We start from the raw sequence: 72,089 nt of genomic DNA on the forward strand, positions 1-72,089 counted from the left end.
TCTTTAACTGATAAAGCATCTGTGCTAAATTACATTATCATTGACGCAAATCTGGACATGATTGACGGAAACCTGGCAGGTGCCCAGTGACTTTTTCAATTTAAACCTCTTAACAGCACCTGGTTACATCTATTTCTCTCAACCTCGTCTCCATCGTAGAGCTGGAGGGTTGTTTGTAGTTTGTCGTGAGAGTGTCAAAATATCTAAGACTGAGTTCCATGAAGTTGCATCTTTTGAATATCTTGTATTGAAAATGACTGGCAAAACATCAATCAAATTTATCGACCTCCAAAATTTCATTCAGATTTTTTCTCTGAGATTAGTGAGTTACTTACTATTATCTGTGCTAGTCAATCATCTGTAATTTTTCTTGGTGATTTTAATATATATGAAAACACTGTACAATGCAGTGAATTGATGTCTGTTCTGGACTGTTTCAGTCTAACTCAACATGTAACTTTTGCTACTCACCTGGCTTATATAATATTCTTGTTAGTGGAACTGATTTTGCTTTTTCAGATCACAAACTACTAAACTTCAGTTTTAGTTTTCCAATTTTTACATTGCCTGTCAAAAAAATGCTTACTTAAAGTCAAATCTGTTCTGTGGATCCATCTGCTTTTTCTGATTCGACAAGGGTTTCTACCCTGTCAGATTGTTTTCTATCCAACTGTACATCAGAAATATGCAGCACTTACAATAATACCATTTGCCAAATACCTGAGCAACATGCTCCTGTTAAAACTAGACTGGTTCCGTCTGCACATGTTTCACCTTGGTTCAATCCGGAAATTCGAGCAATGAAAGCTATGGGACATTGCTTGGAAAGACTGTACAGAAAAACAGGACTCACTGTGCACTCACTGGCTTTGAAAGAACATTTGCTTAATTACCATACTGCCCTCAATGCTGCAAGATCCTCCTATGTCTCTTCTACTATCAAGAATTCCATATGCAGGCCCAAATCTCTGTTGCTATGGTCAACAAACTCACTAACCCTCCACAACATGTTATTTCTGGCTCTGAGGTGCTTGTTAATAACTTTTCTCATTACTTTTCATAAAAATTGAAGTTATAAGGGCCTTTCCCACTGCTTTAGTTCCACAACGAAATTTAAAGTACTAAAGTACTGGGACGATTTTACTCAAACCACTCAACATACTCCCTTTCTGCTTTTACTCTCACTACTTCTGCTGACATAAGTGATCTAATTGTGAAGTCAAATTCTACATCCTGCCAGATTGATCATTCACCTACTGTTTTGATTAAGATGTGTGTTCCCGAGGTTGAACCTTTCATAACACATATGATTAACTGTATAGCATCTGCCATTGTTCCAGCAGAATTAAAAATGGCTGCGGTGACCCCCATACTTAAAAAAAATGGTTCTTGACCATCTAGATATGAACAATTATACAATCTAGAATTTACCATTCTTAAGTAAAATTCTTGAAAAAGTTGTGGCTTCACAGTTGAGATCTTACTTAAATGCTAATGGCCTTTTTGGACCTTTTTAGTCAGGATTTTGTTCATCACATAGCACTGAAACTGCTCTTCATCGTGTGGTTAATGACATTCTTCTGTCCATGGATTCTGGGTTAATAAAACATCTTGATTTTTCTTGATCTAAGGTTGCATTTGACACAGTTTGCCATGAAATTAAAAAATTCACTTTTACAGACTTTTTCAAACTGTTCCCTCCTGGTGGAATGACCTGCCCAACTCAATCCGAGCAGCTGAGTCCTTAGCCATCTTCAAGAATCTGCCTAAAACACATCTGAGCCCCGCACATGACATGCAGGAAAAAATATAATGCTAAATCGTGTGCACGATACGGAGCCCCGCACATGACATGCAGGAAAAAATATAATGCTAAATCGTGTGCACGATTTATTAATTCATTCCCTCAATGTACTAAAACGTGTGCACGATTACTATTGCATTCCCTCGATTTACTATTTCGTTCACTCGATTTATAAATTGTGTGCACGATTTAGCAAATCGAGGGAACGCAATAGCAATCGTGTGCGTGTTTTAGTACATTGGGGGAATGAATTAGTAAATCGTGCGCACAATTTATTTATTTTTTCTTGCATGTCATGTGCGGGGCTCCGTAATATATTTAAAAAAAAAAATAAAAAAATCTAACTAGCTTTCTAATCTTTTTGTATTCTATTTTTCATTTATCATACAATTAACAAAAGCAAAAAAAGACCTCTTACACTAGCTTGCTCTATTCTTTTTCTATTCTTTCTGTTTTCTTTTTATTTATTATATTATTTAAAAGCCCTTGCTACGTGTACTGCATTAAGCTAACTGAGAATTGTTATAGCACTTGTATATCTTTGCTCTTTTGCTTATTTTGATTGCTTCCATTGTCCTCACTTGTTAGTCGCTTTGGATAAAAGCGTCTGCTAAATGACTAAATGTAAATGTAAATGAAATACTCATCTCTCGCCTTTCTGATATCGGTATCACTGGTTCAGCGCTTTCCTGGATCATTTCCTACATCAGTGATAGAAAATATTATATCACCATACAATGGTAAAAATCTGCCACTTCTCCAGTTTCACAGAGTGTTCCTCAAGGTTCAGTTCTTGGTCCACTTCTGTTTATCATTTATATATATCCTTGGTGACATCATACACATGCATGGACTTCAAATTCATTGCTATGCTGATGAGATTCAAATTTACCTAACCACCAGCGTCATTACTGCCTGACTCACTTAAGACCCCGATATACTTCAAACAAGTTCGTTTTCGTTCTTCGTTTAGGGGCAAAAAGAAGTTTCTGAGCGACAGTATACACGGTAACGTTGTTTTCGAACATTCCGACACACCCCCCGCGCTGCTGGAGGCGGGGTGTAGATTAATGTAAACATGCGTCGTGACGCTCGCGCGTATGCCCTAAACACAACAACTATGAAATGAAGAAGTGTAGGCAATCTAGGTGTGAGACGGGCACCAATGGTCAGAATATTATAGACAAAAGAATAATGATTAGCAACAGTTCAGAGTCAAGTATCATGATTGCAATACAAAAGAACCATTCTATTTCCATAATCAGTCCTTTATGGGAAGTGTGAATGGCTCATAGTCTGAAAACTTTAGCATGCTGTGGAAAAAAATATTGGAGTCAGTTTGTTACTTTATTTTATTAGTGTTCATTTATTTTTAAACTGGATATATTGTTATACCTTTTCATATTTATGTGGTGTCATGATTTACTTTTGATTTTCCTTTCATTCTTTTCATGGCTTTAGAAAACTTGTCTCTGATGTTTCTCTGTGTCGCTTTTTTTGGATAACTCCGGGTCGCCGACACCAAGCTTTGTTGCAATTTCTTTCTAGGAATTAAATGCTTTCTCTGAATCTTTAAAGTATGTCCGCGAGCAATCATACAGCTGCGAATATATCTGCCAGCTCAGCTATTTGACACATTGTATTTATGTTGGTAGTGATAGGAGATGTTGTTCTCTTGCCTGACCTCCACTGAATGAGATACGAACCGGGAGGGAACAAAATCGCACGTCAAAGAAGGTGGAGTTTCAGAACACACCCACCGATTGCGTAACTGCCACAGACCAATGGAAGCTCAAAGGTGCTTAGGAGCCAAACGAACTCTCCCAGAAAGTTTGCTTTGGTTAGCTGTTTCAAACTGCCGAAACGAACTCAAAACGAACTTCATTTCGGTCTGATTTTGTTCGAAATGACGTCATATCAGTTTGTTCTTCGATTTAGTTTGAAATATATTGAAGCCTTTACTGCATGCATAGTCTCATAAACATGAGATTCATATGAATCTTATATGAGTTCAACACATTCAAAGAACCTTGCCCAAACCATTTATTTTTCCTAGACTTCCATATTGCAAAGTTTTCCTGTACCAGACAAAAAATTCAATAGAGTCAACATATTTTTCTTACTTGCTGAATATTTTTGGACCATAAATAAAGGTTTTCAAAAGAGAACGCTTCACCAATTCCAGCAAAACTATTGAAATAAAACCGTAAAAAAGATCATTTAATAAAAACACTGTACAAATAAATGAAAAACTGTTTCAACTTCTGAGCAGAAAAGGCAACCCACCCCTAAAGATGGATTAAGGTGCACCACGTGTCTGTTCGTGGCTATGGCCGCATGTACAATCCTCCATTGGAGGTCACCCGTTCGTTTGTCAATTGGTCATTTATATGGGGACTGCCAACAGCCTCTAGGGGTAGAATTAGTTCCTAAGAACTCGGTCCACTTTGTTGCTGGAACTCCTCTCAAAAGATGACCATTAGATGCCTTTACACAGGAAATATAAAGGGGTTTTCTATTTACTTCATCAAACTCATCTAACTGAGGGGTTTTTAATCACAAAAGACAATTTTCATCATCTTCCCACTCCCCCATTGCAGTTGTTACCTTTAATGAGGGAAACACATAAGGAACTCCCTTCCTCCACTGATCAATTTTTTTGTATCATTTAAGAATGTTTTATAGTCCGCATCCAAAGACTGATAAATCTCAGAAATAGCTTTCTTTAGCAGTCGCAATGATCTCACCCCAGTCCTTTCACTCAAATCTTCTATCTTAATGCTCAAGTTTCAGCTTTATGCATCCAGTATCAATTACACATCAACGCAGACTTTGGGCAGTCATCAGTCTTGATTGTAGCAAGGAGTTGAAAAAGACTGGTTCTTCAAATAGCCACAGACCAGCAGGTTCAGCTGATGAAAGCGAAATAATGAATACTTTCCATGCTTCCCTAGTTGACTTATAAAATGAAATAAGATCCACCCGATTATCATCTTGGAGCTGCATTAGGAACAGATGTTTGTCCAGTCCCATACCTCCTACCCTCCTAAGAAGTGCAAAAGTGGTTTCCATCCAGGATGCATTAGTGTTGTACAACAATCTCTGAACTGTCTGAAAACAGAAAGTCATTATTTTGGATTTTATATCCACCAATCCTTGGCCTCCTTCTTGACCAGGAAGGAACAAAGCTGCAGATCGAATCCAGTGTTGTCCAGTCCAGAAAAAAACTCACAAGCTTCCTTTGAATTTCTTCTGTAAGTCCCACAGGTGGTTGTAACACCACTAGCTTGTGCCAAAGAGTAGAAGCAACCAAATTATTGGTCACCAATATTTTTCCCCTATATGACAGCTGAGGAAGCAAACATTTCCATCTAGACAACTTTGTGCACACCTTCTCTACTGTACCCTCCCAGTTATATTTTTGGAAATTGTCTGAACCAAAAAAAATCCCCAACAATTTTATTCCTTCTCTGCCCCACCTAAGGTCCCATGGCAATTGTGGGATACTTTCAAGGTGCCCCTGCCCAACCCAAAATGCTTCACTTTCATTCCAGTTTACTTTAGCTGATGAAGCTTTCTCATAACAATAAAGAACTTCAAACAATCTCTTAATATCATCTTTATGATTAACAAAAACTGTAATATCATCAGCATAGGCAGACAGACATATTTTTGAGACAAAAGAATGACCAGAACCAAAGCAGTGGTTCAATTGCAAAACTGTACAGCTGACCAGATAAAGGACAGCCTTGCCTAATTCCTCTTAATATAGGAAAAGGTCGGCTCAAACCACCCCTATCTTAACCACAAAAGCAGCATCAGTATACTGTATAATAATTGTATCAACTTTACAAATTTGTCACCAAACCCAAAGACCTTTAACACATTAAAAAGATAGTCATGGTCAACATGGTCAAAAGCTTTCTCTTGGTCCAACAACACCAAACCAACATTCATATTAAAAGCTTTACATATATCCAAAATATCTCGTACTAAGAATAAATTATCCATTATAGACCTCTTGGGAACACAATATGACTGATCCCTGTGTACAATCATCTCCAGATAATTCTTTAGTCTATTTGACAAGCATTTCGAGAATATTTTATATTCCGTTGTAAGAAGTGCAACAGGACGCCAGTTCTTAAAAAGAGCCAAATCCACTTTTTTGGCAACAGTGATAAAACAGCATATTGACAGGAAGTAAACAAAACACCATCTTTCATACATTCGCAAAAAACATCAAAAAGGTCTTCGCCTATACAACTCCAGAAACTCTTATAGAAATCAGCTAGCAATCCATACATTCCATTGGACCGTCCTATATTGAGATTTGCAACAGCATCACTAACTTCCTTAAATGTTATATTTGCATCCAAAGCAGTTTTAGAGTCACAATTCAACTGAGGAAGACCTTGAAAAAGCTGTATCATACAGTCATTGTCACAGTCCTCTGCAGCATAAAGATTAGAGTAAAAGTCCACCGCATGATTCGTCATTTCCAACACATTAGAGGTCACCCTCCCATCAGGAAGCTTAAGACACGTGTCTCTGTTGAGCCATTCTACTTTCCAAATTAAAGAAAATAGAAGTTGGAGCATCCATCTCTGCCAGAGATAGAAAACGAGACCTCACCAGAGCTCCTTTCACCCTCTCATTCAAAACCAAACTCAATTCTCTCTTCTTTTTTTGTAAGTTACTGTATAAAGTAGAGTCATATGTATCCATCAACTGAGATTGTATTAAATTAATTCGTTTTTCAAGGGTCTCAATCACATTCTTTACTCTATTAGCAGAATTAGATGTATACTGTTGACAAAATATTTTTATTTGAATTTTATCTATATCCCACCACTGCTTTAAATTCTCAAAACTGCTTTTTTTCTTTCTCTAATACCCATGCCCCCCCCCCCCCCCCCATAATAACCCCCCCCCCCTCCCAAATTGAAATTATCACAAAAAATAGCATCATGCAGCAACTTAACCTTTAAATGCCAGTAAGAAGACTTCTTAGGTAACTTAGACATAACAATTGTCATAGAGAACAAATGATGATCTGAAAATCCTAAGGGCAAATACAAACCTGTTACTCAATTACTAAAGCATTTTGACACATAAAATCTGTCCTAACATGCAGCACTGACTCTATTATTAAAAGCCTTTACACACGTGTACTGTCTATCAGTAGGGTGTTTAATTTTCCACACATCCAGAGTTTAAAATCGTTTACCAGTTTAGACAATGAGCCTGAAGACTGTACAGTATATGAGGTTCTTCAGTGTTTCTATCTTCAGTAAAATTTACAGTACAGTTCCAGTTGCCCCAATAACAACATATCCTTCACTAGAACATTTTTTTAAGAACCCGACTCAGAATATTAAAGAGATTATGACATTCATGTCCCACTGTTGGAAAATAAATATTTATTTAAAAAAAAGCATTCCTTGGATTTTAGCTTCAACTAAAATAATACAACCTTTTACTGGTTTCTCTACCTTTACAACTATTACGTTTAAGCATGAGGAAAATAAAATGGCCACCCCTCTACTTAGATTTGTACCATGACTAAGTATTTTATGTCCTTTCCACCACAAATTCCACTCAGCTTCATTCACAACATCACTATGCGTTTCTTGTAAGAAAACAATATTAACTTCTTCTGTTCAACAATTTCATTAACAAGAGCACGCTTAGAACTGTCCCTCCTGCCATTAATGTTTAGAGAACCTATCTTCAAAGTTTCCATACACAAAGAAAAAGTTAAAGTTAGGAAACAAAACAAGAAGAAAAAGCAAAGAAAAAACACTGTGTGATGCATTGTTATTATGTTAAACGGTATTACAATACACAACTTTTGGTCTTCCTTTTTTTCCCTATCCATTTCTTTACATTTTCTTATATTGGTAAGAGGCTTTCTCAGCCTAAAACGCTTCTTCTCACTAAGCTCATCAATTCCAATGTTTCTCTGGTAAAAGGTAACAGACTCAACAAATCAGGAAATAATTATTTTATGCTAACCTGTTTACCATAAATTTCAACCAGAAAACTGTTGATTTCTTCTAAGCTATAAAATGAGTCTTTGTTAAAACCTCCTGAAAAATCAGCTTGAACTGAACGGAGTTACCATAATCACACTGGGAATCTTCCTGCAACTCAAAATCATCAGACAACACATTTCCTCATCCCTCAAGAAAAAGAAGTCCACTTAAGTATACTTTTATAAAGTGTACTTACTGTGGAAATAATATACTTTAAAAGAACACACATAAGTACAAATTAAATGTTATTTTCGCAGCTTAAATACATTGTATTTGTAATTCATTTCAAATGTATCACATTTTAAAGTTATATTAAATGCAATAAGTTGAACTTTTGAGTGATTTTTTTAAACCACTTAAGTGAGACTTTTTAGTACATCTTTATATGTACAATTATATGTTCATAATTACTTCTAGTGTCTTTAAAACATGGTAAAAGTGTACTACTAATGTACTGACAAGCAATTAATGTGAACTAAAATACATTTTAATGTCAGTTAACAATACACTTAAGTGTGAATTAAATGTAATGTTTTCGACCACATAAATGCATTTGTACTTAATTTCAAATATATTACAGTTTAAAATTACATTAATTGCAATTAGTTGAACTTTTGAGTGATATTTTTGAACCACTTAAGTGGGACTTCAGTATATTTTATATGTACTTTAAAATATGGTAAATATGTACTTCTGAATAAGCAATTAATGTGAACTAAAACATACTTCAATGTCTTATATTTCTGGCAATAAAGTTGAAATCTAGTATATTAAAATAAAAAAAAAATCACCTAGTTACAATCAATGCAAACGAAATGGAAAACCGTCTGCATTTATTGAGAAGACAATCTCTAAAACAAATACACAAAAACAGTTTTTGTGTTTTTGTGTAAAAACCCAACACTATACACAGTTACAAAACTTCAACTCACTTATTAGAAAGAGTCTGGAGAACAATGCAAAATCACTTACATACAAAAGTACCTAATCTTGCCATCAGAGAAAACTGTAAGATGTATAGGCCTGTTTCCTCACTGGGGACCTCAAAATGTCCACAAGGTCAAAATTTACTGGTATTACTATCCTTGTGGAGTAATTTGGTCCCCATAACGTATAGGATTACTAACACACAAACACACACACTCTTAATACAAAAAAAAATAAAAAATTTATCATTCCATGTACAACAAACGACACCTTATTGTAAAACATTACCAAACTGTATTACTTATACCCTTGGTTTCACAGACAAGGCTTAAGACCAGCCCCGGACTAAAATGTAATTCTGAGCTGTTTCAATTGAAAGAAAATTGCACTAACTGATCTTTAAAAATACCAGTGCCTTTTTTTTTGTCTCAAGATGCACACCGGTAATGTTTTTCTAAGGCATGTTAATAAAAATGACTTAAATGTCCTTATTGAACTATGATCCTGGCTAAGTCTAAGCCCTGTCTGTGAAACCAGGTCCTTAGTTCTCAAACCTTTACTAGCACCAACATTAAAGGAGACCTATTATGTTCTTTTACAAGGTCTTGATTTTGTTTTGGGGGTGTACTGGAACAGACTCTCATACTAGGTTGTTCGAAAAACACATTATTTTTAATATATTTTACATCATTACAACACCTCTCCCCCCAGTCTGGCATGAACGGCTGGAATAGTTCCTGCATCAAATGAAGGCCTGCCTTCTGAAATACAAAATGTGCTTTGATTGTTTAGCTTGGCCAGGGTGTGTTGTGACTGGCAGCACTCTGCGCCTGGTCGGGAAATGTCACACCCCTTACCATAGCCACCTGCCAGCTTCAATGTAAATATTGCTTCAAAATCAAATCAATTTGAGCCTGATTTAAACCCGGATGATTGTAACCACTCTTAAGTTCGTCTGTCTTGGGAAAGCTAGCATGTCTCCGACAAAGTGATAACACTCATTGCCTTCTCTAGTGCAGCTCAAACAGGTCTCATCCCATTCGTGGATCTTTGTGATATCACAAATCCCAGACAATATGCATTGTAGTCCAAACAAGTTGTTCGTTGTAGTTTTTAAAAAGTGATTTCTGTTAAATAAAATATCTCCTTTTGAAGTGAACTTTGAGCTTTGTAACTTTGCAGATCTTTTTTTATGCTCAAACAGCAACATTACAGACTAACAAGAGTTGAAAAAGTGAAAAAGCATAATAGGACCCCTTTAAACAGGACTGAAAGTTTTCTTCTAAAATCTTACTCCAGCATTATTGAATGTAAGTTTGCCTAAATAAATTAATTAATTAATAATAAAAAAAATAACTCCAAATGAACTTGCTGGGAAGTGCTGTCTTTCAATGTCCCAGAAGCTCTCCATCGGCAGTAAACTTCGAATGTCATGAAGCAGCAAACAATCTCTCCACAGTCTGTGTGAACAGAAATGTTCTAAAGAGGCAGGAAAGTCAGTAAAAAATACCTTGAAGAAAGAAAGAAAAAAACAGAAGAACAACCATTGTTATAAAACATATCCAGTCATAATAAATGGTTCAGTTGAGTGAAAGCAATAGACACAATTGCAGTCCAAAGTTTATATAAACCTAGCAGTATCTGCAAAATGTTAATAATTTAAGCAGTAAGAGAGTAAAAATCAATAAAAAATAAAAAATACTCAACTAATGAACTAATAAAGAATATATTCTGCAAGGTGTGTATCCCAAAATGTATTTTACATTTTAAATATATAATTTTTTTTTAATTCTCATCTTGCCTTACAAGCTTCTCTCACACATCTTCATGAAGGATGTTCCTGTATTTACCACGGCTGGCACAGAAAACCTGCTGTCCTCATCCATTGGTTTGTTACCTGTAAAATATATGATAATTAGAGGGGGGTCTGTAAATGCACAGGTGGGAATATGTTACTTGCAAATGGAAAAGATTCAAAGCAGTTAAAATCTATAGGGATAGTTGACTTAATGGCACTTTTAGCTTGTCATGTGTGATCAGAGTGAGCTGAAAGGGTAACAATTCATTAAAAAACTTTCCATACTGTAACTTATCTCCAGTAACAAAACTGTACTGAGCCTGCAAAATGAATGAATAACTCCAGATAAGTACAAAAATATTACACATTACAAACACAAGCAGTAACGGAACATCTCGCTCTTCAAATGCAAAAAGAAAAAGAAAGAAAAAAGCATTATTTCTAGAGGTGGCTGATATATTGAATATTACTGGTGGTTGTAATATCGATTATGTTCATTAAATATTACAAGATTGGATCTTTGAATTTTGTTCAGTAGCATTAAATTTAATCTTAAATCGTTTAGTTAAAATAAAATATTGTATTTTCAGCAGCCAACTTTTTTGGTCCACACACGCGATCACATTCTGATATCAGAATGCAGTCATAGATAAATTATGCGATTAATTCATCTCCCGAGTTCATATAACAGTTAGCAGGAACTGTCGCCTTATGGTAAAAGCCGCACGAATGGCAAGACTAAATTAAGAATAAAGAAAGCTTATATCAAGATATACTTACTTGATTCATCGTCTGCAGTACATAAAGTCTCATCTGTAATCATCCAAATGTGGCGCTCCATTGTTCTCTTCTTGTTTGTTCCCTCACGCATCGCGATTACACAAACATGGCGCACCTCGCATTATTCAAACTCTGGTGAAGTAGTGCGCTGTCATGATGTAGTATTTTGGCACATGCACATTAAACAAAAGAGACACTGTGGTTGCGTATTATTATTTTAAGCTTTCCATTTCGATTCAAGTTCAAGTTGTTCTAATTCGTTGTGTAGTTAGTCCAAAGACTATGGTTAGACTCATTCACTTAACTGAAAGTCATTTTTACAGTGCAGTGTAGCCTATAATAGAAACCAAATGTAGGCTATTTGAATGCAAATTAATTTGGTTTAGATTTGTTCAACTTTTGCTTCCAATTAATACACTTAAAGGGATACTCCACCCCAAAATGAAAATTTTGTCATTAATCACTTACCCCCATGTTGTTCCGATCCCCGTAAAAGCTCTGTTCGTCTTTGGAACACAATTTAAGATATTTTTGGATCAAAACCGGGAGGCTTGAGACTGTCCCATAGACTGCCAAGTAAATAACACTGTTAAGGTCCAGAAAAGTATGAAAAGGATAGTCAGAAAAGTCCATCTGCCATCAGTGATTCAACTGTAACATTATGAAGCGACAACAATACTTTTTGTACACGAAGAAAACAAAAATAATGACTTTATTCAACAATTCCTCTCCTCTGTGTCTCTCAAAATCAGCGTAGCGCAATTTTGACAAATCTGAGCAGTAGACCATCTGGTGGCCTTCCCTTCCCTCTCCCTCTCACCCTATTCCTGCTCCCAGGTCGTGGAGTAACGTTCCCCACATGAGCCCCACAGCGGAGTGGGGCCTTCCAGGGGAACAGACCAGGGACACTGGTCCAGAAAATCACTCTACCCGGGTCATCTCCACCAATCTTTTGGCCATCCTTCTGCCGCTGGGGTGGCGGGAAGGCCTGGGCCGGCCTGCTGGAGATGCGGGTACCCGGGTCATTTTCTGGACCGGTGTCCAATGATGGAGGTGGGAGCGGTGATCCGGGTTCCCGACTCCCCGGCGGCTGCCCCCGATCAAGCTGGGCTGTACCAAATACCTGTGAGTATCAAGGTGGGTACATATCAGGCTTTGGTGGATTCGGGCTGTAACCAAACCTCCATTCATCAAAGCCTGATGCAGAAGAGGGCATTGAATACAAGCCGCAAGGTTAAGGTGAGGTGTGTGCTCAGGGATGTGGTGGACTACCCTTTAGTGCCTGTCAGTATTCAGTTTTGGGGGAAACGCATTGAGTGAAGGTGGCGGTTAATTCCCACCATAAGCATCTGCTGATTTTGGGGACAGATTGGCCAGCTTTTACGCAGTTTTTGGGGATTTTGTGTGCGGATGCTTCTTGGGAGACAGGGCAAGGAAATGGAGAAGCGGTGGCACAGGCTGGAGATGCAGTTGCAGGACCTTCACAGGCCGACTCAAAGGAATTGAGAGCGACTTTATGTCCCCTGAGATAGATGATTTTCCGATGGAGCAGTCTCGTGATGAGATGCTTAAAAATGCGTATGACCGGGTCCGCACCATCGACGGACGGCTTCTCCAGCCTGACCAACAGCTCTCTTATCCTTATTTTTCCCTGATAAAAGATCGGTTATATCGGGTGACCCAAGATACCCAGACAAAAAGGAATACAACCCAGTTATTAGTCCCAAACAGCCGTCGGGAAATGCTTTTCCAGATGGCTCAGTGTAGTCCCATGGCAGGCCACTTGGGGGAAGAAAAGACACGTGAGCGACTCATGGCCCGGTGGTGTGCGGGATGTCAGGAATGTCAGCTGGTAAATCCTCCGGCCAGTTCTAAAGCGCCATTGCGTCCTTTACCACTGATGGAGGTCCCCTTCGAGAGAATTGGTATGGACCTCATCGGGCCATTAGAACACTCAGCACACGCGGGCATCATTTTGCTTTAGTTCTGGTGGACTATGCAACACGATACCCAGAAGCAGTGCCGCTTCGCACCATCTCCGCAAAGAGCGTGGTGGATGCACTGTTTCGAGTTATCTACCTACAGCGGATCCCCAAAGAGATCCTCATGGATCAGGGCACGGTGTTTATGTCACATACGTTAAGCGAGCTATACGCACTCCTGGGCAAGCTGCATCTGAGAGAAGCTGCATCTGAGAGAGAGTCAGAGCACAGTGTGTGTGTCTGTGTGTGTGTGGAACTGTGAAGGCAGAGAGCCGAGCTGCAGTTTACTTTTGTTTATTCTGTTATATTTTTGAGTTAAATAAAGAGCCTTGTTCACCACCCCTGACTTCCTTATCCGTTATCTATCAAACTGTATTACAGAGCGTTAAAACTGGTTGGTATAATGCTGTATAGGTAAAAAGAATATTTGCAGTTATCAGGTCTGTATTGCATAAACAATGCTGTTGGTGGGTGCCAGTTCCCCCCTAAGTTTGTTGTGTGCAAAAAAGACAAGAACAAACTTGCTCCAGTTCACAACTGGCAAACAAGAATGACAGAGAAAAAAACATGCATTATGTTCTTGTGAACACCACATATCAGTATGAGAGTACAAGTCATGCCTCCTCTGCAGACTTGCGGGCCGTCCGCTGCTCTCAGGCCCTCCACCCCTTTGGCTATGGCAGGCTCCGCCACCTTACTCAGTCACTCCAGCTCACAGTCTGGCCTCTGGATCCCTCCCTACATCTCAGGTGATCGTCGCTATGGGTCTGTCTCATCTGCCTGGACCCTCTGCATCGCACCACCTCCTCGGCCCTCTGTCTGCACTGTGGGCTCCACCTCCATTCTCGTCGTCGCCTCCGGTCATCCCCCTGGCGGTTTGTGTTTCCATCACGCCTTGGCTCCTCCTTCCAGCAACGCCGCCATGGAGTGCAGTCTTGGCTGTGGCCTGGGTCTCCACCTGCTTAAGTCTCCTTCCTGGTCATCTCCACCTGCACCTCCCTTGGTTTTGTTTGTTGTCCTCCCAGTTGTGCATCCTCCTCCTGAACCTCCTCCTGCATCTCTCTGCTGGCGTGCCTGCCTTTTCGCCATCCCTTTCACCATTTCCTCATCCTCCTCACCGCATCATTCTTCTCTCTCTACGGCGTGAGGTCGCACCTTCCAGGAGGGGGCTGATCTGTCATATGTCATTCAGGGTGGACTTTGTTTTCCTTTTGCAACATTCCCCTTCACTGTGTTAATTGTGTCATTCTGTTCAGGTCTGTATAGTCAATTATCCTTGTTTGGTCCATTTTGTGAATGTTAACGTCTGTGTTTATGCCACCCTGTGTTGGATTACCTGTGTATTTGATTAAATACTTTCTAAATCATCTTGTTCTGTGACAGCAAATTCCAAGCACACACAGTGTATGGGAGATTGAGAGAAATAACTCAAGAAGAATGATTCCTTATAGTTCCTTATTATAGATACTCCACCAAATTCTCTCATTTACTCCCCACCATGCTGCCCCAGATATATATGACTTTCTTTTTTTCAAATGAACAAAGATCAACATTTGTCCATTTGTTGAGTCCATATAAAGCAAGTGAACTGGACTTCCGAAGCTGTTGCTTCACACCACACAAAGTGAAATAATAGTAACTCTCTGTTACTCTCTGTTACTCTAACTTTAGTTTTAGTATTTTTCTTACACACACACTATTGTTTTCCTTCAGAAGACAACTGGGCTCATATGATTACCGTCATGTTCATTTTAGAGTGGTTTTTGAACCCTAAACTTTAGAGGGTCAGTACACTTGCATTTTAGGAACCAGAGTATGTGAATGGAGTGGAGTGGGAGCTGAGCGTGGAGTGGAGCAGTGTGATTTTAAATGGAGCGAGGAACAGATTTTTTTTTTAAATTCGGAGTGTCGTGGTTTTCACTCACTCCAAGAGGGCTCCACTACCACTCCATCACAAGCACAATTCATGCCAACGGCCCATAATATAACTGCATCTTAAGCCAGAATTCACATGTTAAACATATTTAGCTAGCTTGATACAGATGGATCACTCAAATCGGAAAGAATGTGAAGGTTAAGATGAGGGCAATGTTGATGAGCAGGAAGTCAGTTTTCAAGGACTTTGTGTGTTCCTTCTAGATACTGAATATTTTCGGGTAAAAGCGTGATTTAAACAAGCACACACACTTGTTCAGAAATGCATTCAAGCAAATGTAAACTTACAGTGCAACTTTATCTGTCTGGTGTGGATCCAGGAGCAGGAAAATGGACTGATTATTGAATGCTCGGAGTATGGAGGGGAAACTGTTGCTACTCCAATCCACTCATATACTCTGATAAGAACTCACAAAGGAAATTTCTTTTGGGGTGATGTATACATTTAAGCAGTGAAAATGTTTAAGGAAAAAACATGCTTGTGTTTCAAGAATCACAGCTTACAGGATCTTCTGAATAAAATTGTTTTTTTTAGATTGTCTGAGCCAAGATCCTGTCTTAAGATAAGATTACACCTGTGCCACAACTTACGATCATAACACCTGATAACACTTCTTGTGACCATTGTCACAGATGCAAAAACACAGAAAGGCATCAATGAATGATGACCAGGGGCTGTCAAGCTCACCCAAACAGGTAAAAATGCTGCTGTAAGTAATTTGTGCCTTTGTATTCTGTTTTCCTCTGATCCTCCATAATTGAGGAGAGTAACATCACACTGTTTTTACGCTATAGATTTTTGTACCATTTTTGTTACTTTTTTTTTTCTACATTGAACATGTGTAGTCCCTGATTGTTTCGTTTGATGAAAGGTGGTACAAAGTAGGATCTTTTAAAAAAATATTATTTATTTGATTTTAGTTTCATTTCTTGCTGAAAGTTTTACTGTGTGTGGATGACTTATGAATCATAAATAGCAAAATACCCTAAGAATACCATTGTGCAATCCTATTTCAACAGAAAAATTACACAACTCAAACTAAACCCATTCATAACACAACACCAAAATTAAAAATAAAATAACATATCATTTTTTGTTCACGTCTGAGGCCTTACAAGTCAAGTCACCTTTATTTATATACAGTAGCACTTTATGCAAAACAGATTGCAGCTTTACAGTGTTAAAAAGGAAAATAGTGTATCAATAATACAAGTGGAAATTTTTCAATTAAAGCCAGTTTATTGTTGATTCAGTGTATCATCATCCAGCTCAGTTCAGTTTTCTTCAAATAGTGTCTGTGCAATCAAGCCGACAATATTGCCAGAAATCAAGTGCCCCCAACTAAGTAAGCCAAAGGTGACAGTAGCAGGGGCAACTGATACATACTTGTACTATATTCACATACCAGGCCAATGTAAGAAAGACAACTTGTTCCTTTGGACAAGTTTCATGAATAGAAGAACACATTTCTTCCTGTACAGACATCAAAAGCAAACTGTCAAAAGTCAATAAGGGTATGATTATATTAAGTGCTAAATGTATGGCATTCTTAACTCACTGAACTAGTTTCACTCACACTTCACTGCCAACACAAACAAATGTATGGATAACATTAAATAGATGTGTAGCCATGGTTAAAAAAAAAAAAAAAAAAAAAAAAACCTTTGCAAAGGAGTACAATTAAGGCTTTCAGAGAGTGTTGCTTGTGTCAGTAGTGGGTCTGGATGTCTGACAGCACTAGAGAAAATTCTTCCATATCTTTTTCTTATGTAATCTAAAATATATATAATTTCATAATATCAGCATACAGAAAAAAAAGTAATTGAAAAGTGCAAACATTGAAAAGTAATTATTACACAGCACACTAAAAACAAGGAGTAAAAAGCTAAATTTATAAACAAACAACACCACGGTTGCATAATTTCAACATCGTCTTCACGTAGCATTTACTAAGTATTTATTTTAAAAGTGTTTTCCTAAAAGTTTAGTTATAAAGATCAGATCACAGATCATCCGGATAATTTTACGATTGCAACCGTTTGAACGTACTTTATCCATTACAAAATAGTGTCTCAGGCTTTTGGACACTCAGTACATTACTGACTGAAAGGTTTTTTCCATTTCTTAATTTTTGCCTTCCTCTTTCTCAAAAATGACGTAAATGGTGAGACTGAAGTCATACTGATTTACTCTTGAAACAACACCTAAAAAAACATATCCACTTTTTAGTACACTGTGTCCAAAAACCGAAGACAGTTGCCTTGCTGCCCGAAAGAGAAGCTGAAAAATGGCCAACCATTTTTGATATATAACACCCTGCCCCATAGATAGAACGACAAATATCTGTCATAGATAGATAGATAGATAGATAGATAGATAGTTCCCTTTCGAACGGTCTCTCCCATTGCGTCACTGATGCTTTAAGTAAACTCCTGTTTACTCTGTTACTGAAGCCTGATTTGTTCACGTTCGTGTAGCCGCACGCACCAATGGTGCTTCAACCCACCAAAAGGGGAGGAGCCTACCTCTATATAAGTAATTCTGAGGCCCATTTCATCTGAATTTTTCTCCTTCATTGACGAAGATCATCTCCTCGCTGACTCTGCAAGAAGCCCAAAGAAGAAGCACAGCCTGCTGCTCGCCGCCGTAGAAGAGCCCTGGCAGTGGAAGAAGCAAGAAGCCTTCCCCTGCAGCCATCCAGCATCTTTAAGAGCACATTCCTGAGCAAATTTTCTGTGACGTTGCTTCAAATGTCGCACCGTGAATGTGGCTCATACAGGGAACCCCGGCATGAGGCAGACTGGCACACTAACTATGTCACCTGTTTAGGCAGTACCCATGCAGCGGCTGCGCTCACTGAGACAGCATGCTTTCACTGCGAGAGAATGAGTCTCACTCTTCTCCACTCATGGATTGCCTTCTTTAAGGAGTGCGGTCCTTCCTGCTCTGCTCTCCAGTTTCCTCTCTCCCCAGGAGAAAGAAACAGTGGAGCAGTGGGGCTCTAACAACACCTCGATTCACCGGTGTGATTCAACATCCCTCCCACCAACGGCCCACCCAATTCTTGCTGGTCAATTGAAGGACTGTGCAGCGCATCCATCTAAGCCCTGCAGAACATTGCTTTTTCAGCAGCTGGCCAGGCTGGCTCAGTGCTTCATATGATGGTGGTGCTTCAAGTATTCCAGGCGAAACTTCTCCTCTCCATGGACGAGTCCGGCCAGGGTTCTGAGGCCTTCAAAGAGCTGCACACAGCGTCTGACTTGGCTCTGCGCACCACTAAGGCCACTGAGCAGGCAATCTGCAAGGCCATGTCCTATTTGGTAGTGCTGGAGTGCCATCTTTGGCAGAATCTGACAGAGATCAGAGATGCTGACAAGGTTGCCTTCTTAGACTCACCAGTCTCTCTTTAAGAACTGGACAATGGACTCCGAGCCTCAGAAGCCATGCTGATCTGTATGCAGAGAGGAAGAGGAGAGTGTCTGTTCTCGCCGAGGCCGGAACCTCAAAGAAAGCTCTCGCTCTTCATCCCTCCATTTAACTCTGAGTGATGAATGCTTCTCACTCAGTGTGTGCCCAAGCAAACTACCGCTGTTATACTGGACCCACATACCCAAAAGAGCAATTCTCCTCACCTCATTACCATGATTGTCAGTTCCCTGCCTCCATATGGCGGACTTCCAATCGAAAAACTAGAAACCACTTGCCATCCAGCCTCAGGCTTGGAAAGCTATCCCGGATGTGTCAAGTTGGGTTCTTAAAACCATAGAACAAAGCTACATGCTTTAGTTTGCTTGCAGGCCACATTGTTTCAGAGGTTTTATTAAAATTTCAGTACGGGACAACAATGCTTATGTTCTCCGGTCCAAAGTGCAAACACTGCTTACAAAATGAGCCGAGAAAATGGTTCCTTTAACGAACAGCAAGTCAGGTTTTTATAGCTGTTACTTTCTCATTCCCAAGAAAGATGGTGGGCTCAGACCTGTTCTTAATCTCAGACATCTGAACCACTCGCTTATGAGGCGGCAGTTCAAGATATTAACTTTGAGGCAGATCCTCTTGCAATTATGCCCAGAGGAATGGTTTCTGTTCCCAATTCAGAAGGTTAGCAGGGTCCTAATCCACTTTGCCTGGTTCTGGCTCTTAAAGTGTATGTTGAACGCTCTGGTCCATTTAGGCACTTAGAGCAACTCTTATGCTTCAGATGCCGCTCTAAAGATGCTTGGAGATGCTAAAGAAGGCCTCTTGGTCGTCGCCGTCTACCTTCACTAGGTTTTATAATTTGGACGTCTCTGCCCTGCAGGCATGAATTCTGTTTTCTTATCTCTACCCAATCACCTTCTGAGTGGAAAGGGTTATATTATGTAGTCCCCAGCCAGAATGGCATGGGTCTCATTATTGCCTCATTATAAGAGCCGTCGGTATGGGTGGTCCATGGCTGGGCTCACAGAACGGCTTAGTTCTGCATCTACTTATAGCACGGCATTATTGGATGTTTTAACTCAAAGCGCTTCCCTGGAAAGATTCTTATGAAATGGCACTCTGACCCGACTTTTAGAAAGGTCGGCTCGTCCCCTTTTGGTTTGTGCAACTACACGAATGTGAACAAAGCAAAAGAGTAAACAGGAGTTTCCCCTAAAGCATCAGCAAAGCAATGCATGTTCCCTTATCTCAGGGAACCAAAGTCACTTTAATAATTGGAGCATTTCCCGTTGGAGCATTTTTATCTTGTTTGCTCAGGATACCAGACAAGTTGAGTAGAATTAGACTCCACAGCAGCAGCAGATAGACTCAAGATCAAATTACAAAATTATCCATAAACTAGGGCAATTCATTCAATAACTCAAACAATTTATTTATTTTTATTGGTTGGTCATCCTCCCCTTTTTACTGCTGATTTCTCTGAACACACTCCCACACTGTCGCCTGATATTATGGTTATTATAGTTATGGATTTATTGGATTTTTTTTCTAAGTACATTAAATAGATCCTTCCAAACATGAATATGAACAAATTTCTTAAAAACAATGTCACAAATCAGGGTGAAATATGCCCTGACAAAACAGTTTTTAAAAATAATTTTTTGGTTTAATGGATGGTAGGATAAGTGAATTATGAAACCAGAGAGAGCAGAGGTTTTTCTATTTTTTCCTCTCTGTGACCTCCTGTCTAGACATATATTCCAGGTCTCTGCATTTCCATGGTAACCCCTCGCCCCATCTATCACTAAAAGCTTTGATAATGCACTCTTATGAACTGCAAAACATACTCTGCAAGCTAATCACACACACAAACAAACAAGCTTATGAATAATTAACGGAGAGGTGTGGGGAAGGTTTTGAATATGATTACTCAAAGTTTACAGTGATGATTTGTTGGATCTATAATGTGCAATGTAACACAAGCAATAATGTATGATTCCTTGCAATCCTCTAGGCCTGAGGCAGGAATGTTAGTGCTGAAAACAAAAAATTAAGTGTGACGTGACATACAGCCAAGTATGGTGACCCATACTCAGAATTCGTGCTCTGCATTTAACCCATTCAAAGTGCAAACACACAGCAGTGAACACACACACCGTGTATTTAGTCAGCTTATTTAGGCTAATAATATCCACACAAAAAAAGCTAAAAAAAAAAAAAAAAAAGGAATAAGGAATCGTATTACCAGGATGTTAAAATAAACAAAGGTCTTTTCAGAGCAAACACTGATAAATTATGTCCCAGCCATGTTTTTCACTTTACGGTTCCCTTAAATATTTCCGATGTGGTCTGTGTTTTTGCAGCACATTTCTTTGTTTGTATTGTGAGTATTTGCAGCGCGTGTTGTCAAACTGATGAAGATGTTTTCTTAATTTTGCAGGTGTTTTTGTCATTTGCTGCGCGTTTAGCTCTCTCGGCCACCATAGCAGGTCCTGTTGGGGTATGGGTGTGTTTGTTTTGGTGCTAAAGAATCGGTCAGGACAGACGCAAGCTGAAGCACAATAATAATCTAACCATTACTTTGTACCCACCTTCTCACTACACGCTGTTCTGTTGTCAATAAACACACGATGATGGTGCTGCCACTGACGTTTACATTCTCTGTGTGTGTATGTGCTATAACTCCTGACCCCGGGGTCCTATGGGGAACCGGTAGCTGCCTCAATTGTGCCTGTAGCGGTAACCATAGTGATCATATATAGGTGCATCTCAAAAAATTGGAATATCATGGAAAAGTTCTTTATTTTTTGTAATTTAATTCAAAAAAGCAAACTTTCTTATATTCTAGATTCATTGCACACACACTCTAATATTTCAAGAGTTTTTTGTTTTAATTCTGATGGTTACCACTTGCAGTTTAGAAAAAATTAAAAATTCAGTATCTCAAAAAATTTTAATATTTTCTCATAGATCAATCAAAAAAAAGATTTACAAAACAGAAATGTTCAAGACCTTCAAAGCAGGTTTAAATATGCACTCAATACTTGGTTGGGGCTCCTTTTGCATGAATTACTGCTTCATTGCAGCGTGGCATGAAGGAGATCAGCCTGCGGCACTGCTGAGGCATTATTAAAGCCCAGGTTGCTTTGATAGCGGCTTTTCAGATGTTACTTATATTCCTCTTCACAATACCCCATAGATTCTCTGTGAGGTTCAGGTCAGGCATGCTGTCTGGCCAATCAAGCACAGTAATACCATGGTCATCAAACCACTTGGAAGTGGTTTTGGCACTGTGGGTAGGTGCTAAAGTCCTGCTGCAAAATGAAATCAGCATTTCCATAAAGCTTGTCAGCAGATGGAAGCATAAAGTGCTCCAAAATCTCCTGGTAGATGGCTGCATGGACTTTGGGCAGTCCAGTTCTTTTTCTCCTTACCCCGGGTGAAATGCTTCTGATGTTTTTCCTGGTTCAGGAGTGGCTTGGTTCTAAGAATGTGAAACCTGTAGCTCTTTTCCTGAAGATGTCTGAGTGTGGTGACTCTTGATGCGCTGACTCTGGCTTCAGTCCACTCCTTGTGAAGCTCTCCCAAGTTCTTGAATCGGCTTTTCCTGACAGTCTTCCCAAGGCTGTGGTCATCCCTGCTGCTTGCGCACCTTTTTCTACCACACTTTTTCCTTTGTCAACTTTCTATGAATATATTTTGATACAGCACTCTGTGAACAGCTAGCCCTTTCAGCAATGACCTTCTGTGGCTTACCCTCCTTGTGGAGGATGTTGATGATCGTCTTCAGGACAACTGTTGCATGTTCTAAACTGCCCCAGGAGGTACCCAGTATTAATACTCAAAATTAATCAAACTAATCAAGCTCAAACTGGAATATTCTAATTTTTTGAGATACTGAATTTTTTATTTTCCTAAGCTGTAAGTTGTAACCATCAGAATTAAAACACTCTTGAAATATTAAAACTCTTGAAATATTTCAGTTTGTGTGCAATGAATGTAGAATATAAGAATATATTGCTTTTTTGAATTAAATTACAAAAAATAAAGACCTTTTCTATGATATTCAAATTTGAAATGCACCTGTACTATCATTTATGACTGAGCTGGTGATTTTTCTGGACTGAAAAAATTTGGCGGCTGGACAGCTTGGTCCCCCCCAGTTAAAAAATCCTATCTGCTCCCCTGCACCTCAGTCGTGGTATTGCCGGCCCGAGACTCAAACCCACAACCTTAGGGTTAGGAGTCAAACTCTCTAACCACTAGGCCACGACATCCCTAAAAATGCAATAAAAACACAATAACATCAACAACAATATGAATTAGAGATTTCCCATTGCTGCCTGGAGGGTTATTGCTTTATAGAGGAATGAGGCACACTGCTGTGATTCATACACTTTAGTTCCACAGGTGGGCCACCCGACCCGTAATTCATGAAGCACTGGTGTGAAAACATGATTGAGATTATTCCCAATGCAATTTCAGTAAAAACATGATTATAGCGTCTCTAGATGCCTCTCTAAAGGTTTTGCATTGTTTTATCCATAAGCCTGTATGTAGAGCAACTAACTAAATAAATCACTTTGCACAGTTACTGCCTCTTTGACCACAACACCCCTAATGTGCAGATTTGTGAAAACTTGTGAAAATGTCCTCATAAATAAAGTAAAACATGTCAAGAAGAACTGATGAGATGACAGCACAAATTACACTAGAATACATTATCATATGAAGTGATTGTATCAGTGTATACCTGTGTTTTATGCGTCAAAGGTTTTTCACACTGAAAGAAATTGATTAGGTTTTTGTCTTCACTTCGATCAAAATCCATGTATTTGCAGACAAGAATTAATATGTTAGTGGTAAATGTTGTAGGGATATGTTGTAAGGGCGATGTCATCCTCCGTTCTAAGATTTCCAAGATTTTAAATTATCAAATAAAACAAGAACTGTCATTTTTTTTAATTACTTTTATTACCGAGGCAATACTGACCCCTAGTGTGAGGGAGTGAATTCTACTTCGCCGTGGGAGAATCATAGACTGTATAAAAGCAGGGGAGAATATTTGAAATAAAAGGAAGAAAAACAGAGAGAGAAAAAAAAGAAAAGCGTTTCATTAATTTAAGGCGTCATCTCCGTTCTACCTAATCTTTTTTTTTTTTAATTATCATTGTTGTTGTAGTTAATTAATCACTCAAAAACATTAAATTTACAATATATTATAATAATAAACTTAACAAAATATCTCATCTAAAAAATTAACAAGGCGCTCTAAAACGTTCAGTTTTTAAGTTATTATTATTATATACGTAACTAAATATCTCTGCTAAAATAATAACTGTCAAACTGCTTGTTAGAGAACATTACATGTTGACATGGAGTCAACAGAACGTCTTGTCCAATCAGGTAGTTCTACGATCTGAAAAATGTGTTGCTGCACGAGGGTGTGCAGCAAACATCTAACCAATCAGTAAGCACATACCCAGTAAAATCAACCAATCAATATCATCCTCACGGCCATGTCCGTTTCGCGGAAGTTGACGTTGCTAAGGCCAGTGGAAACGTTTCTAATCATATCCATCATTTATAGCGAGAATAACACATCGTTAACCATCATTAACCGGTAAGGTATGTCTGAAACTTTACGTCTTGTTTTATAAAGTACGTAGTTTGCCGCCGGTTTTAGGGTTTGACGAACGTTTTTCTGTAGAAATGCATGAATAGTCTCATGACTTGTCATGAACTGCTTTAGTCAGGGACCGTCTATCATAATGTGAAGTTTTTTGGTGTCAGCTGGACAAATATCTTGTTCTGCAATATTACAAGTATTTACCTAGTGCGTTAAATGTTACAATTATAATAATATTTAAATGCCAGTGTGTTTATCTAAGTCATATGGGACAGCTGTACATGTCAAATACAGGTTTAGGTGGTTTCAGAGATGTAAACGACTGTGTTTGACCACAAGTAAATTTTGCTCTCATCTTCAGACTATGAAACAACATGAGAGATTGTTGTAAATGTGGTTACAATTTACAAATCACTTGATTTAAGACTGTTTCATTAACTGTCAAACTCCCAAGAGCCACCTGGCTCACATTAGACTGGAGAAAAATGACAATAAACCTGATTGAACATTTTAATGCTTAACCGTCTTTTTTACATTTCACACAGGTTTTCAGATAGTGTCTTGCAAGAATGTTGGACGGGTGGCCTGTGAAATCTGGATCGCTTGATTGATGGCAGCTCTAGCAGTGCTCCGGCATGCCTGTAGCGGTCCTCTGCTCTGGGGCTGGGGACCCGTTCTGTTTGGTCTGCTGGGGTCTGTATTTGTTCTGCTGCTGCCTTTAGCAGGAATAGAAGAGCAATGCTGTGCCACGCTGAAGGGTCTTGCTCTTCTGCGCTGCCAGCTGTGGAGGGGTGTCCAGCAGCCTGTAGTGCACACCACCAGCCTGACGGTCCCTTTCACTGCACTAGACCTCCTGCCACAGAAAGTCAGGCCCAGTAAAGGTACAGTTGAAGCTGCGGTTGACTTTGTGTTGTTGAGCGGCTGAATGTCTTCTATTTAAATTGGTTATTGACTTTCTAAAGTGCATTTATTTATGCATGTTATTCTAAATTAAAACTTTTATACTTTGTCATCTTATATCTTAATCTTACCCTCCTGGGACCCAGACACAGAGATTTGTTACTTATTAGATGTAGTGTGGGGGTCAGTCTGAAGTGGCTTGGCCCTTGTGTGAAAGTGATACAGTATGTAGCTGTCTCCTGTCTTAATGTTTGCCCGTTTTTTTGTTTTTACATTGCATTGCTTGTTTGTATGTAATTTTTAATTAAGTGTTTTATCCTACTGTTTGTGAAGCACCTTGGGCAACGCCTGTTGTATTATGTGTGCTATATAAATAATAATAATAAAAAAAAATTGTTATTCATCTTAGAATTAATTATATTAATTTAATTTGTGTTTACATTTGTTTAATTTGACATTTTTCAGCTAATATTTATATTATTTATATATATATATATATATATAAATTATATATATATATATATATATATATATATATTATAATATTTATATATATATATTATTTCAGCTTTTTCACTTAACAGCAGTAACACTTCTAAAAATGCCAGTTTTTTTGCAGTTCAGTCAATTATCAGTCAATCAAGTCTCACCCTCTTTTTTTTCTTATTAAATTTCCTGTTCTAATTTTGTTATATATGTTCAATAATGGAATTAAAAAGGTTTACAAAAGGCATTTAATTTTTTTTAAATCTAATATTTTTGTCTCATTCACCTCTGTGGGCAAAGTTGAAATCATACTCATTAGAAGCTCATTGCAATCAGGTTTACATGCAATTTACTGTGTCGTAAATTTAGATTAAACCGATGCAACTATGACAAATGGTTAAAAATGAAACTTACTTTCAGGTGTTAGTTTCTATTGACTATGCGTCTCTCAGCTGGAACGTCATACCGTGAAACGCTGACCATCTGTTTGTTTACAGAGACTCAGTTGGAGGCAAAGGCGGCTCTCCAGCAGGCTTTGGAGATGAAGAAAAATGGCAAGAGGGAGAAGGCTCATAAGTTGCTCATCCACGCACTCAACATGAACCCAGAGTTTGTGGAGGCGCTCACTGAATTGGGCACCATACTGGAGGAGGAAAAAGACGTTGTCCAAGCAGACCACCTGTACACCAAGGCCCTCGCCATCTCGCCCTGTAACGAGAAGGCTCTGGTGAGCAGGGATCGCACGCTCCCATTAGTAGAGGAAATAGATCAACGCCACTTTGGAATCATTGATGGAAAGGTACGACGTCTCATGTCTATACCCAAAGGCAACTCTGCTTTGCGTCGAGTCATGGAGGAAACCTACTACCATCATATTTACCACACTGTAGCTATCGAAGGCAACACGCTCACTCTGTCAGAGATTCGCCATATTATTGAGACCAGATATGCTGTACCAGGAAAGAGTCTACAAGAACAGAACGAGGCAATTGGCGTCGATGTAGCCATGAAGTACATCAACACCACCTTGCTGTCCCGCGCTGGAGCAATCACTGTAAATGATATCTTAGAGATACACCGACGGGTACTAGGCTACACCGATCCCGTTGAAGCCGGGCGCTTCCGTGCCAGCCAGGTGTTCGTGGGACATCACATCCCACCGCACCCACAGGACTTGGACAGGCACATGCAGGAGCTGGTGCAGTGGTTGAACTCAGAGGAAGCGCTGCATCTACACCCGGTGGAGTTCGCAGCTCTCGCGCACTATAAACTGGTTTACGTGCATCCGTTCGTGGACGGGAACGGACGGACATCCCGACTGCTCATGAATTTAATCCTAATGCAAGCTAGTTATCCACCAATCACCATTCGGAAAGAGCAGAGGGCGGAGTATTACGCCGCCCTGGATACTGCCAATGAGGGCGACGTAAGGCCCTTTATTCGCTTTATTGCAAAATGCACAGAAATTACACTTGATACGCTCCTGATAGCCACAACCGAGCATGCAGTTGGGCTGCCTGAGGCTAGTAATCACGCCTGTCCTGACTGTAAACACACCATACCTGCGCATAGCTGATGGATGCATGTTCGTAGATGCAAAAAGTTTGCATGTGGTGTAAAATGAAGTGCTATATCAGCCTCTGTAATGAATCACTCTCCAACCTGATACGGCTAGCATGGGACCTACATGGACTAATTGTGTATCCATTTTAAGTTTGTGCATTTACTGTGTAGCTATATCCATTACAAATCATTTGTTTCTTTCTTATTTTGAAATATAGACCATTCAAAATGTCCTTATTTTAGCCTCTACTTTGTTGTCAGTTGTTGTAACTTTTCTTTTCCACTGAATGAACAGTATTAGGTCAGATCTTCAGATCCTTTAGCAACTAAATCCTTCTGCTTGTGAGTTAATGAGAATGTGGCATAAATGATCTCTGCTGTCTGTTGGGAACAGTATTCATACTCATACATTTGTGGTGTCTATCTCTATACTTTGACTTTTGTAGTCTCAGAAAGCAAGATTGAGTTAATCTATTATGAAGTTTGCTTGTAAAAAGAACAGGTCTGTGAAATGTGAAAGAGTGTAGTTCTTTAGTGATGATTTTCAGATGATTTACTAGCTGAAGTATATTTTGTGAACTCTACAGCTTGTTGGACACATTTCTCACTTACAAGCTGGCAGATACAGCCGGGAAATGTCATGTTCAAAAATGAGTGTCTGCCAAACAACGTTCGAGTAATAATTAACATTTAACCTTTTATAGTCCATGATTTTGTTTTGAATTTTGAAGTTCTTGAAAGTTTTGTTTAAAAGATCATTTATTTTGAGATATTACTTAAGTGCTTTGAAATGTAAAAAACTAAATCATTTTCCATATGAAATTATTCTGATACATGATGCAAAGAATATAATTGCCTACGGCTGTTCAAAAGTTTGGGAAGATGTATAATTGATTACAGGAGTGTTGAAAAGTTTTATTAATAATAATGTTAGGGATTTTAATTTAATTTTTTTGGTTGACATTTTGAGTTTACCACTATTGTCAAGCACTTTAATCTATTTAAACGGCTTTAAATTATTTTACTACTTGTAAAAGGTATTTTATTATTGTGTGTAATAAATTATTGTGCAACTTTTCATTTCCTTCTAGTGTTTGGTGGACTTGTATTTTATTTTCCTTTCATCTTTTAATATGAAGGATAAGTACCAGTACTCACTGTTGTGACATACGGAATATGTCCACTATACCCTTGACAAAAGATCAAAACAATCAATTTAGGATTATATGGCTAAATATGGCTAAAACAAAATGAGATGTGAACACAAATATCACAAGTCATATGTTTGACAACCACATACATTTAATTGCTTCATTAAACAATTTAGGCCTTAAAACAAAAAGGAAAACCATATGACTACATATAATTTGAGCAACAGGAAATACAACAGGAACATTATTAGAAATAATTATGAGTGCCTAAAGATGACACTGACAGTGGTAAATAAAAACGGCCAATCTATAATCAAATAACTGATACAGTAAACCAAAAGGAGGAAAGTACACAATTTACCACACGTATACCAAGTTCTCGTTATTTTTAATGTTTGAACAAGACATTGCAACAGCACGTTTTTTTTTCTTCTTTTCTTTTTTTTCCTCAATCACTACTTTAGGCCACTGTGGTGATCAAACGCAAATATATAGAGCTACTTTTCTTTTTTAATTCAAAATATACAAACGTTTTACAAAACTATAGCCAACCATTGAGGGGTCAGAACGAGAGTCAAACACAACCAAAAGAACAATGCAGGAGGGAACTGTCTAGTGTATGACACTGCCGTTAAAAAAAAATAGATCAGCTTAACATTTAATAGTGGATGAACTACACAAGTTCATCATAGCCATCAAAATCAGTAAATAATATGAATATCCAGGACATTTTAGATGATATATGTTGTGTATATGTACACAATACAGTATAGGATGGGTTCACAATCAGGTGAACTCTTAATGGAAGGTTCTAGCGATATACAGCTGCATAGATTCTTCAACTTCAGGGAAGGTCCCAATCGGTTCTAAAGCAATAACAACCATGCTCCTTAGCCAGTCCTTCAACTTGAATATGACTGCACAAGCAATTGGGATCTAAGGTTCTAGATAAACTAAAACTCTAGATCTAGACTAAATGTTGAACTGAATCTGGTTGTGGAGCACAAGCTTTAACCTTCAGACCATTATTGAGCACACAAGGTAAGGCAGGTTTACAAGCTGTCAGCAATTAAACAAGATTCAAAGGGCAGCACTTGGAGAAAAAACAAAATGCATGAAAAAAAAAAAAAAAAAAACACTGGAATCTACTAATTTCCAGGACAGGACAGTGCACAGCTTTTAATTAAAGCGCTGCAGTCTAATAAACACAAAAGTTTAACCTCTTAGTCACATGTTGTTGGCAAGGTGCTGGATTTTATTTGCTGTCAAAATCATCTATTACTCCATTTAGTCTTAATTTAGAGCTTTTATGAAGGTATTTATTACAGAATTAGTTGTAAATCTAAACATGCAAGACTGTTTCAAATGGTCATGGTACTGCAAATAAATTATTTATACAAGCAGTTCAGAGAATATGTAAAATAAAGGTTTTGATCTTTATTTATGTTTTGTTGCCTTTGACAAGGCAGAGGTGCAGGTGGACGCATCTACATATCAACTGCCCCAAAAGGGACCTACTGAGAAATGAAGCGGTGTTGAAACCTATTTTTAATACATCATGTATCTTCATATTAAATGTTCTTGCATATACCTTTTAAAACAATGATTCACATCATTTTTTTTTAACATCCTGTTAAAAAAATACTCGCTGACAAAATCTGAAATCTGCCCCCCAAATCCCTTTCGTTATTAAGAAATAAAGAAAACAATACAGCTCACATCTCCATGGTTGAGGTGTTAAAATAGTTTTACTATATATCGGGAGTGGTCACATATTTACAGAAAGTAGGCTAAATTAAAACGCTGTGTCTTCGCCAGACTTTGTAAGGACACAGCATGGCTTTCTGTCAGAAGGCAGGTATTCTTCTTGTGTTATCTGCATACAGTTTCACTTCTTGAGGAGCATCCTGGCAAAGTCCTCATTGGACAGAGACTTGGATTGAGTGTCCGGGCTTGTGGTTCCAGGTCCTCCGTGCACTCCATCTGTCTCAGTGGTATGTGGTGCAGAAACGGTCCCGTTCTCTGCTTTGGCATCTGGAGTACTCTGCCGATACAGAGAGCGTGGCAGCAGAGAGATCTGGGTGCGTCCTTTCCCTCTTCTGAGAAGATATAAAAATGTGTAAAGAGAAAGAACTGATGTGTTTCAGTTAACCAGGATTATGAAGAAAACAAAAAGAAAAACAAATTAAAATAAGACGATGTATATCCACAAAATGCTTTGTCAGAAAATGATGTATGATAGTAGGGCTGCACGATTTGGGTGGGAAAATGTAATTGCAATTTTTCTGATAAATCTGATAAATCAACTGATTTCAAAATGTAACCACATTTAATCTATTTAATGTGAATATTGAAGAAACATAATAGCAATTCTATTTTATAGTATTATAGTAAAATTAGAACTTATCTTCTTATTTCTTCACCAGATCATGAGTAAAGCCTGACCGATATATCGTTTTGCCAATTTTATCGGCCAATATGAGACTGTCACAGATATATCGGTATATGTCGCCGATATGCCACTGATATGAACATTTTTTTTACAGAACATAAAATTGCAGATAAAATGCTTGTAAATGGTGTAATTACATAGTTTGTCCAGCAGAGCATCCATTGTTTGCTACTGGCAACCTGGATTAAACGCTTTAAAGCTTAAAGTCTGTGTACAGTAAATTCTGAGAATTGTTTCTAAACACATTATAAATGTTACAAATGCATTGCGGAAACATGTTACAAAGACTGTGAATTATGTAGTACTTATTGTGGAGTTAAACAGTTAAAGGGTTAGTTCAGCCAAAAATTTAAATTATGTCATTAATGACTCACCCCCATGTCGTTCCAAACCCGTAAGACTTCCATTCATCTTCGGAACACAGTTTAAGATATTTTAGATTTAGAACAAAAATTACGACTTTATTCAGCATTTTCTTCTCTTCCGGGTCTGTTGTTATTGGGCGCACCAGAAAACACGTCAGCTGCGTCGTACGTCAACAGTCACAGCAGTCGCGTTCACAACAGACCCGGAAGAGAAGACTATCTTGAATAAAGTCGTAATTTTTGTTATTCTTGGAGCAAAATGTATTTTCGATGCTTCAATAAATTCTAACGGACCCTCTGATGTCACATGGACTACTTTGATGATGTTTTTATTACCTTTCTGGACGTGGACAGTATACCGTACATACATTTTCAATGGAGGGACAGAAAGCTCTCGGACTAAATATAAATATCTTATACTGTGTTCCGAAGATGAACGGAGGTCTTACGGGTTTGGAACGACATGAGGGTGAGTCATTAATGACATAATTTTCATTTTTGGCTGAAGTAACCCTTTAAACAGGTTTTCACCTTTTTCGTTTTAGAATTTTTTTGGTTGGGCTAAAATCATGACTCGATCACGAAACGGAGTCACTGAGCATGGCCCCTCCCCAAACACTATAAGACGTGTGTTTGACTTGAAGCAGCACCTGCGCAGATCAATCGGTGTTTGTGACATCAAAGTACAGAGCTATAGAGAGCAGACAGCTTCTCATGCTTTCGAATCACTCTTGTGTTATACACTGATCGTTCTGCACAGCCCTCGTTCAAGTCGAGGTGCGCTCATTCAAAACAGTTGCATTCAATCCTTCGCTGGCTGTGCTGATTTAAATCTAGCAGTTCTTTTGTGTTTGTGACGTAAGTTCAGTGACGTAGGTAGTGACGATTCTCTCCGGACAATCCGTGATCAGGGGAGTTTACACGTCACGTTTTGGTAACGGTACAGTTCACTTGGAACCTCAACCGAGGTGGTACTAAAAAAAGTACAAAGAACCAGGTACTGTACCCAGTGGAAAACTCTACAAAAGTGAACCATACCAAGCCGTACCATGCAGTGGGAAAAGCGCCATTATATATTTAAAATATAAACCTCACTAACAGAAGGCTGCTTTCAATTTCAAATACTGACACACGCTTTGTTTGTGAAGACTGCTCGTGCATGCGGCTGTGCATGGCTCCGTGTAATGCAATTGTGTCTCAAAATGGTTTTATGATGCAGAACTACTGTAAACACAGCCAGTTATGTCTTAAGGGATTAAACAGACTCCCCCGGCCTCCTTCTCCCCTTCACCTAGCGATTGTAATTACATCAGCAAATTCGGCACATTAGCGATAGAAATGCAGTGCTTTCCAACTTCATTAACATTTTATGGTATTACAACTGTGAAATTACAAACAAAAAATACACATTCTGCGATATGAACTGAAATTAATTGTGAATTTTATTAACATTAAATAGTCCTCCTCCCATTTTCACCTCAAAATTCTCCCCTGATGAGCTGCCACTGGCCTAGGTCACAGGTTTTCAAGCCCTGGGACAAAATGTGATGCTTTAAGGAAAATGTATAGCCTATATAATAAAAAAAGGTGAAATATATCTGACTTAAGATAACAAATTTAAAACAGAAGTGTGGCAGCGCTCCAAGTTCATGTAAAAAAAAAAAAAGGATGACAACGCCATTCTTTTTGCTTTATTTTACAAGAGCAAAAATCTTCTGTGTTTTTATTGTGAGTGTGCACAAATGAAAGTAAACGCTTTCGCGAATTATATCTTACTCCAAAAAGTTTTTATTTATTTTTGTATTTTTTAATGTCTCAGCTGTTTCGATCACGCTGGCGCCTGGGGCGCACATATTCTAGCAATAGTTCTAGCAATAATTTAAATAGACCGTAGTATACCGGTCCAATCTGCTGTTAAAGGCCGTTTTTGCTCATGTGAAGAGGATGATCTTTTCCGTCTATATGTGAATGCATGTAAAGTACAAGCCTAGTTTACATAATAAATAATAGTTTAACATTCAAACACATTGCGAATATGGAAACATTTGGATTTGTGCCGAATGAGACGTGAGCAATAACCTCCAAATACAGTGGCGCAAAAAGTGGGTATGCGCTATATGCGGCGCCAGGGGTGCAACTATCCAGTGTTAGGGGGGTATACAGCAAAAAAAATTTGCCCCCCCCCCCCCCCCCCCCCCCATTTTATCATTTTATTATTTAAAAAAAAAATTAACCATCGCTTTGGCGCCCCCCATGGTACGGTGCCCTGAATTTGGGTGTGAATTGCAGTCAAAAAAAAAAAATATTTGCCTGATCTTTTCTTACAACTTGTGACAAGCATTCCGCACATGCAGCTGACATAACTTTAAATAAACGCAAAAAAAAAAAAAAAAAACTATCCAGTTATGAAGTGTTTTTTTGTGTGTGCGTGTGTTGACAACTCTTTCGCGATGTCCTAACAGCCAGGATTCCCACACAACACGTCCGGTCCGTTAAAGTCCGATTCACGACCTAATGACTCCTTTGAGCCGATTCATTATAATGAATGGTTAAAGCAATCGGTCTGCCCGTCAGTGTCTGAATCGGTGTATAACAAATCCTTACTTCTTAGAAGAACACACATCTGAAATGAGAAAGTAAGCGTGCTTACTCCATTTAGCAAGAGTGTTTAGTAAAATTTAGCCTTACTAATCCACAGTATGTATAGGCCTATGACAATGTGTAGTAAATTACCTATAAAATCATTTAGTTTAAAGATAGACTGGAGTGAGATGAAACTATATCAAAGCACAAAGCAAGCTGTTGCTAGCTAGCTGCTAATTTTATTAAATTTTATATGGTAAAAAATGACACACACCTTTTAACGCTACTTTTTCATTGATATGATTATACTAAAATAATTATCAGGTCTATCAAAAAAGGATTTTATCTTTCAAAACTATGAAAGCCAGTCGTGGAAAAAATCACAGCCTTTTTGCAAAGATGGAAAGAAAGGATGACAGTGAGAGTGACAGGTAATATCTGTGTCTGATAATTGCATAATTAGTAAATAGATAAATTGAAATACCTTTGACCGAAGGTGATCGTTTTTTCATGAATAAATAGGATAAGAAAAAAGATCACAAACTGTTTCTTTGTATTTATTTTAAGTTTAACATTTATTGTCAATATTGGGCTTGCGGATCATGTGGGTACTAGGGTACTCTTTGCTGTGTGTGGATGACCATGTCAGGCAGCCACCACCGAAGACCAATTTTGACCCAGGAAAAACCCCGCGATGGAAGTGGTTCTTTGACTGTGCAGCACAGCCACACGCGCCACAGTTAGGCCTTTGTTTGGGATGATTTTATTTTAAACGCCATAATGTCAGTTGAAAACATTGCAGTTGTGTTTTAAAATACAACAGCGAGCACCACTAAACCATTTAAAGAGGCACATATCTCCGTGCCAGGATAGAAAACAGTCAACAAAGTAAACTGATCTCAAACATATTGCGCGCTCTCTTCATTTTATCAAATGATCTTAATCACATCTATCCATTTTATAATCCTGCTACTAACATTCTATTTAGACTAAAACCCCTTTAATTCAAGTGGGAAAGTTTTTTTTTTTGTTTGAGTGGCTTTTGCACATCCAGTCATACCGGTGACTGCGTGCCGCTGCAATAGACGCATTTTGCAGCATTAAGGTTAACGATTAATCGATTAATTGATCGTTAATTTAAACGACGATCGATCATGGAAATGATCGAAAATTTACATCCCTAGTACTGTACTATAATATACACACAAAAAAAATAACACCATATATATATATATACACCTTTTTTTTACTACCAAATATCGGCCCTCAGAAAACCCATATCGGTCAGGCTCTAATCATGAGCCACTTCACTCACACAGTCAGTATTTTTGTATTTTTATCTAAATTAAATTGCAGCTTTGATAATCACACAACTTGCAATATTCATTATTTATCATTCAGCCCTACATAAAGTTTACAATTTAAATAAAAAGGCACATCTGAAACCTCTTACTTTGAAAAAAAACAAAACTTACCACAAATTTCAACCATAATTGTCTTTCCTCTGGAGACACAGGTCTTTGCATCCAAGACCACAAATTTTCATAGCATAATTACTGACATCCACATAGCAGTAATTCAACACAAGTGACCAGCTAACCTGGCGTATCTAGTACTTACGCGCCCTGAGGTTGCCTTGGCATCGCTGCCCCTAGGAGTCGACTAGGCACTCCTTTATCTTCCATCATTCTGCTCGGGGGTTGCTAATGGCAACAGAGAGTGTGAAGTTCTCCAACATGCTGCCGTCCATCTTCAGCACAGCCTGTGAGGCCTGTGCTTCATTCTCATATTCTACATACGCCAAACCCTACAGAGCACACAAACACAGTAATGTTAAGAGACGACATATTCCTTTGATTATTTGTTTAACTCTTGGACATGTATCTACAGGAATATGAATCAGTGTTTCCCATATATTGATTTATTTGTGGCAGTCTGGCACAATATCAAAACTGACCGCCACAAATATATTTTCCAGAAGGCTTTGACTCTGTTGAATAAACATGAGCACTGCATGTTTCAAAGTCATAACGCGGCATGGGTGTTTTTATATGATTATATCTTTGAAGGGAACTTTCTGTCTTTAGAAATGTTTCAGTGTTATTTTAATTTTATCTTTCCCATAATGTCTGATAAAGCAGTGTTTCTGAGTGGAGCGTTGCTTCGATTACAGCAGTTACGGAGAAACCAATATTTCTGCCACTCCAAAAGCGCCTCCTGCTGGCAGAGGATTAATTTGCACTTTCAATCAATCAGTCGTCTGCTGTTTTATATATAGCCTATATTTCCCCCAGGGGAAGTGCCGCCACACATAGAGTGTAAGTCTGTGGGAAACACTGTGAATATTATATTCTGAGAAAATTTGCTTAGAGATTACTATACAGGGTTTCAGGTTTTATAAAGGTAAATTTAAGACATTTATACAATATGTCTAAATGTGTTCTAAAATGTAATCTAGCAAACAGACACAAAGACTTGTATTAGCAAACACTTCAAAGTTTAAAGCTTAGCAAATGAATCTCCATTACTACTTAATTCATTTGAAAAGGCCTGAAGCAGCTTCTCTGTCCCAAACACTGGAATATGTCAAGACTATAACTTTTACTGTTCCTTACTGATCACACGTGCAAAAAAGCAATGCTGTGTCTTACTTATTTGTTTGCTTCCTTATAATCTGATTTCCAGGGCAAATATCTACAATATTCTTGAATCAAAATACATTTACTTATGTATGTAAGGGCTGTCAATCGATTACATTTTTTAATCAAATTAGTTACACGATGTGGCGATTAATTAAGCGCATATTAATCGCACATCAAATCAGGATGAGAAATTACCCACAAAAGTTAATTTAATTTAAATTATATGTAATTTAATTATATTTAATTTTGTTATATGAAAAAAAGAATGAAATAGTCATTTATGTTGAGCTATCTCTTTAATTCGTTTTTAATTGATATGTTTTTTTTCAGATTTCTTTTCATATGTAAATATTAAATCATTTTTTAAATAAATTATACTGTAAATAAGAAACTAAAACCACCAGTAGGTGGCAGTAAATGTCTTAATGAATAAGTCTGAGTCATTTATTCACTCATTCATTTTCTTTAAATTGCTAATTCATTCAGAAATTCTGTGTTGCTAAGAGATGCACAACAGTTTTACTGTGGCTTTAAGAGGTAGCCACATTTTGCATTGGCAAAAAACTGAGCAAAAGCAAGACAATATTGGTCTACAAATAGTATAAAGTTGTTACATATTTATTGAATTGTTGTATAAAATCAACATCACATTTGCATTTGTGCTCATGTTACATTGCAATGTTTTTTTTTGTGGATAACTGTATATTTATGTTAATGACAGAGGCCTTGATTGAGGCCTACACACCTTGGCGTTGCATGGAGAAACGGGTTGGTGACCAGACCGGTGGTGACCAGCCGGATGGCTTTCACTGTGCCGTGCTGTTTACAGAGATCTCCAGTGTCTCTTTAGTGCATGTGTAACGGCAGACCCGAGGATAAAGATCTTGTGCTTCTCCATTGCTGTTTTGTACTTGAATACCTAAAACACATTATACAAATGATTAACATTTAAGAAAAGGGTGATAACCAATGTACAAGAAAAATGTGCAAGAAATTGTGAAGAATTGTGAACATCAGGAACACTGAAACACCCCGGTCACAATTGAGTAGTATACATTTCTAAATACCTTGAAGTCAGGATTCTTATTCTTGTCCAAACAAAGGAGACACATACATGGCCGCCCATCCCACCTCCTTCCTGTCCAGTTTCAGTGCCTCAGGTACAGCCAGTCGGGCCTCAAACTGCACATAGCAATAGCCTCTAAACACACCGTTCATCGAAAACACTGGCCGCACCTGCTGTACCGTCCCACAAACCCTGAAACAATGCTCGCAGCTTGCCCTCTGGGTCATCCAGATTAAAAGCCAAGTTACTGACAAATACACAATTTTCATCTATGCGCTGCTCCTTCGATACGTCCTGGGGTTGTTTGCGGTGCTTCAGATGATCCCCCCCGCTGGTTTACGTACGGAAACCAGGTGGCTCAGTTTACGTGGGTGGAGCTCGTCGGCCGAAAAGCCCACTTTCTGTTCCCCATGAGCTCCTCTGTGGCCCTGTGCTTACCAAAGTCGTCCTCCCCCCTCTGAGCCTCTTGGACGGCAGCTCTGCACACATTTTGATATCTCAGTACAGCTGAAATCTCTAAACCACCCACTGTTAGCTTTACAAATTTTTTTTTTTTTTTTTTTTAAATGACTGCTAATTTCTCTGGAAACTGGATATTTTTTTTAACACAATAGAATTACGCAACTTAAAAAGCTCTTCATCCATACCTGCATCCTCTCCCCATTCCTGCTCGTACTCGTCATCAGCTTTCTCCGTTTATCCCCCGTTCTGTTTTACTTCTGGCTATTTTTTTGGCCTTTTTATCTGCCTTGGCTTTCCTCGCCGTGCTCGGGCTTGCTCCTCCTCTTGCTTGGCTTGGAGAGCCTCTTTTTCAGCCACCTGCAGAAACAGAATTCACAATGATCGAAAAGCGCAGCAAAAGAACATGTCTACATGGCGAGCTTGCTGACAAATACATTAAACATAATAACATACAGTAACTCTTGCTCTCTTATTTCTGTTATTCATAAAGGACAAACAAATTTAAATGCATGCCAAATATAAAAAAAAAAAAAAAAAAAAAAAAAAAGCCAATTAAACACACACTCTCTCTCTCCTCTTTGACTCTGTTGATGATTTTAGTCTCTGTTTTTTGGACTGCAGCATCCCAGTCTTCCAGAGAGCCCTGTGAGAGACAACACCCACAATAAAACCTTAAAAAGCTGGCAACCCATATAAACAGCAATCTATATATGCATCAATTTAACTCACCCTCCACTCTTTCAAATAGTTGAGCAGGACATCACAGACATGCTCAGGATAGTCTGATGTACACTGTACACTCTGTGGAGAGCTTTCCTGCAGTGAGAAGAAGCATCTCCATATGAACAAACATATAAAAAGAGTTACAACATGCAACATTACATTACCTGGCAAGTCTGGCAATGTTTTAAAGACAAAATTAAATCAAAAATAACATCCACCCTGACTTATTATTAATACAACATCACTCTGAAAAAAACGAAATGCTTGTTTTCATAATATTTCATGAAAATGTAATAGATTGCTCAATCCCTAAAATTGAATTGATTTTTCTGCTGACATAACCAAGGTCTAACAAAAATTACAAAAATAATGCTGTGTCTAAAATTCAGAGACCACTAGTGAAAATGCTTAGTTTTGGCCCCCAAATGTACACTCCCCCTCACCCTCCCTTAAATCAACAGAATATTTAATCACAGCAGAATTCAACCTGCATGAACTCCACAAGATTGCGTAAAACCTTGTGATTCATGTTCCTCCATCATCCATAATTTGAGAATGATCCAAAAATCATAAATGGAAGTGAAAAAGCATCTCTCATGGTTGCAACAAACTGTTGAAAACAACTGACCTTTCCAGGTTGTGTAAACGTATTCCAGCCACATGTTGGCATGTTTTGCATTTCCTTTTGTCATGATGCTGTCCCACAGTTCAACGGGCCTTCTGCATGTTCTTACAGTTGTAAGGCCTGGTTTAAAGCAATCAAGCACAAGCAGCACTAAAAACCAACTACAGACAGACTGAGTAATCAGCATAACAACCATTAGTGTAATGGAGGATGGACAGAATGCAACAGTATAGTGTTTCCTCACTCTATCCTTGCCCAGATCTGCATTATTGGCAGGACAGATCTCCACTTTCACTGAGTTAACCCTGAGAAGTGAGAAAGTAGTTACATGTGCCTTTTTCTCCAAGTCTGCTCTCTCATACCACATAAAAACAGACACGATACTTACTCTCTTCTACATCCTGTTTGTTCAGGTAGTCAAGGGAGCGTGCAAAAGCTGCCCGCAGGCTCATCCAACTCCCTGCTCCATTCTGCAATGATCACACAAATCCATCAATAATAAATACATCAAATTCACTCATCTGATATCAGCTGCCAAAACTTTGAAACGTAAGAGCAGATCAGTAATAAGACATAAAAAAGGCATATGCTCTTACGCTTTGCTGAAATCAACAACGTCTCCTCAGGTAGTCCAGAAAACGATTGCCAGATTTCTACATAATCAGTCGCAAACTGAATGAACCCTGCGTTCAGGGCCTTTTCAAACACATCTGAGAAAAAGAAATTACAATGCTTGTTAATGTCAATTCTTGTGTGTTAAAAATCACTTATTCCATTTCTGAAAAATGTTTCTGGCATTCATAAACTGATTCAATATTGCTATCAGTGTTTTCATATTTTTAAACCATTGAACTTACATGATTTCATGAACTATTTATACTAAATACTCACCGACCACTTTATTAGGTACACTTGTTCAACCGCTTGTTAAGGCAAAATCATCTCATCAGCCAATCAAGAGGCAGCATGTCCATACCTTTATGACCACACTGTACCCATCTTATGATGGCTACTTCCAGGGACTAACGCACAAATAGGGTTGGGAATCATTAGAAATTTTCCGGTTCCGATTCCGGTTCCACCTGACGGTTCCGGTTCCGATTCCGGTTCCATTAAAATCATTAAAACAATATTAAAAAAATTGTGGTAAGGAAAAATGCACAAATACTCAACTACTCAATGCTCAATACTGTTTTATTACTTACTGTGAACTTTAATTTAAAGTTTGGAAATGTCAACAAAATGTAACATATATTACAGTATACATCTTCACAAAAATAGTTTTGGTAATTTTAAAAAACTTCCCGTTCCGGTTCCACATAAAAAAAAAATTATTATGTTTTTTACTATTTTACCTTCATTGAATGTAGTGTTGCTGGAAGGTAAGTAGTACATGTTGAGTAATGCTAGTCACATCCATCATCAGCATGTGCTTCAAAGTTGATGTTTTTTACACTATCAATAACAATTTTGCTTTTCAAGCAGGCATAAGCTGGTTGGCCAAATAGTCCCTGAGGGCTAATACTCTTGTTTATTTCCCTAAATAATGAAATATGAAAAGAACTGTTAGCTGTTATACTTATATAACCATGTACACACACTCTCCATTAAGCTCCTATTTTACAAATAATAATATAATGCAGTCAGGAGATGGTGTGATGCAATAATGGTTTCCACATTTTTTATACATTTTAAAATGCATGAACATAAATATTTTCCATCACTTTGTCTATCACTCTTGAAATGACATGTACACTAAATAATCTAACCCTCATACAACAACTGCAATCTATTTATTTCGTGGTCCAAGTTGACGTCCGTATGTATGTTTAATGACAATATGGGACAAATATAATTTAGTGGCGGCAGGTGTGCTGCGAGCTGACGGTACATTTACAGTCCTGATAAAAGGATGTGCCCAGTTATCAAAGGCGCGAGTGGTGCGCGTACAGTCGATGGAAAACAATGTGTTCAGTAGTTAAAGATGCGAACGCAGCGTGTCTGTGGAATGCGCATCATTGGAATCAATGTGCTCAGTAAGCAAAGAGGCAGGGGCGGCATTTCTGTTATTTGGTTTATGACATCCTTTATGGGAAACGCCGAATCGTCAGAACACCGGTTGCAAGGCTGCTCACAGCACTTGGTCACGTGTCGCACCAGAACCGTTTTGGAACCGAAACTTAGAAATTGCTCACGGTACTGCTTCTTTTCAATGAACAGAACCGGTTCTGAATAAGAATCATATGCTTCCCAACCCTATCACAAAGCTCAAATCATCTCAAACTGGTTTCTTGAAAAATGACAGTGGGTTCACCTATGCTCAAGTGGCCTCCACAGTGACCAGTTTCTCAATCTAATAGAGCACTTTGGGATTTGTGTGATGGAACGGTTTTAGATTTTGCATCATGGATGTGCAGCTGACAAATTCTGTAGCAAATATGCGTGATGCTATTAGGTCAACATGGACCAAAAATCTCTGAGGAAGTTCCAGGAAAACTTGAGTGTCTGCCACAAGAAATTAAGGCAGTTCAATCACTCGGTACTAGCAAGATATTGCAAATAAAGCTTAAAGAGGCCAGTGAGTGTAGGACTTTCAAAGACTTCACAAAAAATGTCAAAACCAATATTGTGATTAGCATAACTAGAATAAGATTTTCTTTTTTTAATTCCCTGATATTTCCTTTTTTTTTTTTGGAGTACCTGTCACAGTCCGATGATCAGCCCCATGCCCTCTCTAGAGCCAAAAGATAGCTCTTCCACAGGCCCATGGTCCAGGGACAGTTCCCTGACGGCTCGCTCATGAGCAGATACCACGATAGGTCTTTAATTTTTCAACTGACGATCCTGAGGTTAGAACAGAAAGAAAAAAAAAATTTAATTAAGTCACATAATCATTTGTGCATTTTTTAGCAGTCCAAGTACATGAGTAAACAAGCCAACAGGGACCACTAAAACAAACATTACATTTAATCACCTAAACATTCTGACTGTGGAATACAACTAGAACATTTCTAATTTGACATAAAAAATAGGGAAAGGTCCTGACATCCTGTTCAAAACATGGCTGGCTGTTGAAAAGGTCAGAAACATCAGAAATATGGAATACGTTTCAGACAGATGCAGAGGAAATGAGAATATTATACTATGTTGTTCTAGAAGGAAACATGTCTGCACCCTCAGGTTTTCAACTTTACAGCATGTAAAGTTATTGTGAAGGATTAACTGGGGACAGGATCGCATCATTTCTTGATTAAACCAAACAGCTGATTGGAGGGAGCGAGATCGCCACAACTCTTCTTGCTTGTTACCTACTAAAGGACTTTTCACATAAAATGCAAAAATAGCAGATGGCCCACTTACAGAAAAATGTAAACAAATATACATCTGGATGAATCACAAGCAAATTCATACCGGTTACAACCCCCCAAGCGAGGTAAAAAACAGATTATATAATTTGCATGATATAAATAGCAGCATTAATATCTTTTCAGACACCTTTTCATACCAACAATACTGATGTGGAATGCACATGCAGATATACATATATATGCATTTCATACATATAAAATAGCAACTTTTTTGATGAAAGCTGAATACTCTTTCCCAGTTTGAAGAAATCCATAGGAATACATTTCTATTCAGTCTTGCATAAAAAGGCCTTGGGAAATACAGAAGCTTAAGGTCATAAGCCAATTTTACAGTCTTTTTCGCGCCTTCTGCACCAAAGCCACTGAACATGCTTCAGAAAGCGCAGGTGTGATTTTTCGATGAGTAGTCTGAAAATGATTATAATCCCCCACCCAATCTAGCGCTGCTGTTCTGCGGTTCAACCCGCCATTTACCAAGCACCTCTTTTGCTCAAAGATTACATGTAACATCAAGCTAAAGGAGACACTGAGTAGGGAATCACTCCTTCATTGTACGAAAAAATGTAATCTACAGCCAAGATAAAATCTGTTCCGTGGGAAATTGCCTTACATCAACTAATCATTCAGGAAAATGTAATATTGCCTCTATAAATGGAGAGATGCATAAAAAATCTCTGCTTTGCCAATTTCCGCCAACTCAACATCTGCCTCACTGCTCTGCAAAAATGACTTCATCAAAGACTGAATGATGATATCTGGCTTAAGTATTGATCATGGCTGCCAATCGTTCTTTAAAGCATACCAAGTATTGTTAGTAGGAACGTGAACATTTGGTCGAGTGCTAAAGTATGACAGATAAACAACCTAGGCAAATACTTTAGATCTGGAATGTGGTGGATGGATCGATGTTAGTTATAGATAAAATGTTCATTCTTTTCTATGGAAAAACTGATCCAACACTCGATCCTAAAGGGGTGCAAGGTCATCAGTTACATAGGAGGCTTTAGATACAATACAGCACTTTGCAAAACCAAAGTATAACCCCCTATCATCCATTAGGCAAAAGCAAGCTCCGTGACCTCACAGTGTGAGGTGCAATAATTTAGTTAAGCATCTCAATTTAATCACCTAAGAGACTACAAGGATGAAGGCTCGATTTATTTATTTCACACATCCATAGCTGCCAGGAATTCAACTGCCCGATATGGGCTTCCACCAAACACACTTCAGCCGTAGCCCTTATATGGCAGAAGTTCATTAAGTTCCAGTCATTGAATCAGAAACGCGCACAAATGGATTGCAGCTTTGGCTGCTAATATGTGGAGGTGTCATTCTCTCCCACATCTCATTCTCATATTTTATCTCTCCTTACGCCCTCCCACCATCTCTCTTTCTGCCCTCGTTAACTCGCCGTTTTTCCTCCCTCTCCCTACCTCCATCTGGTGAGGTGCTGCTCTTCAATATGTTCTCAGCTGCAAGTACACTGCTGCGCAATTTGTGGCTGTGCTCTCATTACCCTCCCATTAAAGCAAATAATATGTTCTGAAATAAATGGAGGGAGGTGGTGGGGATTTGGCCATGTGTGGATCATTCAGTTGTCTTGGGGCTGTGAACAGTGCTGTTTGGTGCAAAGCAGAACATGTTGCTTAACGCAACATCGCTCACCAGATATGTGGTGGTATTTGAATCCTGCAGGTCCGGCACAAGGCAATTCTCCGCCACGCCCGCACGCATCAAATATGATCTGAACCAGCAGAGACCGGATCTTCCTTCCTTCATTTTCAAAATCTATGTAGGCTTGATACTCTCGCAAGCTTTGGGAGGTTCAGAGACGCAGCGATAGAAATGCGAAAAAAGAACATGCGTTAGAAAGCAACAAATGAGAAACAACATCTTTTTGTACATAACAGGAAAAAAAGTCATACAGAAAAGTAATTACATCTGTTCTAATGAAACGACGTGCAACGAGCATTTATTATTGCTAGGAGTTTAGTGACTGGGGTAATTTAAGTGCCCACATGGGCCAACAGCTGCTGAACTAACAAACAGCCCATCTTTACAATTACATTGTTAATTATAATGCCACTATTAGAAATCACTTCTCTTTTTCTGGGAACATGTCAAGAGGCCTTCACTTTTTCTATAGCAAACCAGAGTCAGGTTGAAATTGCGTTGAAAACAGAATCTGGTTCTCAGTTCTTGTCCTGTGATTGTTGATGTGAATTTTTACTTAGTTTTATATTGAGAAATACTACAGCTTAAATAACAGAAATCTAAGTGTTTCATTGTACATATTAATTTTCTGGGAACTGCTTCCTCCTGCCCACACAAACAGGGTCATGATTAGTTTACATCCTTGTCAGGCTGAAGTCTATAAGCTGGACTACAAGCTTTTAAAGTCACACATTCACTACCAAATACCATTTGGTTTCTTCTCTAATTGCGGCTGAATGGTCCAAGACAATAACAGGATTTCTAAGAGGGGAAAAAAAGGTATTATAGACCAGTTGATTTTGCCCATCAGGAATCAATTTAATAGTGAAAACGTGTGCGGGATTTTCGCAGTCAACTGTGAAGGATTTCCTGCCAACCCCAAATGGCTCAAGCAGCACTTAGCGATGTCAGCCAAACAGAGAAGTGTGTTTCAAGAGATGGTTCACAGTCTTTAATGTTTGATGAATCTGACAAGAAGAAAATGAAGAAATAAGGGGAACACAAAAAAAGACCAAACAAGTGGTAATAAAGTAACTAATCTGGGATTAGTTAAAATGAATTTAGATTTCACTGAAATTTTTTTACTTCTTCCTGGAACTAGGTGCGATGACGCATATGGCTTTGTACAAGAGCTTTCATTGCCACGATGTTTTATTTATTATACTTGGTAGACTGATTTTTGGCTTCAAGCAGGGCTATCTGCTAAAAGATTATTTAAAATCTCAATCTACCATCTTTACCACCACCAGCTGTTTGAAAGACAATAATTTTCACATTAAATTATTAACAGAAACCTCACAATCAGAAAACCCAAAACATGACTGTACAGCAGAGTGAGACAAGTGTGCCGAGTTACCAAAGCCTCCTCGGAAAGGTTTGGCCTTTCTCCAACTGTTGAAGGGCACGCTCTGTACCATGGCGTGCTGCGAACCATTCTCCATCCCCGGTACGCCATCGTCAGCCCAATCAGAGTATTCCCTCATATTGTTCCCAACCATATCTACAAACAAATATCAACACGACAAGAGAAAAAAAAATCAGAAAGCAAGATTTTGAAAGCAAATCTTACAATATTTCTGTGTTGCAGTGACATACAGTGTTTGTTCTGTTTCAAAGAATGCGTGCAGAAAAAAAACAATAAAACAGTATTTCCCGTTACTACTACTGCTTTCCTCAACCTATGTCCATCACTAACAAGGGTACCTTTCTGACAAGAGAAAAAGGCTATATAAACATGAGCACGTCGCTGTCACCGAAATGCCTAATCTGTGATCTGGCTTCTCATAGCTGAGGGGGGGAGGAATGTGATCAGGACTAAGCGTTCTCCTCTGCATCTCCCGTGCCAAAAGCAGACGGCAAGAGAGAAGATGAAAGACAAAAAAACATGGCTCACAAACCAAGACCATCTGGCTATCTGCAGGCTGCTTCCATTGGCTCTTCTGTCCCCAGCCTGTGTTACATCTGTCTGGCAGTGCTGCGTGTCTACCTTTGGACAGGAACTATATTACTTTTGGGCGTCAGAGTTGTCACATTACACGAAACCACATGCAACGATCAATTTTATTTGTAATTTAACGTCTTAATCACCCCTAGTGGACCAGAATTCTCAGTTTCGGTTCTAGGCATGTTTTTTCTCACATTTATTTTATTTCTCTCCACTTGCGCAAATCTCACAGGTCATATTACTAATAAGTCTTTGGGCATCAGTTCTGCTGACCCTTTTTGTCGGGTGGACTAAGTGGCTTCCGATTAGTTACCATTCCAACACAGGAAAAAGAAAAGAAAAGAATGGAAGGTGGAGGGACTGAAGGAGCCACAACGAGAGGCAACAGGAACGGATCTCGAACCCATCAGAGGTTACTGGCTAACTGCCGTGCCCTGAAGAGCGTGTGTATGCGTTTCGATCTGGGCGTTCAACAACTCTTGCTGCTCCTGTGATGAGCGCTGCCAGTAGGAGGCTACTAAAATAGCGAGAAGGGTTAACAACACTTATACAAACCAAACAACAAATGCAATCATTTTAAGATCATGTTAGTAACATTCCACATCGTTCCTTCTCATTACTATGCATGTGATATTTAAGTTCTTCCGTTTTGGGCTATTTTTTATTGCCTTTAATGCCTGCTGATATTCTGTAATAACTGGTAGGAACCCAGAGTACATACCTTTACTGTGGACAGATACACATCTCAAACTCCCTGTAGGCCGTCCCATAGTGAGAGCCCTTTAGTCGTGTGTAAAGCCCCACTGCAGTCAGGCGCCACTCTCAAGATGGAGCGCACCCGCATCAATGCCTCCCTGGGCTCCCATTCCCCCGATGGAGTACTGTACGTATTCCAGCCAGATCTCTGGACCTGTGGATGGGTTTACCAGTATATTTTTTAATATCCCAGCACAGGATTACCTCAAAACAATCCATTTTACAATTAAGCAGCAATTACATGTTATTTATCAGATTATTGATGGTAACAGATGTAGTATTTAAGTACTTATTTATGTATTTATTTATGTTTTATGTTTTAATGCCATATCAGCAACAATGGATATATTCATGGCAACATTAACAATATCATTTCAATACATCATTATACAACAATAATATAACTTTTTCTTAAGAAACAATCATAATACAAAAAATAAACAAGAAACAAAAATAGTACTGATAAAAATCATATACAATATTTCAGTTTAATCAGTGAGAGAAATTATACAATTCTTCCAGGAGGAGACTTTTTTAAAAAAAAATGTCTTTTAACAGTTATATACACTCACTGGCCACTTTAATTAGGTACATCTTGCTAGTACGGGTTGAACCCCTTTTGGTCCTTCAGAACTGCCTTAATTCTTGTGGCATAGATTCAACAAGGTGTTGGAAACACTCCTCAGAGATTTTGCTCCATATTGACATGCAGGTGGTGCAAATTTGTTCGGCTGCACATCCATGATCTTGAGAATCTCCCTTTCCACCACATCCCAAAGTGCTCTGTTGGATTGAGATCTGGTGACTGTGGAGGCCATTTGGAGTAAAGTGAACTCATTGTCATGTTCAAGAGAAACCAGTCTGAGATGATCCTGAGCTTTGTGACATGGTGCATTGTATCCTGCTGAGTAGCCATCAGAAGATACCTGGGTGCAATGTAGTCATAAAGGGATGGACATGGTCAGCAACAACACTCAGGTAGAGGCTGGGGCATTTAAGCGATGCTCAATTGGTACTAAAGGGGACCCAAAAGTATTGCCAGGAAAATATCCCACACACCATTACGCCACCAGCCCAGCCTGAACCCGTTGGAGACAGAGGCAGGATGGATCCATGCTTTCATGTTCTTTACCGCCAAATTTGGACCCTACCATCTGAATGTCGCAGCATAGTGCTGGGACTCATCATGACCAGGCAGCGTTTTTTTCCAATCTTCTATTTTCCAATTTTGTTGAGTGAGCCTGTGGTGTAGCCTCTGTTTCCTGTTCTTGGCTGACAGGAGCAGCACCCAGTGTGGTCTTCTGCTGCTGTAGCCTATCTAGCTTCAGGGGTTCGCCGTGTTGTGCGTTCAGAGATGGTATTCTGCATACCTTGGTTGTAGCAGTGGTTATTTGGGTTACTGTGCCTTTCTAATCATCTCTAAAAATCTGTCCAGTCACCTCCTCTGCCTCTGACCAATCAACGAGGCATTTTCAATTCACACAACTGCCACTCTCACTGGATATTTCCTCTCTTTTTTGGACCATTCTCACTAAACCTAGAGATGGCTGTGCGTGAAAAATCCCAGAAGATCAGCAGTTTTGAAATACTCAGATCAGCCAGTCTGGCACCAACAAACATTCCACGTTCAAAGTCATTTTAAATCCCCTTTCTTCCCCATTCTGATGCTCGGTTTTGAACTTCAGCAAGTAGTCTTCACCACATCTAGATGCTTGTAATGCACTGAGTTGCTGCCATGTGATTGGCTGATTAATAATTTGTGTTACCAAAAAAGGTGAACAAGGTAATACCTAATAAAGTGGCCGGTGAGTGTATGTATGTGTGTATGTAAGTGTGTATATATATGTGTATATATATATATATATATATATATATATATGTATATATATAAATAATAAAACAGCATTTTACAGTTAGGCATAAACATTTGATCTATTATTACACATTTGAGAAAGCAATACCAAAATTTGACCAAATCTAAGGTTCAAAGAACCGAAAAAATAAGGAATACATTTTGGAGTCACACTTACAGACATAATCCTTGACAAGCCCTCTCGAACAGCTCAGCAAGGCGCTTTCTAACGGTCTGGTTAGGTCTTTCTGTCAGGCCAGGAATTTCATCATGAGTAGAGCAAGTCAATAAATCTGTTCCTGGAAACAAAATCAGTCAAACAGAGACACACACAATGCCCCATATCACCACATGCTGAAATCTGGCACTCATTTAGATAATGTTAAATACATACATTATCCCACAGATTACTGCGCTATATAAAGAACTCTCGTTATCATGTCAGTAGAATTCATTAGAATCATTATGACAAATTCAAGATTTTTCCTGTAGGGTGTGCTGCAAAAGAAGTCCTACTCCTGGAGATCCAACTTTCCTGGAGAGTGATGGGTACTCAAACCTCAAGAACTAATCCAAAAATAGCCTGGACTTTAAAAAGCACTTAATGTTCTTTTACATTAAATAATATGCACCCACACTCTGTTGTATCTGAGAGAAGAAATCGGCTAATGCACAAAGGCAAAGAACAGAAGCGAGAAACAAAATAAGGATGTCCCACCTTCAGTGAGAGGAAAGAGTTATCATCTTCTGCACAGCCTTACGCTTGATCTGTGAAGCTTCCCTTCTTGCCACTTGGGAGTTTGATTTCAACATGGCGGTTGTAGTCAAGCGTTGATTGACAACTGTAGAGGAAATGCACATGGTGTTGACATTAGCTTTATCATGTTCACTTTGCTTGTATTTACAAAATATTACAACTAGATTGGTCAAGAGTATCTAAGTAAGTTTAAACATCTAAAGTTAGCATCTGGAAACATACTAAACTCATTCAGCATGTCACGTCAATGTGAGATTACACTTTTTTAAGAAAGATCTAAATCATGGACCATACAAGCAAAATATCCACATGACTGCAAATGCTTCTGGAAGTATGCAAGGTATGAACTAAATCCTTATATAAACTACATTCTCCATTAATTCAAATTCTTTCCAAACATTTAATAACAGCCTATACATTTTGGATGGGAGGTGGCTTCACCATCTGAACCAGGCAGGCATTCACACTGTAGTCTAGTAAGAGTGGGAGACACTTGGAACAGCGTAGTTCCCACAGAGAGAGAAACTGTGTGGGACCTAAAACAATCGGAGATGAGATCCGATAATTGCCTATCATATGTTACGGCTTTGTAATTTGGGCCACTCCATTTTTGCAGAGTAACAAGTGAAACTTTAATCTCTGCTTTCTTATGTATTGCAACTGAAGACGCACAAACTGGCTGATGGTTTGCCAGAGATCGGACACAGTTGACATTACAGCTGCTTCATGACTGTGGTTGTACAGAAAACATCAGTGACTTTGAGTTGTCAGGAATTCTCTGAACGCTGACAATACAATGGCATGCAAAGCCACAGAGACTGAACCAAAACCTGTGCATTAATCATGGAGAATCACAGATAAAGCTGTCACTCTTTGCTGGAGATAAAACATCTTAAAAATCACCATTCAAGCTGTTTTTTTTTTATCTCCTGCTTGGTCAGTTGCATCATTGCGGCATTAATAAAGACCCTTTTTAAAAAGTTGCGGCATCATTGCAGACCCATTTAATGCACAAAGAATTAATGTTCCAATTAAAGTCAAGAAGTTTTAAATGCTGGCTGTGGAAACTAACTGAAGACTGGCTTATCACACTTTTTATACCTTAAAGGGATAGTTCACCCAAAAATGAAAATTTGATGTTTATCTGCTGCGGCTTACCCCCGGCAGTGTTAGGCAGTAATGCATTACTTAGTAACACATTACTGTACTTTGATTACTTTTTTTAGTAACAGAGCAAATTTAAAGCGTTATAATTTTCAAAATATTATTAAGAGTACAGTTACAAGCCGAGGTCTCTATACGTTACTGCTGCATTACATTGCTGACAGGATGCAGTGTTTTATAATCTAGAGACTTGTAAAAAGGATGTAAGCGCACTGTCGAGTCAAGTGCCTGGATTAGAGACCTGCTCCCACATAGACCCGACGCAACAGAGTGCGGCGCCGGGACAGATGCTTCTGGCGAGCGGGTGCAGAATACTCGTGTACTGGAATGCGAAGAGAATAAAATGATGCTCGGACTTCCCCGCAAAATAGAAATATCTAAACATAAAAAATACTCTAAAAACTAATAAACTGTTCTTCATCTATTGCAACAAAAGCAATATGAACTAATATAAAATATAAACGATTAACAGGTGAAAGCATATGCAGAGAGTTAGGCTATAATATGTGTTTGCAGCGTTGAGGAATGCAGTGCTGAAATTTGCGTGCTCTCATTATAACACAAGAATTGTAGACATTATGAAAGATTCATTATGCAAAAATTTATTGTGTTATAACAGAGATTTGTGAGATTGCGATGAACTGAGATGTCTTTTAGACATTATAAATGCAGTGCTCTTTGCTGGCATTCTGCCATGCCAAACCATGCACGCAGCAGCCGCTTGCTTTAGTTAAATATAACAGTGTTCTGTAAATGTTGATGCTGTAATAACAAATATTTACCAGGAGTGTGTATGCTGGAGTTTCATAAATGGTTCATAGAGAAAAAGTAACAACTTTAACAATGTAACTAAATTACTTTTGAATAATAAAGTAATCAGAACGTAACGTGATTACTTTTTTAAAAGAAAAATAATCAGTAATCAATAATTTAATTACATTTTCAGAGTAACTTGCCCAACACTGCTGCCCCCAGGGCATCCAAGATGTAGGTGACTTTGTTTCTTCATTAGAACACAAACAAAGATTTTTAAACACAAACCATTGCAGTCTTTCAGTCATATAATGTAAGTGGATGGGAATCATGGCTTTGAGAGTCATAAAACCAATTAAAAACCTGCGGCTCCATGTATGACACAGTTATGTTGTAACAAACACAGAACGATCAGTCTGTGCAAGAAACTTGAAACAGTATTTACATGTGTTGTGTTACCTCTGATTAACCACGCAATGGCCGACCTGTTCTGAGTAATGCACTGTAACACAGCAATGCACTTATAATCTGCAATCCGCTGTAAAGCAAGAAGAAGAAGACGACGCCTCATTGCGCTGCTGGTGAGAACGCGTTCAGGACAGTTCAAACAGTTTCGGACATGCTGCCTGTTGATTTTGGACAAAATCAGAGGTAAAATAAAAACGATATAAAGACTAGTTCATTGTCTTACACAGACCTATTCTTTTTTGTGTTTTACACGCTAACTGTATCGTCACGAGCCGCAGGGGTTTTAATTTGGTTTGGTTGTGTATGTTTTTTTTTGACTGCTTAAAGCCGTGATTCCGCATCCACCGTACATTATAAGTTGAAAGACTGCAACGGTTTTGTTAAAAATCTCGTTTTTGTTGTCTACTGAAGAAACAAAGTCACCTACATCTTGGATGCCCTGGGGTAAGCAAAGATAAACATTCACTTTCCATTTCTGGGTGAATTTCATCATTATGCATTGGGCAAGAATACGTGCATCCAAGGGACTTACACTGCATTCAGGGCCTACATGTTATCAGTTCATGCTTTCCCTGAAAATCGAAACCCATAACCTTGGTTTTCCGAGCTAGACCATCTTAACAGGGACTGTTTCAACCAAAGCCCAAAAATTCAATTGTGTTCTCACTTTACTGATCCTGAAACATTATATCCAAACCTATGTGAGTTTTCTTTCTTCTTTGAAACAGTAGAAGATATTTTATAGAATGCTGGTAACAGTTAACGAGAGTAGTCATTGATGGCTAAAGTAAAGTAGCCATTGAGCTTCCATAGTAAATTTTTTAATACTATGGACATTATGGCTTCCAATAGCACGGTTAACAGAAGAGATAAACTCATACAGGTTTGAAACAATTTTGAGGGTGGAGCCAATGATGACGAAAAATTTCATTTGGAGTGAACTATCCATTTAAACCATCTATGACAAGATTAAACCTTTTGATTGTTTTTTTTTTTTTTTTTTTTGTAGCTGGAATAGATGCTTCATTGCATTCTTTTCAAGTAAGAAAACTTATGCTCTCATAATCTTAGTACAAAAAGAAACATGCAGTACTAAAAATTTATAAAGTCCCTTTATTGTGCCAACATTGGCGTGTTTCATCTACTACTGTATACAGTTTGTCAAACATAAACCGCATCCACTCCAAAACAGAAGGCCAAACCCTAAGAGCCCAGAGCAATGTAAGGAGTCCCAGAACAAGCACGTGTCCATCTTCAAACCCCTGAAGCCTCCTGCCACTGCATGTGGTCTGTACCTAAAACTAATGTGTTTTATAAACATGATTCAAATCTAGAGACATCACAGGAACTAACAGGTTAGTATTGACAACTCTGCTCTTAGCTGCACTCCACATTGAGCTCCATGGCGTCCCAGCACGCGTCATCAAAAAACTCCAACACCAAACTTTATTATTGTAGAATTCACATAAATTCTTTAGACGTTGCAAGGTTCACAGAGATCCATAAAACACAGCTGGGACTGCAATTAGGTGGAACACAGAAGTTAAAAAGGCGAAATGAAAGGGCAGTGACTTGTCCAGGGTTTAAATAGCTAGGACGTCATGTCTTCGCTATCTCGCTTAAGCCTTTGCTAGCCACATTCCCAGCGAAACACAGTTATGCATTTCGAAATTTTATCACCCCTCACCGTGTATTTGGGATCTGCCAAATATACTAAAGCGAAATTTGCCTGCAGATTCAATTACGTGCGGTCTGTGTTGGAGAGCTGCGTATGTGCGGACCAGTCGTTAGCCTCCCTTCATTCCCTCACCTGTTTCCTTCCAGCCCTCTGGATCTACGACTTCATTCTCCAGTTCGTTCCTCAGACGTTATCCTCTTCGTCTTCCTCCTCGTGAATGCTCGACTCCCATCCCTTCTTCTTTCCTCCTGCTCTGACGCCCATCTCTCGACGCAATGCCCTCCGCCTCATACTCAATATCTGGCAAACAAAGTCTGTGCCTTCGTTACCCGTCGCCGCCATGGTGACTACTATCTGCCTGGAAACAGGGGCAGGGCTCGCGCCCACACACAACACACGAGCTCGCGCGAAAACAGTGAGGACTAGCTTGTGCAAACCAGAAAGCGCGGCTCCCGAAAAAAGTAAAAAAAAAACCCCGGGGCGCGTCCCAATACAAGCATTGGCTGCTGTCTGTTTAGGCATCTTTGCTGTGGTCTCCTTCCAGAGAAATTTTTCTGTGGTGGTCTGGAAATCTCTCATTCTAGTCTGTCAATACTGCATTATACTGTTCAAACGCTTTTTGTCCAAAGCAAGCAGTAATAACATATAAACAGTGGCATTCCGAATATACATATATAATATACTGTGCATTAAGATGTCAAATATTTAATATTACTCAGTGTTTGGGAGTAACTAGTGTGGCATGTAACGGAATTACGTAATTGTAATACAAAATTATTAAATCTAATCCAGTTATGAGGAAAAATGTGTTACTTAAATCAGTTTTATTATATAATTTAACGATAACAAAGAATTACATGTGATATTGGCACACACTACAGAATGATTGCGTTCTTTCCCAATTAACACTGACTGTTTAAATATGAGACACTACCAATGTTTCAAGGAGTTTAGAGACACAGAATAGGACCATGCTTATTTGAAAACGGTTGTTTATTTCCGATTTGGTTTGTATATAACAGGTGCATCTCAATAAATTAGAATGCGTGTATTAAATAATTCATGGCATGCAGACTGAAGGTTTAATCTTATTTCTTTTTAAGGTGATATTTTGGCTCACATTTAACAAAACCCACAATTGTGAATACTTCATAATACAATAAAAAAACATTTTTTAGGTATGGTTTGCCTTCGGAAGTCTGGTCATGTTACTGTACATGTACTCCATATTTTGTATTGGCCTACTTTTTGCACATTTAATTACTGGAGGTGGTAGGGAAGCCTAGGTTTCGTTGACAGTGTCCCTTCAGCTCATTCTGCATTTTTTTGTGGTCTCTTTTTTGCTCTCATTTTTCCTCTTGACATACTACTTCCATAGATGCGCCTACGGTGGTCAGGTCTGGTGATTGTGCTGGCCAGTCACTCACCCCACCGCAGTTTCATTTCAAAAAACCAACTTTTTGGTGCTTTTGGCAGTGTGGGCCAGCGCCAAAATCCATGCTGGAAAATGAAATCAGCAGCTTCAGCCGCTGGTCACAGAAAGAAGCATGTAACTGCTCCAAAAATTCTTGGTAAACAGCTGCAGTTACTTTGGTTTTCAAAAACTCAAATGGACCAACACCTGCATCTTGCATTGCACCCCAAAATCCTCACAAAGACTTTGCAAACTTAACACTGGACTTATCAGCAGGACTTGGGCTTTGAGCGTTCTCCCCCCTTCCTCCCCTACTCTAGGACCTATGGATTGTCCAAAGGGTTGGAATGACAAAATTTGCTCATCCAATCTGAAACCGAGGGCACCTCATGTTCTATGGCACCACTTTTCAAACAGTCCATTTCTTCTTCTCCTTAGCCCCGGTAAGACAACTACTCAGTATTTGCTTAACAATAGGATACGCGACACTTGTAGCCAAATTCCTTGACACGTCTGTCTGGTGTGGTGGCTCCTTGATGCTTGACCCCAGCCACACCCCCCACATTCGCATTCCTGGTGAAAGTTCAACCACTCAAAGTCCTTGAAATGAAATCATTTTTGCTTGAACAATCCTCATAAGGCTTCGGTTTCTCGCTCGGTTGGTTGTGCATCTTTTTCTTCCACACTTTTTTCCTTCCCTCACTTTCTGTGTACATGCTTGTGATACAGCACTCTGTGAACATCCAACTTCTTTGGCAATAGAATGTTTTAGGGCTTACCCTCCTGTGTGAAGGGTGTCAATGATTGATCCTTCCTGGACAACTGTCATATCAGCAGTCTTCCCCATGAATGTGTCGCCTAGTGAACCAAACTGAGAGACCAGTTTGAAGTCGCAGGTACCCTTTGCAGGTTTTTTGAGTTGATTAGCTGATGGGCATGTCACAATATTCCTCATGTGTAGATAGAGTAAATTGGTGGGGTTCTTCCTAGTCTCTCACAACAATCACTTCACAATTACAACTGAACATCTCACAGTAATCCTTAGAACTACTTTCAGGCTTTGTACAATCACATTTAAAATTTTTACTATACACAGTTTCACCATTGCCTGAGCAATTTAATTCACTGAAACTAAATGAAAACTTTGTTCCCATGGCTTCCAATGCATTCTACTTATGTTTGAGAAGTCCATCCTGGATTTATATATATCGATATATATATAGGTATATAGTTTATATATATATTATAATAATATGACCATTTATATATATATAGATATAAATATTATATACTCTCTATATATCTATCGCTATTATATATAGACATTGACAATCTAACAATCCTTTGGAAAAACTGTCTATAAATTTTGATATTATAGAATATATATCTATAGTATATATATATATTATAGTAATATATGCCAAAGTTTCCCCACCCCCCTGTCATAGCTACTGCACAATTTGATTTCAAACACATGATCATGAGCTATTAACGAACTGTGCTTATGACTTTTTAAATCGGCTATCTCTTACCCGCTCAGAATGAGCTCAAAGTGCATAGCAATTGGCTTTGCTAAAGTATTATTTTGTTTGGCGCTGTGCTTCTGTTTAAAATACAAATTCATTATTCTCTAATGTGATGAATTCGATATTTTGAAAGTCTGAATGTACAGTCCATGCTTGACGGTACATGTTATGGTTACACCGAACTGCTTTTAAATCTCTTTCTAAAACTTATTACACTGGTTGAATTTTTACTGTTATCTTTTGAAAACTTTTACATATCAACCGAGTTAATCAACAACGTATCAGAACTGCCAACCTCGGCTCTATATATGAACTTTGATAATGTAATTGTAAACCTAGTTTCTACCACTATCTATCTTACACCTTTAAACACGGAGCTAATGTTCGTTTAACACTCTGGTACAACGTCTATGACGAGGCTACTCTATTCTCCAAACGTGCGTATTCTCTTTCCAACCGGCGATACTATTACTATGGTAACTTAATATGCTACAGAATAGTATATAAATTCTACACTAAAGTGTACGGTGGAAATCTCTCCCCCTGCTGTTTTAGTTCCATGAGTTTGCAAGTAAACAGCAATAATATCAAATATAGAACATCCGCATATTGTATACCACACATGGAATCTTTATATGATTTACATAATAAAACTATGACTTAAAATTAAAATGCAGTGAAAAGCGCTACCCTGCTGGCTGAGTGCAAAAAAAGTACAATGGACTTACTGTTTGTGTTGTTTTAAGCTTCGCAAATACAGCGGTGAACATCTCCACTTCACAAAACAGCCACTAATGGATATTATACTTTGTATTCTGATGTCTTATCTGCAGCTTGAAAGTGTTGAGTCAGCCCCCACACTCTCGGAGTGCATGTTTGTGATCAAAATAGCAATAACAGATCAAATATAGATGTAGAGACGCACAGCAAGTTTATAATAAATAATGTTGAGGGTGTAAATACTCTGTGCTTAATCTTAGTTATAAGGCAGAAAATATCTATACAATGTGAATAACGAATACCTCATATGTATAATATATATAGTTTGAATGTTAAATATATTTGTTATAATGAGGCGTGCAGTGAAAGCGCTCCCCCTGCCGGGGTTGAACCTTGTTTTATGCAGGTCAGCAATAGATGTAGTCAGTCAATCATGGCGTTAGCTGCTGCATGCCGAGGCCGCTGGTATCATCCTGGTGCAATTTTCAGTAAGATCTTTGTCAGTACCAGAGCTCAGATCAGCCTGCTCTTATCATAAAAAGGTATACGTGTTCTTTTTTCATATTGCCGAGAAGTGCCCCGAGAATTGATCCCTTATTCATTAAGTTTTAGTTTCTAATATGGTGAGATCATCACTTTGCAGCGTTAGTTGCTAGCTAGGCTAAAATTAGAACACTGCCAATGTAACAAACCGCAGAGCAATGTACATGTCCCTACAGTCACATTTCTCCGCAGTCTGTTTGAGTATGAAAACACGTCGTCGGCTGATCTATATGTTAAAATTACATTCATTCCATATTTACAGTTTAGTTTCGTAATACACTGTCCTATAAACTCATCAGTGATCTTCTTTTCAGTGTCTTTAACCTGTGCCACAGGTGAATAATAACCTATATTTTTGCATGCTGACAGCGCTTTTGTACGGCGCACAAAAAAAATATAAATAAGTGTTTACTTAACATTACAGATCATTAATCTTTATCTTGTATGAAGATCACTATTATATCCATATCAATGGGCAGCAGTTTCCTTTTCGGTAGTTAAACCTTTGTCACAAATGCCTTGGATGTTAAACTATTGATCAAGTATGTGGTTATTTGTTTTTTATATGTCTTACATGTCATAGTTTTTTTTTTTCTCATCAAGGTGTGGACCACTATGAAAACCCCAGAAATGTTGGTTCTCCTGGACAAAAATGACAAACACGTAGGCACTGAGGTTTGGTAGGCGCCCCTGCGTTGCGGGGACGTTATGCTCAAATTACAGGTAAGACATTTTGCTTTTAAATTCCAGTATATACTATTGTATTTACCTCAGTACTTTTGTTTTGTTGTCAACCTGTCTTACAGATTCAGTGGATGAAAAATGGCCAAGATAGTAATGCCAGATTCAAACCATTTGGCTGTGGCTCAGCCATTGCTTCCAGCTCACTGGCCACAGAGTGGGTGAAGGGTAAAATCAGTGAGTTAGTGTGACTCAGACCATGCATAATTTCACACTGTGAATCAGATTATCTCAATGTGCTCCATATTTGTTTCCTCTCAAGCGTTCTTCCTACCCACATTTTCATCTTCTCTTTTTTCCATGTAACAGATTGGACGAAGCCCTGAAAATCAAAAATACTGAGATTGCCAAAGTGCACTTATACTACCACCAGTCAAACTTCATTGCTCTAGTAAGTGTCTCAAAAATGGCTGTATGAGAGTTGCAAACCACATGATGGCATCAAATAACAAAAAGCAAATGTGTTATGATTTGATAATCTTATAGTTGTTGTGGTTGTTTTTTTTTCTGGCAGTTGCTTGGGCATGAGGATTCTATCAAAAGGCTGCATTACAGCATCAATTACAGGCCTCAAACACAGAAGTACGACAATGATGACCTGGCAGAAGGGGGGAAAAGAAGCTCGACCACCATACTGTCCTTTATTTCACCGACGAGTGTCCTGTAGTCACGCCCACCGTCGCATGTGTGTACTCATAGCCAAAATTGTGTAGTGTAGTTGCTTTTACTCTTCTCAGGATATAATAAAACCTAGTAGCTAGCATCTTAGCTTTCTACTACTCTATTCGCACTGCCCTTTACGTTGCTGGTTTGAATTAGCTTGCATTGACCGACTTGTGAGGATCTATTTTGGATTAAAATTTTCTCTCCGTTATTTCTGAAATCCAAGCATGCATTTTCTATGTAAACTCCTCCTAAAGTATGGTCTTATCCCTCTGACAGAAGTGTCCTCTATATTAAATGCCTTAATACGGACATGTTTGTAAATGTACACTAATGACAGTTTATGAAGAAGGAAAGTAATGGGAGTTGACAAATTGTCTTATGAACAGGAAAGTTGAAAAATTTTCAGGAAGGGCTCCGTTATAGTGTTGGGCAGTGATTGTACCAAGAATCTACAAAAAAAACAGTGATGTTACTCTCCGTATATTTATTTCTTGTGTGCTAAATACACGTAATAAAGCTTGTGGGGAAATAGTTCATGTGTGCGGTTCATCCCATTGTTCTTCGCTAGTGAATCTCTCTACAGCTATTCTCATTGTACAACTCATATAGGAAACAGCTTAAAATACACCAGGAGCTTCGGAAATGCACATCGTTCTAATGTCTCCCTGAATTCCTTGTAGCAAGTGGTGCAACTCTCAGGTTTCCGTAAGTAGGATGTTCTTTATACAAAAAGCACAGTAAGCAGACCGGATGGCCTGTTCCAAGCCACAGCAAAGACACGCCAGGATCTGCAATGAGTGCTTGGGTCACCTGGAAAAGTATCTATGTTCCCGAGGGTATGCGTTGATATCTTCTACGTCGCGTCGGTTAAGTCGCATCCTGCGCAGTCTAGCTAAACGATTCCTACCTGTCAAATTCTCCACACAGGCAAGGTCTCCAAGTTGTTTGGTAAAGTTTATTGCGTCTTTTTTCGTGACATTTTTATTTTTTTTTTTTTAAATCTAGTTTTAAACATTACCTGACAAAATATTATCCTACATAAATCCACTCGTAGAGCACAAGTCATGAAATTTAGATAAAATAACAGTCCTCATGTACAAACCTGATAACAGCTTTGGGACAATACAGCATACATTATGGATTTACCATGCATATAATAATACATATTTCATTGGTAAAGTTTAAGGAAAGTGGTCAGAAAAACGTTCCAACAGACCTTTTCTTGTCAATGTGTAAAATAATTTACAAGTGTTGCTTCTTGTTCTATATGAATACTAAAACTGTCAACTTACTTTTTTTTTATTTAGCAAACAAATTTAAGAAACAGACAATTAGTTGAACAAACATTTTTTTCCCACTCTTCCTCTGATGATACATACAGTTGGGTCATACACAGCAGGTTTGCCAAAGCCAAAAGAAGCGAAAAAGAAAGAAGTGATGGCATGATATCGAACCAAAAGAATTTTATATCTAACAGTAGAAAAAGTTTGGAATCAAGCTAATTCCCTGCGGCTACAGAAAAAAGCTCTAACGTTGTGGTGTGATTGGCCTTTCTGAGGTGGCCACTTACAGGGACCGTGGCTTACTGACGGGTGACATTTGAGGTGGGAGGCTGAGGCTCCCTCTTTCTTTTTTGGGATCATCTTTCTGCATCTCCACCACTTCAAACATCCTCCACCTTTTGGACCTCTTTTTCGGCTTTGGCGGGGGTCTTTTTCCATCTTTCTCACCCACCAATGCTTTGGTGGGTTCTCGTAGGGTCCTTTGCAGTTGTCCCGTTTCTTACCCCATCCTGGAGTGTGTGGTTAAGTGGTTTCTCCACAGCTCTTTACTAGATTGGCTCATGTATTTCCTGGTTGTGTAGGTCTTTGGAGGATAGTAGGCCTCAAGCTTGCGTTTGTGGTCTCATCGCTGAAGCACAGCAGACGATGAATGAAGATGATGGACTACGCAACCGCCAGAGACGGTCACTCACGACATGATGAGAAAGCAAGTTCTCCTTCAGGGAAAGTCCACCACCATGGTTGAGACAAAGGCAAGTCTTTGATGTCATGTCGATATGAAAGTAGCTGTTTTATGTTGGGAGGTTGGCGCAGGGGCGGATGGAGGAACATGCAGGTGGTTTCACCGAGCGATGGGAAAGATGAGTTTCGGGTTCACCCCCACTACCCTCCATGGACACGTTGTTGAATGGGCGCCTGGCTTGGGCAAATGCAACTGTCTTCCCAAAAGAGCAGTCAGGAGCAAGAAAAACCAAAGTCTCCCTCCAAGCAGAGAGGATGTGACATTCCATTCCTTTTAAACGCACCTGTAAGAAAATTGGACAGAGATATGGCCATGTACTAGTCATATTTCAATCAGGAGCAAAAAGGAAGTGTCAATTGTCCAGAACTTATTATGTTTCCACGAAGGGTGGTTACAGCAAGGTGGTTTTGTTATATATATATCATATATATTATATCATATTGTAAAGTTCCGTATACCAATTTACAAATAAGGTTCTCGATAGGTTCTCACAATTAGTTAATTCTACCATCAACCTAATAATGACCGCTCATACAGGATTGTTCAACTGTTCATCTGTTAGTTCGAGTCTTTTCGCTCAGTTCCATTAACCCCCCAATATTTAAGAGATACAACTTTTGATTAATAACATGTGTGTTAGAAAGTAAATTTGCTGACAATTGACATTAACTAAAAGATTACTAAATGCTTTAGAAATAATTTTCTGTTACTTTATGTTCATTAATATAGTTAACTACTGTTCGTATCAAATGAAAACGTTTGCTATAAAGGAACGGTTACCAAGAAGTTATATTTTTGTAAAAACATTTTAGCGAAAAACATCCACCACCAATAAATAATAATGACTATTACATAATAATAATAATAATAATATAATACTAAAATCAGAAACTTACATATCAAAACCAGAACCGGCACTAAAATAATGAATTTAAAATAAAATAGGTATCCAAAAAAAAAGTACAATGGCAGTTTTTTTTTTGTTATTTTGTTTTAGTATGTACCATGGTATATATTTATTTATTTTTTTAAATAACTTGGTTCCAGTACTAATATTAAGAGGCGGTACCATGGTATTATTATTTGTTTTGTACATAACAGGTGCCCATGGTGGCATTTTTTTTTTTTTTTTTTTACCTTATTTGTCGGGATCATAATGAATTTCTATAGTATTGCAAGGGTCATCAAGTCTTTACATATTTTCTATGTCAGCCTGCAACATACTGCACATTTTTTTCCTCTCCTTAAGTGATAGTAACATGTTATCTAGATGGTTCACATACTCACACAGAGCCTAATATCTGTATAATCAGTACTATCATTTTTTACTTGAATCACAGGAAGCAAGCCATGTCTTGTATCATCAAACACACTGATCACTGTAGACTCCCTCTACAAACGGTTCCTCGCATGAAGAGGAGCTATTCCGGTTACATCCAGTCATTACTTATTCTGGGGTGGAGGCAGAGGGAAAACAGCAAATGGTGAGTACATGGCCTGGCCTTTGTAATTTCCACCTGCCCTAGCTGAGTGGGAAAAACCCTCCTTATCCCACCCGCATCACCACAGAAAAGCAAATAAGCAAGGCCAGATATATATACATTTTTGTGAGGGCGAAGGCAAGCGTCCTAGTAGAGCGAGCCACAGCTCCACAGGCCTGTATTGTACAGCTCACATGCAATGAAGACAGGCTCACAGACCAGTGAGACTATTTCTGCACTGCTCAAGAACAACCACATAATACCCCATATCTATGGTTTATACATCGTCAAGCGGCTCTGCATTATGGGTAGACTATTTGTTAAATCTTTTATATGATTCGACATAAATCATTTGAATTTATAAATAACTGGAGGTGGTTTATTAAAAAGTATAGGATGGATAAGCTTTAGACTGTAAGCTGGCTCTTGAGTTTGGAGGGATATTCCCAAATGAACACCATCAGAATTTGCAGTTGTAAACCCAAATTGAGTACCTATCCAATAGCTGTAGTAATTTTCCCTTCAAATGGCTTTTCTTCTTTAAGAACGTATTTTTGATAAAACCTTATTTTTTACCCCCTCAGCTGTGCCTGAACCCACCATTTCTCTGCTCTGCTAATCAGAGCAGGCATTACATATCCACTTGTACAGTTTTGTTTTCTAGTAAATTACAAGAGGAGAAGTAAAAGAATTGGCGCACCCCAGCAATGCATGTTCTGTTCAGGAATGGTTTGACGGTTTAAATAGAGAGCTGGATAGGCAACCTCAGGGGAGCATGTGCCAGATGAAATCTGCAATAGAAAAATAGACTATGTGGTATCCTCTGTGCAGACCACAAAAATGTAATAAAATAAGGAACACACACATTTGTACAATAAAATAAGAAAATGCAAAAAAATTCGGATGTAGATCACATTTATAAAAAATTACACAGTAATATAATATAGTTCATGTGATAAGTTGGTAAGTGGATTTAAAGCAAAAATAGCATAGAAAAGCCAAGCTTTTTTCTAATAAACATTTAGGGCCACATTTTTTTAGCACAGCACAGCCAGTATTTGAAGTTTGTGAAGTTTTGCGTATGTTATGACATTTACTCATTCTTAAATACGTTTTGAGGCCCTATATCAAGAAAACATTGAAACTCATAATTTAATAAGCATTTTTTTTTTTTGGAGTGAAAGTCTGATAAAAAAAATTATTTGAAAAAAGAACTGACATCTATTTTATAGTGTGGGCTTAAAAAAATTATTTATAAAATGTTGAACGTGAAAACACACCCTCTCTCAATGAAGGAAGGCTCAAATACTCACCGCTGGTGTGGTACTTCCCTTTCTCTCTGATGCACTTTGACACCAACACTCTCAAGCTGCAGGTAATGCAAAATAAATAAAGACCCAATACAGTTGTGGAAAGAAAAATAGCTGCCTCTGTGTGTTTTGTCCTGAAAGGCTTTGATGGCGAAGCTTCTGACCGTGTGGGTTTTGGTTCTTAAAAAAAACATAAGGATATTTGCACAAGGACAGTCATTTCCCTACCCTCTTGCTCCATCTCCTCCCTTTTTAGGTCCTTCTCTTTCTCTCCTCTAGAACATGGATGCATGGGACAAGAACAATCCAGCTAAACTAAAAAGAAGTCAGATGTTTCCAAAATAACATATTGGGATGTAAAAATAGCTTCACATTGTATTACTGTATACTCCTGTTAATTTTTATTGCTGATTTTTTATTAGCAGCAAGAGATTGATCCATCAGTAATTGATCAAAAAAGGTAAAAAACATAAATTGTTTTAATGAATAATAACTTTAATGCAATATAACTATTTCATCAGTGCATGTTTTATCAACAAAGTACTAACAGTTTGTTGTATCATCACAATTTTTTTTTAGTTGATGATATTCTTCAGAAACTACTGACGATTTTTAAACTAAATTCTACTGATGATCACACATACTAAATCAGTACGTCAACCTCCGTGAAGTTGGCCCCCCAGCGTGGTGGGGCGACAACGCAAAACGTCAGCAAAGTAGTTGTGTGCTGCTCGACGATCGCATGATTGTGCTCCGTTTGTATCTACCTGCCGGTAAAAAATTTGTTGTGGACCCGCTTTCGGTTTTTTAAATATAAATCCCAACATTCGCACCGCGCAAATAGACTCCGTTTGTTTGTTGCTGTTTGTGTGCAGCCAGGGAAAGGGTCATTTGGTTGGCTGGCTTTGAGGTTTTTATAAAATAAAACCCTCACGCTCCAAATTCCACCCCAAAATAATCTTCGGTGTTTATGTTTTCATTTGTGCTGTCAAAATCTGTTATTGTTGACAGCTTTATTTTTTTTTTTTTTGTCAACCATTTAGATATACGTCGTGAGTAATTTTACTGAGGCGTACGAAGCGCTTTCACGTGGACCTCCTATTTTGCATTGCTAGCTGTCGGTCTTGCTAAACACCTATGAAAATAAGGTGTATAGCTAAAGCCATCGTCTGTACCGTTCAAGATGCATTCCAAGAGGCGATAGTGTGCAAATTATCTTTCCTCGCGAGACATCGTCACACCCCTACTTACACTGGCCATTGTGGGTTTTCATGCAAGGGCATTGTTTCCTGTCAGGGTATCCCATGTGTATTTTCCCGCGTGACCAGGTGGTGTGGCTCTAAAGCGGGCACAATTGCTGAGCACATTTTAATATTAATAATTTCAATCAGGCTGATTTTATTTCCAAAGATACTTAGTAATCGTCAATTAACTTTAATGACCTACTAAAAATGAGTTAATTACAAGCATTACATACTGAGCAAATCCGTGGCATCCAAGAGACCTTCCACTGTAATATTTATTTAACACGTATAAAAGTTTCCCTGGTAGAAAAACACCGCCTTGTATCATGCGGCCACTTTTTCCGTGTCATTTTTACAAAACATCTCAATCCTCGCAGTACTTACCACAATTCCACAGGGCCATGTTTCCTCGCGACCAAATCTCACCCTCAAGTCTACATGCACGCCTAGCGTACTTTCGCAAGGAAAAACATAGTGATCTTCACACCCCTACTACAATAAAATTTATTTTCTATCCATACATTGGTTCATGAAGCAACACCCAATTTTTTCCTGATACCAATTTATTCCCAATGGAAGGGAAACCATTTTACGTATAATAATTTCAAGTACATTTCAGCTTGGTTTGGGCCTCTTGAGTTGAATTTTATAACTTTTTATTCAAATATTTTGAATTATGATTCCTGTAATGCCAAGTTGGTGCAAAGCAAATTCTGAGTATGGGTACACTGTGAATAAACGATCCCTAACTTCACTATCACTATTGTAAAATGAGTTTGCAAGAAATGCATATTCCCATTGATACTTTAAAATGTAAGAGCATCCCAAGATACTTCTATTAAATTACTTCTTTAACATTTATAAAATGTGCTGGTGTAAAGAAAACTGTTAGAATCCTATGCTGTGGACAACAATACCGTATTCTGGGTGGTCTGCATCCTTCCTAGCACCGCTAACGAGACTAGGAAAGGTCCGACTCCTAAATTACACATGAGCCACACTGTCTGTGTATAGCTCTTCTAGGCAACTCACTAACGGTGTAATGTGGGCATTCAAACTGCGTCAGCCCGGTCGCCTACACAAAATACAATTGTCTGCGGTTCATGGAGAGGCACACTATTAAGGGGATAGCAGTGAAAAAAAATGTGGCTACTTACAAAATACTACACTAAAAAAAATTAGTAACTCAAATTTGAACAGAAAACTCCCACAACACTCTTTGCGGACTACCTATTGGTGTTTTTTGGGCAGTTTCGTTGAAAACTTTTTGTGCAGTGCCCGTGTGACACCTACAAATATATGGTGGCTGAAAAGCTGGCCTTTTTATTTTTTTTTTGACACAAATCAAAGTAAAGATTCAAAAGGTCACATTTTGTGCAAACTGAGCTAAATTAGTTGTTTGGGGTAAAAGCTTCTGGGGAAGCGGGTATTTTCATTTTATCGTACATTTGACAACTGATAAGGAGAGTTTCAATTCCAGAGTGTGACTAATCTCCAACATCACTGTAAATTATTATAGCGTGAACGGAACCACAGACAGAAATAGAACCAGTATTTCAGCAATATATTCTGCCAAGCCATCGCTAATGTCTGTGCTCCTTAGAGAACATAGTAGATAGTTAAACACTGATTAAATATAACATTAAAACATCTTCACACATGCAAAAAAAACAATTGCAATATAAAGTTCCAATGATTAAATAAAAGGATGTGGAATGTTCATTATTATACAACAAAGCACAAAATTGCACTCCTTCAACTCCAGGCAATCAGATTATCTGAAACAGTTCAGATGACTGAAAATCCCTGCCACACATAGTATACTGTGGATTGTACCTTTTGATTTTGGTTTTTGACAGTGCCGAACCATTCAAGAGCCAGGTTTGTGTCAAACCCTGAGCCCTGATTAATGTTGAGAGTTACAAAATTCTGCGATCCATCAATAAAGCGCTGTTTCCCAGTGTATACAGAAAGATTTCAACTTCTAAAGAGGACCTTCGGTATCAGGAGGAAAACTGTTTAGAGTGAGATTATCTCCTATCGGGATCTCCTCCTCAGTATTCGGGTCAATGCTCGGATTACTTTTTGGGAGGTCGTCTTGGCTTGGAACAGGTGTGAGGTCGGTAACGTTCATCAGGGCAGTATGCAGACCATCTCAGTCTCCTGGAGAAGCTGCGCCTTGTGCTTGTATGCCGAGAGTTTCGTAGCCAAGCAGATAGTGCTAGTGATAGGAAAGATGGTCGTCAACGCTTGCCATCGAGCGAGCGATTGCGATGAGGGCAAGGGCTCACAAGTCCGCCCCCTTGAGAAAGAAGGCAGTGGAACACGAGTGGGTCATGTGCTGTGGTTGATTTTTTTGGTGGTTGTTGAGGTAACTTCAGTAGTATGTCCTTTTTGTATCTGTGGACATTCTTCTTGTCGCTGAGGAGAGGATGTGCTTCTTCGTTACATTACTGGGCTTCAACGAGGCAGGAAAATATGGGGGCAGGGACTTCCTGCATGTGGTGAAAATGTGTCCAGTACTAGTTTTTATTGTGGGGAAGTTGGGTGTGAAAAGTACTCTCATTATCTGTTGGCTGGTGAACTGTCAGGTTCTCGGTTGCCTGCAGTGGTAGTTTTGTTGGGTGTGGTTCAGATCTGGAGTATGAACGTAATCTGTAGTTGCTGAGACTTTAAACCAGATTTCACCTCAACTGTCTGTAACGTTTCCACAGTGTGTGGTGCTTGCATTCTCAACTTCTGTTGCTGTACTCTGTGTGTCTTCGGCGTTTATCGATGTCACATTGTTACTAATTTCCCTTTTCATCCTAAGATGTCTTGACGTGACTGAACTGCTCAAAGTCCAACAGGAAAACATAGAACTGGTATACACCCAAGTCCTTTAGTCACCATTGCCATCTGCACAAAAAGGACAGAGAAGTGTTGCAATAATGCTTAAGATGCACAAAAACATTTTCACACACAAAACAGCAATTCATGAGCACATTTATATGCTGTATGGTTTAGTCCTCTTTAGTAGTATTTAGTGGAGAGGAGCTTTAAAAAGACAATGAGAACTGAGAGCAACACTGAGGTTCTAGCAACAGTGGAGTAACAAAACACCTCATTGTTACATACAAACGGGTGGCTGCTCGGACTTTAACAAGCTCATGTGGCAGGTTGAGTTTGTGAATATAGCATGTGGTTACACAATTTTAGGGGAAATACTTCCTTTAGCTGACAAATTGTCCTTTTTAACGTTATCAGCACTTCTCAGTTTTAAAGATATATTACGATTACTGTCATGGTAACACTTCATGAAATCTTTAGCAATTTTACATGCAGATTTTAATTCATGTACACTCTACAGTGATGAATTTCAAAAACTCGCCACACCACATAAACCTAAAGGCTAATTTTAGATGCAAAATTTGTCAAGAACAAAATTCTACTAAAAAAAACTTAACTACGTACCATCCGTTTCTAATGTTGACCGGGTGTTTAGCTCTGGAGTTCAACAGAACGTCAGGCCCCCCTCACACGCTCCACAATTGCTATGTCTCAAAACCTACTCCGCTGCAAAAATACAGGAAGTCAAACCTCACGAAGCGTCAGGCTAAAGCTGAGGTTCTCAAACTCTGACGCAAACAACAAATGAGCAATGACGTGACTTAAATATCACAATCTTAGTTCCCTAAAACACCAAGTTAGAACTTGTAACCAACTACACTTCCACAAAGAGAGGTTAATAATTAAAAAGAAGAAAAAAAAAAAGAGAGACAAAGGCCAAAAATTCAGTTTATTTTTTTTATTTTCTGGTAATCAGTACGAACTCTTTATACTTGAATGCAGATAAATGACCAAAAATGGAACAGTTATGCACAAAATTGAATTTCTGAATTCTAATTTCATTTTATCATTGGAAACATTAAAGGCTCACAGTGTGCATATTGAGGAAGAAAATGGGGAATTTCTTTAAAAATCATCTGAAAATCCAAATGGATGGACAAACCCACCTTCCTACAGCCAAAGAAAACATGTAAAGGAAAACTAAAAAAAAAAAAAAAGAAACATATTTACAAAGCATCCTAAATAAAATCACTTACATCCAGCCTTCTTCCTGCATTATCATTTCAACCTCCATAAATCCCTTTTTCACTTCAATCATTCACTCCTTTGAAAAAACCACACACTCGAGGCTGCATCACAGATGCCTCCTGAGGTGACCATTAAACACTCAATATGGAGCCATCACACCTCCTGAAGTGAGATCAAGCTTGCCACATCTGTCCCCCAGAATAAACACGGCCCCTACATTTTCAAACCCTTCACTTTAAAACTTCACCAGAAAAGAGAGAAAGCAAAAGCGTGAGAATGACATCAGAGGTATTGAGTTGTGCTGCTGTCGACGCAAGACAGCTCTGAAGCCTCGTTTCAAATGAAATTCTTGTAGGTCAGGTTGTGGTTCTGTGGTGAGAAGTTGGTGGCTATTTTAGGTTTTAAAAGGCATGCAGAGGAGGTATAATGTGCTTTTTCAGAACCTATGAAAGAGGCACTAGGCAGTGATGCCAAACAGAAATGAGATGTGTAGAAGCATCAAAATGAAAACCACAAGAGAACAATCTGACGTAGGTTGTAGCCAAAGCAATCTGAACAACAGAATCACAGTTTCTTCTCTTCCTGGCATGACCAATACATAACCAAACAAAAAAAAGTCACTTATCATCAACTCAAACTTACGGCACACATAAATACGTTTGTGAAATTATCATCTAGACGTGAGCTGCCCCGTGAGAAAAATTGGTTCTGCTTGGTTAGGAGAGCAAGGTAGACCGTGCATCACATAAGGACTTAGGAAAAAATGAAGTTAATCATGCTCACTATTTGCTAGTAGTCAGTCTACAATGCACAGCAAAAGCTGTTTAGACTTAAGCAACGCTTGGGTTTCTGAGATGGTTGTGGACGGCACAACTCAAGATGAGGTTTTGTAGAAATTAAAGGAGAAAGCAAAGCAAACCTAACAGTGTTCCTTAAACCTGAATGACATCTGAATAGCACAAAGTCAGGGTAAAAGCTATCAAGCCGTGTTAAAGCAAACGAAATGGCCATTGAACATCTATGTGTGTTTTTCTTGTTCTGAGTTTTATATCATCATGTTTTGGGATGTGTACTAGAAGCGGAGACTTTCTAGAGTTTACGAAATGAGACCCATAAAAAAAGGTTTCTGGTTTCATTCGGGCTTCAACAGAAGATGAGTGAAGAAAAGTTCTGATATGGGGAACACAAGAAAGGGGGAAAACTGACTCAATTTGCTTGTATTACCATTACGATGAGTAACTTAGCCAACAAGAAAAAGTTTGGAGTTGTGAGTAGAGTTCACATTGGCTGTGTTCATGGCAGCCACCAGAACCACAATTATTTTGATTATTTTGCTAATTAATATCTTAATACATTTACATTGGTACCTGATTAACAAAAGAAGTCCTTTAGTGGAATATTTTAGTGAACCTGTATTGTTTTCCAGTAATGGTGTTGTAAACTTTTCCAACTCCAGGTTTGTTATTTCATATTTTTTTTATTTTCTAGAAAGACACGTATAAACAATGATGAATGGTTCCAATGATTTTCCCTCCTTTGCATTACTAGCATATTGCTTTGTCCCCGTATCAGTAGAAATGAAAATCTAGTCAAATACTGTCAAGGAGGTGCATAACTCCTCTATAAATTTGGCAACTCAGAAAGGCGAGAGGGGAACTGCAATACTGACGGCTACTTCAAACTTTGAGCTCATCAAGTTCATGTAACTGCTTCAGGATGCAATCTTTTGGGTCACAAGTTTTAATAAGAAAAACAAAACAAAAATCTTAAGACCTTTCAAGAACACCAGATAAAACACAGCTGATGCCAGAAGAAGAAAGATTTGGAGTGAGATTGAGTGTTTAAAAGATTGAGTGGTAAAACAGGTCAAATTTTGCGAAACCGAAGGAGTTTCTTGCTTTCCAAATGGCCCATGAGGTAAAAAACAGGTTTTAGGGAATGCAAAAAAAAAAAAAAAAAAAATTTTTGGAAGGTTGGTTGGAGTAGTTTCAAGGCAGGTTTCAGACGGAACGCTGTCATGGTGATTGGCAGTGACGGGTCCTCGCCCACCTGGCCAATGGGATATCCTGAATAGAAGGGGAAGGAATTTTCAGGGTCCTTTTAGATGTCCATTTTAGAACAACTGCTGCATCAAGTTTGGCAATTCTTTTTTTCCTGACTGCTGACCAGCTCTCTGAGAGATTTCATTTCTTTCAAAACTTCACCAGCTTAGCTTCAATTTTCTGTTCAGGAAGAAAAAGTAGAAGACAAAAGTTTAGGACAATGAGCGCCAGTTTGGACAACTTGTGCCAATAAATGTGAGTTCATGCGTTATTTATTCATAACTGATATTAAAATGATTTTTTTTTTTTTTCAAATGATTTTTGGAGACCAGAATTGGAAAACTAGAGGGTTTTTTTACTATTGTGTATATTATATATATATATATATATATAGATATATAGATATATTATCTATATATATATATATATAAGATATATATATATATATATATCCACAGCAACCATACACATATACATAACATAAATACACACACACACACATCATCTATATATA

The 72,089-nt window shown here is 38.5% G+C and overlaps 1 protein-coding gene and 2 pseudogenes across 2 annotated transcripts; 1 reads left to right on the plus strand and 2 right to left on the minus strand.

Annotated features, from left to right (window-relative positions):
* The first annotated feature begins 24,171 nt into the window (after positions 1 to 24,171).
* LOC122141961 (protein adenylyltransferase FICD) lies at positions 24,172 to 28,341 on the plus strand. Of its 2 annotated transcripts, none has more exons than XM_042750910.1 (3): positions 24,172 to 24,308; positions 24,860 to 25,195; positions 26,198 to 28,341. In XM_042750910.1, the coding sequence occupies exons 2-3, from the start codon at positions 24,925 to 24,927 to the stop codon at positions 27,274 to 27,276; spliced, it is 1,350 nt and encodes a 449-aa protein (XP_042606844.1). In that variant the 5' UTR covers positions 24,172 to 24,308; positions 24,860 to 24,924; the 3' UTR covers positions 27,277 to 28,341. The 2 variants fall into 2 exon arrangements, with proteins under 2 accessions (XP_042606844.1, XP_042606840.1); XM_042750906.1 differs by having other exon boundaries at positions 24,176 to 24,313.
* A 1,802-nt stretch (positions 28,342 to 30,143) lies between these two features.
* Positions 30,144 to 45,897, minus strand: LOC122145111 (annotated as a pseudogene).
* Positions 45,898 to 60,978: 15,081 nt separating this feature from the next.
* Positions 60,979 to 61,689, minus strand: LOC122145112 (annotated as a pseudogene).
* Between the last annotated feature and the right edge of the window lie 10,400 nt (positions 61,690 to 72,089).

The sequence above is a fragment of the Cyprinus carpio genome, chromosome A5, assembly GCF_018340385.1.
Source record: "Cyprinus carpio isolate SPL01 chromosome A5, ASM1834038v1, whole genome shotgun sequence".
NCBI classification, from domain to species: domain Eukaryota; kingdom Metazoa; phylum Chordata; class Actinopteri; order Cypriniformes; family Cyprinidae; genus Cyprinus; species Cyprinus carpio.

Coding starts and splice junctions, on each gene's coding strand:
- LOC122141961 (XM_042750910.1), top strand. CDS start 24,925: ATGGCAGCTCTAGCAGTGCTCCGGCATGCCTGTAGCGGTCCTCTGCTC. Junction 25,196..26,197: donor GAAAGTCAGGCCCAGTAAAG/GTACAGTTGAAG, acceptor GTTTGTTTACAG/AGACTCAGTTGGAGGCAAAG.